Raw genomic sequence first — 71,366 nt, forward strand, 5'->3', positions numbered from 1 at the left:
TTTATCCAGATTTATCTTGCGAAATGTATGCCTTAAGTGCTTCATTCTGACATTGCAGCTGTAACAGTTTCTTGAGTGTGTGTTTATTTGAGTATTCTTCAGAAGAAAAACAACGGGTTTATTCGATAGCTACGGACAGAATGGTGGGGAGAGCAGAACTGGAAAATATGAGCAAACAGTGTACTTCAGAGCAGACTTGCTGTTGTTTTCTTTGTCTTGTGCAACCTACCAGCAATCACCCCAGCTGCTTTGTAGAGGAGCAGGTACTTAAGCTGAAAGTGCACCTGTCATGTCATTTGTCTAAAAGTTCCAAGGCCACTCAACAGGTAGCAGAATGGCAGCTACAGCTGCCAGTCACAACCTCCATCAAAACTCATGCAGGAAGCTCGCCAAACACAGCTGTCAAATGATTCCAATAGTTTCCTCCGGGACTGTGACTTTCACTATATGTAGAAGAACAACGATAGAACAATCTGACATTCACCCACGTGACTCTGACCTCTGGTTACAGTTCCCCAAATGATTCCTGCTCGAATGGTCCAAATGCAAGAATAATCTGGCTTTGAGCAATTACTAAATGCTTTCCTAATCTCCACGATCTCTCCAAACCATTTCCAAACACCTCTATTTCATGCTATTTACCTCTTGATTGTTTCCAAGTGGTTGCTCAGAGGTTGTGCACTGAGTTGGTACACTGAAAAAAAGGAAAAGCAGTTTTACTGAATTTACTAAAAGGATACACTTACAATCTACTTAATACATTTATGTTTAAGATGGAAACATAATTGTATTGTTTTAATTCTAAATGAAATTCAACATAATCATCAAAACATGATATAATCACTTTGCAAGAAAATGTTCAAATTGTTTCAGATGTCAAACAAATGGTGTTCATGTAAAATGATTTTTTTCTGCTGTTTGATTTATTTAATTAAAATAGGCCCATGTCACACAATTACTTTGTATTTTCTTCTCAACTTAATTCCATTGTGTAGGCTATAATTAATTTAATTCAGGTTTGTGAAATACGTCGTTTGCGCGGGAGCAACGCGCGCGAGAGCGTCTGCGCATGCGCTTTGAAATCCAGACCACACCAGGACCGTTGGTTTGGAAAGGACACATGAGGGTACTGCCTGTCTTGTTTTCAGAGCTCGTTAAAAGGTAAGAATTTCAGTATCTATCGTATGATATATTATACAAATGCATTCATTGTCAGATTAAATGCAACAATAATGTTTTAAGATAACCCCACACGCTTTTAAATCGATGGTATATTTCTCGAGTGTCGTCGCAGATTTTTTTTTTTTTTTTTGGGTGGGTAACGTTCAGGTTAATAAACCATGAATATTACTGGTAACATTAGTTTATCAAACTTCTACAATCCGATTAAACAATTTACAGATGGAAATCAAGTTCTCATCAGGTGAATAATAATAACATGGACTTTAGGATTTGTGTGGGGGAAAGGTTCGTAGCCGTTGTCATATCACTGCAATGGGCAAAAGCGCTCGCTCGATGCTCTGTCAGTGCATGTCTTTGATTTACCGAAAGTGGTGGACAGTAACGGAGTAGCTTTACATTTACTTAAGTACATTTTTCAAGTATCTGTACTTTACTGGAGTCGTTTTATTTTGAGTAACTTTAAAAATAAACTTTTAAATCGGATCGCGAATCGCACCAAACGATTCGTTTAGGAATTAGAATGATCCGATTGCAGCAGCTGTTCTGGAGTCGACCACTCACTGATTCAAATGAACCGTTTAGTGTGAGTCTACAGAAGAACCGGGAGATCTTGTGAGCGCGCGTGCATCTTGATGTTGCTAAAAGTAAGTTGTTAATGTCGAAATTTAGGATAAATTGTTGTAACTGAAAATCATATTTAGGTCAAAATTGTCAGTTGTTTAGGAACTAAACCCGCTGCAAAGAGTGATCTGTTTAAGCCCACTGAAATGCTCGAGTGCAGACGATGCAGACACATCAATCAGCGTCTCTGTGCTTTAGGTAAAAAAAAAATAATAATAAACATTAACGCAAATTAATAAAATAACTCATTTATTCAAATTCCACGCTGCCGTAATATTAACAGTTTTATTAAAATGCTACCATGTCCTATGTGACGTCTGTTTTTATATTGTTTATCAACAGTAACGTTATATTGTTTGGATTAACTAGACGAGTAGACTGACATGAATGTTTATTCATAACCGTACCGAAAATAAGTAAATATTGTTAGGTGATGCTAACTGTCTAACTAACAAGCTTGCTGGTGCTAACTTGAGGTATTTTTTATAAATAATGTCCAAATATTTTTATTCAACCACATATATATAGATTACATCTGGGGAGAAAAGAAAGGATGTGATGTTCAGAACATGGTAACTAACATTACAGTAATTATCAAAGAGGAAAAGAGAAGCACCCCGTTTGGCCAGGGTTGTTTTTACACCACAGACAAGATTTGAGAAGGAAAAAATAATTATGAAAATATAATTATATTTTCCTTAAAATGTTCTTCCTAACTTCAGGCCTTATTATCATGTCATATATAACTGTGATGTTCTGTAAAACAACAAAAATACTTTGTTCTTACTGGTGAAGATCAGATGGTCATCTCTGTTTTCTCTCAGGTACATCACAGTGTAAGCTTCACAGTTAACATCACTCTCGTCAACGTAGTCCATATGAACAAAAATATATCTTGACTCCATATAGTGGTTATTTTGGAATAAATCTCAGGTATTTTGAGCAGTAGGATTCTAAAAAAAAAAAAAAAATGTTCTAATATAAAATTAAATTAATCTATATATCTTTCTCTATTAATCCATCTATCTTTCAGTACTTTTTTACTTAAATACATAAAAAATTTAGTACTTTTGTACTTTCACTTGAGTAAAATTGAAAAAGGAGTACTTTTACTGGAGTAATATTTTACTATAGGTATCTGTACTTTTACTCAAGTACTTGATTTGTGTACTTCGTCCACCACTGGTTAAACATACAGTATGTTTTTAGTGCAGGGACCTATTTTATCAAGTAAACGAATACTCGATAGCCCGGCCCTCGTCCATAACTCACAAAAATCTCTCAGGCAGGTTTTTAGATTACAATATTAGGATTTCACATCTAAATTAATAACATTTTTGTTGGCTAACTAACATGGTTGACACTTTGAGATGGATATCATAATTAATATAAATGACTGCTGCAATAAAGGTTATTTTATGGTATGCTATAAATTGTTTTTTAAAGTGAATGTTGGTTAATTTTCTAGTATTTACCATACATTTTGGAAAAAATTTAAAAGTCTTTTTTCCAAAAAGGTACATCTTAAAAGGGGGTAATATTATAAATAGCATTGTCTTTAATTTGGAAGCGTACAGTAAACTGTTACTTAAAATCATTAATTGTTGCTGTTATTTATGCCTAATTTCTGCTCGTTCTCTCTTTACAGTGACATTTGCTGTACATTTGGAATTCCAAAGCCTGTTCAGACAAATTACGAGCTAAGTCAGTCCCCAACAAAGGCAGTTAGCCTTGTAGAAGTCGGTGAATTAACTGATGAATACCCCTTGGCTGACTATTTGATTGGACATGTGCAGATGGTAACGTTAAAGAGATTTTTCTGCTGCAAAGGTAAGGAATAAAAAAGTAAAAATAGCAGGTTAGCACACTATAATTTTTTTTGTTTGTTTGCATGTATTCACACTCTATTTTTTGTAATTCATGTTATTAGCATTACATTTCACATAATAAAATCAAGCTATTATCTTTATTATATTTTTCTAGACCACAACATATTTGCCATACACATACATTTTTAGGAACTTTTAGTGAATGAGACCCATTGTGCTCTTTTGTTTAATTGTGATTTGAGTAATGTCTTAAACTAACCTTTCTTTTTCTGCTTTGGCTTATTTTTAAGGATGACATTGATGCAGCTTGTGAACTTGCCATCAGAGGACTGTGTATCTATCTTAATGAGGACTCTAAAGATCTCATTCAGGAGTATGCGGTGAGTAGTTAGAGCTTAACTGATGGAATCTGTACTATGTTCAACAAGCAAAATATTAATACATCTAAAAAACATGGTTTCATCAAATATGCACACTGCAACATAAATGTAAAAAATTATAATTTTATCCACTAGACATGTAGCATTAATTGTAATACATATTCATCTTTTTTTCTGTCTTTAGGACATGGAAGAAGATCTTTTACAGTGTGCGATTGAGAAGACTACCATGGGCATCTTCGTGATAAAGCACACTGCAGACAATGAAGCCCATGATGTAGGCATTGTGCTAGAGGGTGTAGCAGTGCTTCAGGACATCGACAGTGTGGATTTTGCAACTTCAATGTTTTTGGTCTAATTTATGCTCTTAACCTGCAGTACCCCACAAAGTTGCGTTTTACATATGAAATTTAGCAAAAACTCATCATGGACTTGGATGCGGGTGAATTCTCGATCAAGGCCCAAAATTTCAAATCTGAACTCCACCAGTGAGATGGACTGATTTTTGAATGACTACTGAGACTACAAACAATCAACCTCGGAAAATTTCAGCAGCCTTCATGCAAGACCACTGCAGAGGGTAAACCGTGATCTTGTTGTTTAGACTGTTCCCCTTTGCCTGCTCTCGTTTCTTTATCTTTTTTTTTCTGTCTGAATTTGGCCCTTCGTTGGACTGGCTCAGAAGTTGATTGATTAGAGAGCTGAATCTATGAAACATGGTTGAACTAGCATAAATAAGATACTTTGTTTATAGTTTAGGTAAGGGTCAGATACTGTATTTTCACATTGTTTTGTAATGTCTATATATAATTATCTTTGAAACTAAAGCGTTTTTCTTGAAATAACATTTCCAGGTAGGGCTGCACGATATTGGGAAAAAATGACATTGCGATATTTTATTTTTCTGCGATATATATTGCGATATGAAATCTAATCTATTTTTTTCTTACAAACAAAAATTGGGTGAGCACACTTACATTCTCATTTTAAATGATGTAAACATCGACACCATCGTGTCAATTGATTAATATGTGCGAGGGAGAGAGAGCAAGACAGCGCTCGTGTTGTTTGAAGCTGGTGAGCTTGCGGCCGGGGCTCACTCTCTCTCTCCCTCTCTCTTTCTCTCTTGCATGCTCTCACTCGTGCTCTCTCTCTCTCTCTCTCTCTCTCTCTCTCTCTCTCTCTGCCCTGTTAAACTGACAGGACTTAAAAACACATATAAAAGATAAACTTTCACTCTATGATGGTTAAGCTGTACAATTAATCCGCGAATCACATTCGTCAAGAGCTGGAGAGCAGCTGGCCCGTACAGTTAATGAATAACGAATCAACTACGACAGCCTACATCACACATCCTGCGATGTGACTATCGTGCAGCCCTAGTTCCAGGTACTGGTGTTCTTGGGTACAGTTTTAAGGTTTCTGAGAGAAATGAAATAAATTAGTGTTACAATGTTGTATTAGTTTTTAAACGCACAGTTACATGCAGTATAATGTTACTTATGTTTATGATATTGTTTAAAAAAAAAAAGAAATCTTGTAAAACTTATGAAGGTTTAAAAATATTGTTGATCTACATGTTATGCATACAAAATGAACTGTGTTTGTTTTTATACTAGTCTAATTAAAACTGATATGTATTTTTATTAAATTTAATAATCAGAGAAGTTATTTATGCTATGCTTTTGAAAGCACAATGTTATTTAGACATGCCATTTAAATTACACATTGTTCAAATTGTTAAATAAAGGATTTACAAAAGTTTTGTGTTACGTGAAATGAAACATGCGACAACAAACCATTGAAATGTATTAAAATTTAATTTTAGTGAAGTTATTAAAATTATGTTAAGATAACTTGATTTAATTGCACAGAATTAACATGATTGAAGCAGAAATCTGAAATAAAAAAATAATGTTAAACTAGCATAACTGAATCATGTTAGTATAACTTGAAAAGACTATGTACACATTACTTTTTGAAATTGCATAGGATTAACACAACCGTATTATAATGAAACCACATAAATGCATAGGATACTTTGAACTCAAACTGAATGTGTGGAACCAATGTCCATAATTCGATTGAGTAAATCCAACAAATCTTTTTTTTCAGTGTATGCGCTCATGGCCATGTGTTGGCTCGTGGTGGGGGGCCCAGTAATCAAAGCCAGGCCTCAGGAAGGGCAAGGATAGATCTGAGTTTGCAGCTGCTGATGCCATCTGATTTAAGCACTGGCCCAGTATTCACTAGCCCATGCATAGTCTGTTGACTGGAAAACATTATTGGAAAAATATGCTCATCATCAAAATTTACTGTATATATATATATATATATATATATATATATATATATATATATATATATATATATATATATAATATGCGTGTGTGTGCGCATGTTTGGGTATGAATAAACAGAATATGAAATGTAAAAAAAAACAAAAACAAGGAACTACATTGTTAAAAATTTCTAATGATTTGATAATTAAAGTTTTTTCATGTTTCAGATTCGAATGGGGACAGTGAATTACCTGGAATGGACCGTTTCTTTGTGGACATTCGCCTTGGATTCTCTGAAAAAGAGGAGGATGCAGTTTTTACAGGAACTTGATCTAGTTAATGGTATTGAAATGGAATCTTCTGTCAATGGAGGGAGAGCTGGGGGAAGCCAGAAAACGCAAGACAGAAACTTACCGTTTCATCAGGTAATCGGTTTACCTTTTTTATTCATGTTAACGGACTGAATTATGGGAACAAAACAAATGTTAAGTGCAGATATATAGTTAGGAATTGCAATGTCTTGATAATAAATGTATTTACAATACTGTGCGTATGTGTATACAGTGTATATATATATATATGTTGTATACACACACACACACACACACACACACACATAAAAAAAAGTCATTTCATAATAAAAAAAAAAAAAAAACACCTACCAAACCCAAACTTTTGAACTGCAGTGTATCTTGTATACAAAAAAAAGAAAAGGAAATGAAAAAGGAATTGTTCATTTGGCATGGTCATCAAAATTTCCTACATTTTTGGTAATCTTGACTTGGCAAACCATGACAAATGTTCCTTTAATGTTCTTTTGTGAAAGTTAAGGTGTGTCAAATTCCGAGATGAATGCCTAACTACACCCAGTCTTGATTTCCCATGAGCAGTTTGTAATATGTCATTAAATTCATGGTTCCACACAAACCCCTCTTCCATTTTCAGATGAGCTAATCAAATAAAGTCATAAAAAGGAGGAACAGGGCTTCACATTCCAAAGGCCTTTGATCTTTTTGCAATGAATCCATGAGATTACATGCCTGATTATATCCAGGTGTTGAGTCATAACTTCAGAGGTTCAGAGCATACAAAGTAATATTCCTCTTTAAGGCCTGCTAATTTTTTCAAAGGCAGGTTCTTTAACACTATACAGCCCGTTCAAAGTCATAAGATGTGAATTCCTTCACTGAACTAACTCATAAATCCAGAATTACCTTCCACATATCATTTGCAGAGGTTTTGACTCTCACAATGTTCGCCTGTCTATGTCCACTCTGATGAAATACAGTATTTCTACCCTTCAATAGACTAAATATGGGATGAAGGATATTCGTATTTCCAGTAATGTCTGTAAGGTTTATAAGACTTTAAAAAAATTATTGAACAGGATTATAAAGATACTTTCTGCTGCATGCTTTTTCATGACTGAAAGAAAAGAGCAGTGTTTAAATCTCTTGCATTCTTTCTTTTACCACGTTGCTTTCATCTTTTGTCAGATGGAGAGATACAATGCAAAATGTACCTCGATTCTAATCTCTGCTCAAACTGAGAGAGTTGAGGAGGCTTTTTCATACTCAGGTTTTACTGTGTTAAGCTCAGGCTGGGGATTTTAGTTTAGTTTAGTTTTTTTGGTAGGTTAAATTGTAATTTGAACAATAAATTTATGTGTAAACAGTATTTGAATATTGCACACCAAAGGAACTTACTGTAAAAGGAAGGGATTTACTGGGTAAACTTTGTTAGATTACTGCACCTTGATAGCTAGAAAATAAAGAGTTGAAAACAGATAGCAAGTCCAAGCTGTCACGGTAGAGCCATTAAATGTGTCAATGACACTGCAGATGGAAAACTGTTGACTTCCTCAAGTTTATAGTCCACTATAATTGTACTAATCAACAAATATACAGCTGTGCATGCATACAGGACTATCCTCTAAATCATACAGACACTGACACATCTGCAGAATGACTACAAAATGAATAGATATTAGAGGTGCACTCAGTATGGCTTTGTCTGCATTTAGTGTGGTTTTGGGTTGACTTATCAGTTTGGATGAGGTTTGTTTGCTAACTGTTGCCTCTACACACTAAAGCAGTTTAACCATCTTTTGTTTTGTTCCTTTTCGGCTGTTTATTTTGTGTTTTATACTACATATTCTTGCATTCACTCTTAAGAAATGTTTCATGTTGTTGGTGGCTCTGGTCTGGAGACGTTTTTGCAGTGTGGCAGCTGTGACTGTTGTTAATTTCCACTCGGTGCTTGAAGTCCTGCTGTTTACCCTTGGTCTGTATATATGGAAGCCGGAGGTCGTTGCTTATGTTTCATCACTATAGCAGAGAATGATTGCTTGTTTGGATATTTTTTAGATTTTACAGATGCTGATGCACCATTGTAGACTCATTAAGTACATAAAATCTTAGACTTCAGACAGGGTAAATGCCATATTGGATTTTATGTGGATGAAAAAGAGGGTGCATTGTATAGCCTTGCAGTCTTTATAATGGAAAGCCCTGTATAAAGATCCTAGATCACATGATGTGATTTTCAAAACACAACTTTCAAAAAAAAAAAAAAGCCATACTTAATTAAAGTCTTTTGGAAAAATGTTTAATCAAAAATGTGTATGTTGTGGAATATTACTGATACATGCTTATATAAAGACAACCGCACACCGGCCTGTGAATCTTTTTTTTCCCCCCTGAATATATTTTAGCAATCAGTTTTTTCCATGAGCTGTTCAGAATCTGAACAAGTGATGCCAGATTTGTGAATGAATCACTGTTTCGATCTACGGCCAAACTGATTTGCATAAAGGTATTTGATATTCAGTTTGATTCTTTAGGACGATTCACTCATGCATGGAATAGCTTGCAGCGGTTTCTAACAGTAAAGGGATATTTTATGAGAGAAAACAAAAAACTAAAAGAGCACTGGATGAGATCAACAATTTACTATTATAGGAAACAATGATGAAGAAGCTCTTTATTGCGTGTGCAGCAATATTATACTATAGGTAAAGATTGTGCATGTCCTTTTATATCCCAAACACCATTTAAAGAAGAGTACCAAAATATGGGCACTTTTTTTTCCACTGAAGAAAGGCTAGAAACATACCTATAGCAGAAAATTACCAGTACATCTTCCAACAGTTTGTTTGTTTTATTTCAGTGCAGATTATGTTTGTTTATATATTGTGCAGTATGCATGTTTGGTTTAGGTCATCTAGTGAAAAGTAAACAGTTTTAGTAGTAGTACTGGTGGCATCTGGTGCTCTGTATGACTCGGCAGGTCATGTGATGTCAACATGGCGGCGTCCGTGAGAGGGCGACCTGCTCAGTGAAGAATCAAAGCGCTTTTTCTAGAAGACTGCTGGCTTATCTTCTCGGGCCTATGTCATTGTAATTATGTTCCTCGAGGCGCTGTTCACCTCTGAATTGTTTAATTGGCAAAACGTATTTCTGAGAGCACATTCACGCTGTAGTGGAAGTGAATCGAAGGCGCTCCTCCTCACACACTCCAGGGTTTCCTCGCCTTCATCCTCCCTCCCTTTTTTCTTTCTCCAGGCGGCAGTGTGATTTCTGGCCGTGCGCGGCGCTGCACATCTCCTGCTCCTCTCTCTCTCTCACTCGCACACGGGCACAGGAGTGTGAGAGACAGCCATGGAGAGGTGGAGAAGCGACTGTTTTCTTTGTTATTTTTAAACTCCGAGAGCCGCATCGATGACACGATTCGCATCTCGCCGCATACAACGCTATTCCCGATGCGCTCGGAAACGGAGAGTAGGTTCTCACAGGTACAGTACGGAGCACTTTTTTTCCTCCTCCTAGCTTGGGTGTAATGGGGGTTTGCGGTAGCGGTGTGTGTGTGTGTGTGTGTGTGTGTGTGAGAGAGAGACTGTATGTGAAAGAGAGAGAGAGAGATGAAATGCACCGTCGCTTTTTCGCCGCTCGCGTTCGAATCCTTCGCGAGATCGAGGCGCGCGTATAAAGCTCTCGCGCTCGGTCTATCGGCGTGTGTTGGAGTGCGAAAACCAGTGTTGCAAAGTTGCACACTAGTCCCTGGGCTGCGGAAGGGCCTGGCTGTGTGTGTGTACGGAGTTTGTTTCTTACTTTCCCCTCCCCCATCCGCTCCTGCTGCTGCTGCTGAGGCCGAGACATGAATGCGATGAATGTGGGGCTCACTTCAAAGCAGATCGCGAGAGCTGTTGTAATGCCGTCAGCGAAGGAAAAGCGCAGCGAACGCGACCCGTTTTTAGATGGCCGCGTTTTCCCCCGTGCGTTAGTGGGATGATCGGATATATTGGCGTTTGTAGCGCTTAAAGATGGCTAGCGTGCTGTGACAACGTGTTTTCACACTAGTTGAGTCGGATGAGTAGATCAAGCTCGCTAGAAATGTCGGCCCGTGCGCTCAAGGATGGTCAAAGTGTTTTCACCATCTTTGATCACTTGTTCGGGAAGGTGTCGCGCCGCACGTAACGTTACTTCCTCTCCTCGCGCGTTATGTTATTTGATGCGGTTGATGTTGTTTGTATTTGTGTTTTAAACTCATCATGTTTTGCTTTGTAGCTAGCTTGTAGCCTCCTAAGGTTAGCACTAGGAGCGTTACGCTAGTAAACTACAGCATTAGTGTGTGTGTAAAATGTTTATACATTCGCGTCTTGTGCTGGATTAGCCTGCTAGCTCATCGCCATTGAAGTTCGCGCTGGTGAAGTTATTGACTGGGAAAGCTCAAGGTTTCTTTCCTCCTTCGCTTGCTTATCAAGAACATCAGACGAAATCTATTTGGCAGGCAGTCAAAGGTTTTAAGGTCGGAACTTGAAAGTGTTGGATTTATGGTTGGTGTCGTAAAGCGTGTCACAGGTGAGTGTTTGTGCCACGATGGCTGGCCTTTTTTTCTTTTCTTTTTTGCTATCTTTGCTTTAAGATAGATGCCTGAGGCCACTGTAAACTTAATGGGATTGTAGAGCCCTGCAGTGTTTAATTAAACCTAGATACATAGGTTTTAAATTGGCTAACACGTGTACCGTTGGAGCTATTATTACTATGTAATTGACTCGTATCTCTTTAAAGTTTAAAATGTTATGGTAACACTTATTTTACAGTGTCCTTGTCAGACGTTGCGTGCACTAACAGTTATGCATAGCTGCAAGCAGCTAACTTTATAGCAAATACATGTTGTTTAAATAAACTAACATCCTTTACTTTTGTAATCTTTTAATGCTGTATGCAATGTGCAGAATTTATGTTGGGAATACACTTGATCTGCTTCTTGTGACAATTGGTGATAAAATTATTGTTTTGCTTGATGCATGTGTGAAGGTGTGCCACAACTTATCACTTAAAATCCAGCACACTGAGAAAACACTATGATATGAAAGCAATTCGAGTAGTTAGTGACACTATGTTGTCCTCTATGTAATGTTATTTTCTCATGGATATTCTTTTTGTTGGTATGAAATGTTACACCAGCATTCAGGTAAAAGTCTTTGCATCAGATACTTGGTTCTTGCACTAATCAGCACTGTTTTATACATGGTTTTTACTCTGTTTTTACACTGCATCATCGTTTCAAGCATTTCTGAATGTTTTTCCATGCCCTTTCTCTCTTCTCTTATAGGAGGAATTCTTTTGCAGTGGCATTAATAGAAGCCTGGAAATAAACTTTCTGCCTTGTGGGCTGTACTGGGACAGGGTGCAGGGACAGTGCGAGCATGAGTATAAACGAGACGGGCCGTTATCTGCCCGATGTGGGCAGCAGCTTCACTGAGGATGCCCCCAGACCCCCGGTTCCCGGGGAAGAGGGCGATCTGGTGTCCAGAAATGGACGGCAATATGGCCACAGTTTTTACTCGTCTAAGAGCGAGAGCCTCAAGAACGAGACCTCCATAGCTACGCCCAGAAGACCCGACCTGGATCTGGGCTATGAGCCTGAGGGTAGCGCTTCCCCGACGCCACCCTACCTGAAATGGGCGGAGTCCTTGCACTCGCTTTTAGACGACCAAGATGGCATCCACTTGTTCAGGACTTTCCTCAAGCAGGAGGAGTGTGCCGACTTGCTGGACTTCTGGTTCGCCTGCAGCGGCTTCCGCAAGCAGGAGGCCAACGAAGGCAACGAGAAGATGCTGAAACTCGCGAAAGCCATTTACAAAAAATACATCTTGGATAACAATGGAATCGTGTCCAGGCAGATCAAACCGGCCACCAAGAGCTTCATCAGGGACTGCGTGATGAAGCTTCACATCGATCCTGCCATGTTCGACCAGGCGCAAACCGAAATTCAGACTATGATGGAAGAAAACACCTACCCTTTGTTTTTAAAGTCCGACATATACTTGGAATACACCAGGACGGGCGGAGAGAGTCCCAAACTATTCTGCGACCAGAGCTCGGTGTCAGGCAACGGCAAAGCCCTGCCAGGCTACTTGCCAACTCTGAACGAAGACGAGGAATGGCGGTGCGACCAGGAACAGGAGCAGAACCATGAAAGTGACTCCACTCCCAGCAACAGGCTGACCCAGAAGCTGCTCATGGAAACCGTGCCTCAGCGGGTGGCCAACAGTAAGAGATATCAGGACAACCGTGAATACAGGTAAATCCCTGCAGCTTTTCAAAGCTTCTCTCCCTTCTTCCATCCCCCTTCCCCCTCACGTTGCAAGCGCAGTCAGAAGAAAAAGATAAAAAGGGAATTGGAGTTAAGCACAGCCTTCCACAGGAGATGAGAAGAATGCAGTATAGGCAGAATCCTCTAAGTAGCTGCGACTGAGGTAGCAAGACAGATAGTGGGTCGCAGCGTTGTCTTTGCCTACTGCGAGTTGGTGCAAGTGGGTACTCTTTGTGTTCTCCATGCAGGTGTCTCTTGAATGGCAGGCTTTGCAGCAGAATAAAGGTTTCTTCAGGAAAACCACAACATGGATTCTCTTTAGACTGTGCACAAAGGAAGAAACTGCATTGAATATTTTGTGCGAAAGAAAGAATGCGCACACTCCAAAAGTTTTGGGGTATAGATTGAACAGTTGCGTTCAGGGACGTTTTGTGTATCTGATCTAATGCACTTTGAAGCCCACAGCTGTGTAGAGATACGGTGTGTTTCTGAATGTGTTCAGATCTCTATCTCTCATACCACCCATGGTTTGCGTGCCGAGCGAGCGTATTGGAATGTATGCTTCAGGTATTGTGTTTTGTAATGAATTTTTTGTGCTTAGACATTCCTGAGACATTCCTCGCCACCGGTCGTGATGGCCTATTGTGCTCTTTTAGTGCACATATCTTTCTTATTCATATCGCACATCGCAGCGGCATTGCTTTATCAGGAGAGACGTGGTTTTTAAGCCGTGCTGTGAAATTTACAGCAAATCACTTGATGCATCAGAGCCTTTAGTCCCTCCATATGAGCAAAATGGGATTTAGAGATGCGACTGCTAAATACTTTAATCCTTGTCCTGCTGGAATAGAAAGTGGTGCATGTGGGCCTTTAAACAGCCTCTTCTGAAGATTACAAAGCTTTCCATCCTAGATTTAAAAGCAAATATGGACAGGTGCTTTCATGATGACATATCAAAGCAATAAGCCACTCCAGGTTTGAGGTGTTCATATACTTTTTCCATAGTAAAATCACTTTTTACTTTTACATGTGCTGTTATAAAGCTATAGAAATTTTTTTTTTTTTGCAGTCAAGCTGCGAGCATTATGTCCACATGTATACTATGCAATGCATTATCAAATATGTGAAGAGTTGGATGCATCAAATTTTCCATCTTTGTTAGTCCAACTTGATAGTCCAATCAAAAATAAAATTTATATCATTTTATCAGCCTCCTAGAAGTGCCCATAAACACACACAAAACTCAAGTACATACGGAGGGATGGGTTCTAGCAGACCAATCACAACGCTTGCGGTCCGCGAAAAAAAACTTGCTGTTAGTTTTTTGGAGAGGTGCACATAAGGCTTCGGCGTAGGTTCGATACGGAAGTATACATTGGCTTTTAGTCTGAGTGTTAGTCCTTTAATGTTTGTGTCAGTGATTCTCAATTTTTTTTACTCCAGGACCCCCAATGTTATATTTAAAGGCCCCATGATTTTTCTTGTTGTTTGTAATAAACTTGTTAAGAATTAAGTTACAGAAAAAAAAATTCACCATTTAAGACGTGAGATAGGAAATCTTGATTTTGAGATATTTTGGTTAATTGATTGTTTTTTCTTATTAAATAATTGTAAGTCATCTGCAGGCCCCCTTCGATGTTTACTGAATCCCCTGACTGAGAAACACTGATGTAAATGCATATACTGGGAAAAGTAGGGCTGTGTATTAGCAAGAATCTGGCAATATGATACGCATCACGATACAGGGGTTAATACGATGTTACGATACATAGCGATATTGTAAGCAAGGCAATATATTTGGATATTTCTTTTTTTATTATTTTTATAACTCATCTATTTAAATTATATTAAGCCTTAAAGTTCTGCATAATTAAGGGCGTGGCCGTTTGAGCGACAGGTGGATTTCCACTGCTGACACTGCTGTCGAGCTATTTTAACAGCGTCTTTGAATGCAGGACATCCAAATTAAAGCAGAGTCTGAACAATCGTTTACTTCATGTTAGGGCTGCATGATTAATCGTATTTTAATCTCGATAACAATATCCACCCTTTCTCAATTAATAAAAAATAATCGTTATGATATTGGCCGGCTCGTTATTTATCCTGAAACTTTTTTAATTTGGCATTTGCGTTATCTTGCATTGCTAACAAGTCTTCACTTGCGTTCATGCTTGTGGTTGCCAGATGTGAAGAGCCCCAAAACAGAGCGTTTCTCCTTTTAAAGAGACACTTTCTGTCTGGTGTTTTTATTTGTTAAATCTGCACGCTCACTATAGACAATGTGTGTCATTTCACAAGCCATTTGTGCTGTTTGTTTTACCAAATGTGCCATGATCAAACTTTCACAGAGTTTCAATAATGGATCTCTTGTGTTTAAGGAATAAATGCACTTTGAAAAATTAACACAAATTGGAATTTTGGGCATTTATATTAAGAGTTTCTAAAGTTTTTAACAGTTTTCGTGTTGAAAATGGCATGGCAATGTTAGTTTTCAGTGTGTATTAACGATCTTTGAGCAAATTTGCTTTGCGATCTGAGTGGCTTTTTCCCATTTGTTAACAAATGGTCACTTAGAAAATGTAATGTGAATACAGATGACAAAACACTAACCAAAACCATGAGGTTTTTTTATTATCATAGTTGGTTAAATGAAGTCAGTGTATAGTCAGTGGAGGTTAAAGGACACATGAAATGTTATTGTATTTCCTTGCTGAAAAAAAAGAAACCCTAAAGCCAGCTTAAGCTGGTTGACTGATTTTAGTTGGTCATCCAGTCCAGTCTTTGCTGATCAGAAGGCTTGTTTTAGAGGGGTTTTGACCACTTCCTTAGCAGGTCAGGCTGTGAGACCAGCTAGAGGAACCAGCTAAAACTAGCTAAGTTTTTTGTAGTAGTTTTTTTTTTTTCAGCAGGATAGAATAATCGTTATTAATAATCGTTATTACAATTGTAATCAAAATAATAATGATTATTACTTTAACCATTATCGTGCAGGCCTACTTCATGTGAATTTCTGCATTTGTACAAGTTTTTCCTCTGTTAGTGCTAAAGCTTAAATTCAAAGCAGGCATGGAGGAGCAGGAGGAGGATTTACAGAGCCAGATTTAGCCTCTGTAAAATGCTCAAGCATACATTGTGCTCCGCTGCTCTGATGTGCTCAACTGCACTGTGCTGACTGCTGGCACTCCTCCCGCAAAGAGATTGAAAATTGCGGAAATCTACCCCTAGAAGTTGACCCAGTTTTCTCTCAACTGTCTGAGACAAACCTTGACATCTGTTGATGGTGCAGTAACCTTGTTCTGTCCAAAACCTCAGTGCTTTAGATGTTCAGGTGAGGTATAAAGTTGAGAAACATCCCCAGGAGTGTTCTGAAAGGAAATGTGCCTCTCTTTAAGATTGTTTTGCAGCATCTTCTTCCTTTCCTCCTTTTGACTCGCATCTTCTCCCAACAGTTTATGTTTAGGGCTTTACATAGCATTACAATTTTTGAATGTTGTTAAAGGGTGGTACTTTTAATAAGCTTTAACACGACAAATTGATATTATTAAACTGCAGAAACACCCTCCATTCTCCACCCAGCTCAATGTATGTTCCATTGCCTCTGGACCTGATGTGTTTTTAATTAGTGGGAGCGATGCATTTGTGCGGCTGTGTTCAAATGATTTTTTCATTAGGACTACATGAAGTATTTGGCTGGAATTACAGAAAGACATCACATTTATTTTTTAAATAGCCTTTTAGGTAAATGCTTTAGGGTTTCATGCATGTAAATTTTGCAGGAGTCATATGTCTTTGATTTGCTGGCAAAAAAAGGAAGTAAGGGAATACTCGGTATGGTAATGTACTGCCAGTTAGTTTGGTAATAAGGCCACAGTGATGGCCTGTAATGTGTATCGTGAAGTCTAGAAATAATTTCTAGGCTTCACAAAGAACAGTTAAATATTTACTTGTACATGCAATTTTTTCCCCCTATTTTTTAGTTTTAATTTTTACATTTAAATGTCGTTTGCCATTAAGTTCTTAAGAATGCTGTTAAATCTAAGGCTATGTTAAAACTAGTGCATTTTCATATTAAAACGCAAAACCTTTTCTATGGTTACGCCTGTCGTTTTCACATTTTTCCCCCAGTGTTTTTGACTCTAGAAAACAGACTTTTGAAAATGCTTCAGACCCTGTTTTAGTTTGAAAACTATGAGCATGTGTTTTAGTGTAAACGGACCAAAGCGGAGACTTTTGAAACCATTCGATCTGCGTATCCTTGACGGCAGTCTAAGCAATGACATCATGCACATTGTACCTGCTTGAATGGTCATGTGACCTGCTTTTTAAGTTGTGTAGTGTGGACGTAAATTAAAAACACACTCGTGTAAACGCAATCTAGTTCTCATAAGGAAATCCAGTATTGTGATTGTTGTTCTAAATTCAATGAGCTTTTAAAACTTTTGGTTTTAATATACTAGTGTTGTACTTGTACATTTTAGAAAAAATACCAAATTTATTGCTTAGACTACCATCCAAAAGTCTGTGGTCCATAAAATTTTTTGGACTTATGCTCACCAGAGCATCGGTCTGTGTCCATGACGTCTGACGCTGAGACTAGGTTTTTGTGTTAAGGCTGATTTTATTGTGTTAACATAACTTTTATGTCAAGATAAAATGGCAAAGGGGAATGTCAAGCTCTCTCCACAGTGTGTTTATGTATGGGTTTCTTTGTAGAGGGAGATTGCAACTATTATATGTCGAGTATGATCCTATATGACATGATAACGATAGTTGTTCAGTAGCTGGTTAGTGATTTTTCTTTGATTTGTGTGATACGTGGCTCAATTAGAGGTAAAGTTTAATCTGAATCTCTTTTACCTGTGCTCTTGAGTGCAGAAGTCGCTTTGAGTGTTTAATCTGAAGGAGTCTGGAGCCAGCTGTGATCACATGCAAAACGGGATGACAAAGAGCTCATAATTATTCTGAAATGTGTGGAGGTGCACAAATCTCGGGCACAGCAACGTAACCTGTATCTAGGTAATGGCTCCTTGCCGATCATGTTTTTGTTTCAGTAGAGTTGCTTTGGATGCAAAGATTCTTAAGTGGTAATAGGCTGCAAGGGAGCCAGTTAAGTCCTAATGTGCTTGTGCTTTTTACATTTCTTTTTTTAGTGAGGGCTTGCTTTCTTTATTTAACAGGAGATGTCACAGTAATTGTGTTAGCTCAGTTGGATGTTGGCATGTGTGTGTTATTGGGGAGAAGAGAAACAGATCGATTCGTTTTGAATCGCAGTAATGATTCAGAGATTTCCAGATGCCCCCTGCCTGTTTTGCAGCCTTTGTTTTGTGAAGAATCAAATGGAATTGGGAATGCTGGGCATGTGGAGAGAGCTGCTGAAGGCTCGGGATCGTCTCTGAAGGCTTCTGGGTATTCTCTTATACGGTGAATATTGACATGGCTGCTGCTTGAATCATTAGAAGACCGTGGATGGGTTGAGAGTGAGGGATAATCACTGGAGACTGCAGAGAGCTCGGGTCTCTCTCCCTCCCCCCCCCCTCCTCTCTCGTATTCTCTATTTTTCTCGTTCTATCTGCCGCTGTCTGTTTCTTTCTGTCCCTGGTCATAAAGAGATGCTTCTGTCTCGGTCTGTGAAAGGTTCAAGCAGTGCTTAGCTGTTCCCAAGTGTCACACAATAAATAAGCCTTGAATAAACACAGTGAGAATCCCATATTTTAAACTCATACTTCAAAACACTGCCTGCAACCTTTTGTAGTTGCTCGAAAATTACACGAGTGCAGTAATGAATAATTGTGGAAGCATTTCAATTTGTGTCATACCTGTTCTTCCAGGAAGGAATCTGTATCGCAAGGTTGACTACCTTGTTACGTTGCTCTTATTTTCATCATCTCTGTGTCATGCTCATATTGGCCGTCCTGGATTCTGTTACATGCATCAGTTAGCATGATATATGTTAGCTGGGTAAATTCAGTCTGAGGGAAGAGGAGAACGCAGACATTAATATTAAAATGGGGAAGAGGAAATGGAAATTCGTGTTCTTGAAGACATTTTCAAAACCACAGCAAACAGTACTGTGCTTTTGTACACTTATTGAAAATTTGAAATGTAGATAATAACAAATTAAACTTAACTAAATGGCATATATAATTAAAGTATCTTAAGTAAACCTTGTTAGAGAAAATATTACTAAATCTAGGAATATTATAATATTAATAATTAAGTAAATTAGCTGATATAAAAATGGCCCTATGAAACTGTAATGTTAATTTTTTTGAGAAATACATTAGTAATATATTATGTTAAGATTAATGTTCACGGACACTAGTCCACACATAAATTGATTAGGTTAAAGGGGTAGTTCACCCAAAAATCAAAATTACGTCATTAATAACTCACCGTAGGGCTGGACGATTATGGCCTAAAATCAAAACCTCGATTAATTGAACATTTTACCTCGATTACGATTAATGAACGATTATTTTATCTGTATTGTTTTCGGTTTTGTTTTTTTGCCCTCATAGTTCACTGACAAGGTTTGTACTGTAAACAGGGCCGTAGCTGGGGTTTGCGGGGCCCCGGTGCAGGTTGTACCAGTGGGCCCTATTTGAAAGTGTTTAAATTGTATGTTCGTTCTGTTTATTTGTTTGTGCTATTTACACTGTGTTTTAAGTTTTTTTCAAGTTTGTAAGTGTCCAGGTACAGAAACCGAATAACTAAATGTAAAATAGCACTGTAAAAATTAAACAGTGAAAACTAAATTTATTCAGACACATTCAACTTTTCTTATATTATCAGTTTGTTTGCTATAGTTAAAGTTGGCATGAAATCAAATTTTACAAATTTTCTTTTTATATGTAATACTGTAGAGTTTATTATAAATGATTTATTTGTGCACTTCGTTATTTTTTTTAAATTCATGTGCCCTTATAATCTTTAATCAAATACATTACCCTACCATCCCCCCTCGAAACGACCTCGCTTCTCTCTCGGTCACGTGCCATGGAGAAAGGGTGCGGCCAGAGCCGATGAGGTTGCGACTATAGGTGTCTGTCTCGTTTCTGCACCGCCTCTCAGAGAAACTCTCGAGGGTGAACTTGACCGACAACTTCACTCGACTCATCTTGGTTTGCGGGAGGCTCGTATAAATATGGGCTGATTCCCGCCTGAAAATTTCGCTCCTCGTTCTCGTCGCCGGGCTCCTCAATAAAAAATCCTTCATGGGAGGGTAACGGTGGAGAGCCCGGTGGAGAGAAATCCTCCACAACTGAATGTAAACTAGCATTCAAATCTGCCTCTATTTTGTTTGCAACGCCCAACCTCCAACGATCAAATCAATTCCCCGATGGACGAAACCAAGCCCCGCCCTACATTTTTTTTTCTAATTTCAGAAGCCGTTTAACTCTGATATACGTCACAGCAAGGAAAAAATGACAATCTCAACTTCCGTTTCATGCCGACTTTAAGAAAATGGAAATAAAATATAAGAACTCAAGAGTTAAACTGTCGGAAGAAATTCATTTTGATAATATCAGATAACTCTGATAGAAAGATATGTAATGGATTGCAATCAAACAAAACTTCAGACAACAGTCAATACTTTGTTGGCCAATTACCAAGCAATGATTAATTATGTTAAGTCTGTGGTATAAAAAGATTGCATTAGCAATTCCGCATATGAGAGGTCAGTTCATTGTTGCTGTCTGCTGTTTGTCTCTCCGCATGTGCACCAAGCACAGCACGAGTAACCAGCTGCTCAGTTCAGCTTTTCCGCGTCTTGTGTTTGAATGCTTTAAAGTTTTTTAAATGGTTAAATTGGCAAGTGACAAGGCTTAATAACACGTGAAAATGATACACTTTCATGACGACACGCAACAGCATTCTGTCAACCGTCCTGAGCGTCTTTTTAGACTGGCCTCAGCCAGACGGTTGAGATTGACTAGTAAAGGTGGGATATTTTTTCCTTTTGAAAGAGCGATCTGACATCATAGCTCACTATCAGCAGTTATTTTATCTATTTTCATAACATTTCTTATAGATTATTGCTTGGTGTAAAAGATAAATAAAGATCAGATAAAGATAAATTAGCACCGTACCAGTACGAGTGATTGCGTGTGTGAATTATTCATACTGTCTCCATATTATTGTGAAGCTGTGGGTTGTAAATAGCATAATTACTTCAAAAGTAGAAAAATATGCTATAATAAGTTTTGAGATTCTAAGCTACTTTAAGTAATAAATCACAAAATCACGCGATCTTCACATCTACTCTTTATATGAGTGTTTGTGCCACAATGCAGCTGCTCGAACATGGGAGCTCGAAATAATAATACACATCCGACAGTCTAATCGCTTGAATGTCCAAACCATAAAACAAATACAACTGACAAAGTTTAGTGAAGACGCAAGGCTCACCACTCGCATGCCATCACTTGTTGAACCGGCGTTCAGCTCCGTGTTTTGCTTTTATGCCACTGACTGGACTGGGCAGAGTCATGTGGCTACACACGCGGCAGTTTGCTTTTAAGGGGAAAGTATTAACAGGATAAAAAAAAACGAAATAACCGACATGGGAAAATTAAGTCGGTTAGAGGTTCTGAATTTCGGTTTCGATTACTTTTCGATTAATCAACCAGCCCTAACTCACCCTCATGTCGTTCCAAACCCGTAAGACCTCCATTCATCTTCAGAACACAGTTTAAGATATTCTAGATTTAGTCCGAGAGCTCTCCGTCCCTCCTTTGAAGCTGTGTGTATGGTATACTGTCCATGTCCAGAAAGGTATGAAAAACATAATTAAGTCATTAATGACATAATTTAGATTTTTGGGTGAACTAACCCTTTAAGTGTACTAACCTTCTGTTTATTCACTCATCCAAATTTTGCCAAATTATGTGACATTCCGCGTTCTACTGTATAATTTATTGGGACTGGATTCTGGAGTTCCTTGTTTTCTGCATTGCTGAAATCACATACCCCTATATAAACATTCAAATTGATTGATATAAAAAAATTGAGCTTTTTTTTTTTTTTTTTTCGTGCCCATGTTTGGTCAAATTAAAACATAAAGTTAATTTGGTATCCATTTCTGATCTTGACAAAGGGTGGGTTGGTGGGTTTAATTTTTTTTATTAATATATATATTTATTTTTAATCTTAAATTTTTTTCCACATCACATAAAGCTAATGGAATGGTGTCTTGTAGCTCACACAGCAGAACATGGTGCTAACAGCTCCACAATCCTGGGTTTGATTCCCAGGGAACACATGAATATGATGAGATGTGCACCTTCAGTGTAGTGCAAGTCACTTTGGATAAAAGCATCTGTCGAAGTAAATGTGAAAAGTAAAAGGTTCAGAAGATTAAATAGTGTTATAAAGTGCAGGAGTATGTTGTACTTTTAAAAAGTTCCAAGAGTCGGTTTCAAATTGTTGCATATCTAAGTAACTATATATTAAGGAACTGATTAAGGTCATTTTGAGCATAAACAGAAAAAAAAATCATCATCCAAAAAGAATGTTTTCTAATTAATTTGATAGTAAATTTACATTTACATCTCAATTTTCAGCAGTTAAACCACTAGTCAGGGAATAAGTCATTAAGGCAGCATATGGCACATTCCAAGAGAATGATAGCTTGGTGAAAATGCATTAACGCAATCATATTTTAAGACCATTTAAGCAGTGTTACACTTATTCTTGTAACAGTTTTAGCATAAGATGGTGTCCTCGACTGTGTGGTATGTTTTTGTTCTTTGTCGGGATTGACTAATTGAAAGCTAATTTGTTTTTATGAAAATATTATTGTCTGTGTATTGCCTCCACCCAGCCGAAAGCTCATTTTGAGGGTTATTATATGACGAAACCCTTGATTAGTTGTGTGCTATCATTAATAGAAGACAGGTCCTTTTTTAAAAAAGGTTTTATCTACAATAATAAGACTGCGCAGGTAGGGCACAGTGTTATCTTTATGACCTGGTAGTTTTGTAATTTTGTAATTACAGTTGTATGATGTTGCTCCAATCAGGTTTGTCTTGTCATCTCAATAGTCAAATCCTCATTTTTATTCTCTCTCTCTCTCTCTCTCTCTCTCTCTCTCTAAGACCCAATTATTTGTAAGCTCTCTGTTCACAGTCACTTTTAACATAGGCTAATTATCAATTAACGAACAATATGACAATCTAGACCACAGCTATGGTATATTTTATAAAAAATAAGCATGAATTTTAATAGGCCTAAAAAGAGCAAGTAGGTATACAAAGAATATCCATAATAGCATGCATAGTCCTATGAGCAAAAAATTAAATTATTAATTTAAACTCATTGGTGTAATGAAACTTGACGTGAGAGCTTTCATTATTGTTCATGATTGATAGTTGTGTATTCGTTGTTATTATTCAATCTTTCATTCCTTTTATTTATATATTTAGCAATATTGTCATTTAATTTCTAAATAATGTTTAATTATTTATAATTATATTCCCTGCCTTTTCATTTTGTTGATGTTGGTAAGATTAGTTTCTATGTTAATTGTTTCCCCTACAGTTTTAAAGTGATGTTGAAGTCTTAAAGCAGACTGGTCTCTGTTGCAGTATTGAAATGTGATCCGGTCAAGTTGACAGACCAACAGTTGAGTCATTGAAAGGAATTATCAACTGATTACAATCAGCTGAGTGTCCCTCGAATACCGTTATTACTTAGTAATGAGTGAATATAATGTGTTGTTCCACTGAAATGACCTGTATTGTCTTCCTAATCACGTGTCTAACAGGAATCTCCACTGTCTCATTTCTCATCAACAGACATGCTTCATGGAGGGAGCCCATCAACCCGTACTACGTGAACACTGGCTACGCGCTGGCTCCCGCCACCAGTGCCAACGACAGCGAGCAGCAGAGCATGTCCAGTGATGCAGACACACTCTCCCTGACCGACAGCAGTGTGTATGTACACATCTGTAGACATACAAACATACACAGCATCCTCACCGCCGCAAGCTGGTGGAACGTTTCATCCAAGGGCTTAAAGCGATTCAATTTCACCATGTTGTCCTGAGTCTGTTTGGCAGAAACTTGCAGCCAGTTCTGCAGAAACCCAGATATTTCAGCAGTTGAGAGGAAGAAGCGCAGACAAAGCTCAATATTACTTGTCATTGGCATGTCTTAAGCCGAGGCTGGCAGCAGTTAGCAGAGACTGGTCTCAGAGCAGTGTCTCGTGCATGCAGAATTTGTGCCATTTTCCCCTAGCTCCTATGCTCTGGGAACAGAAACAAATCTGCTCTCCTCTGAGGAGGACCATCTGCTCATTATCCACACCAATGAAAGCTTCTAAATGTCATTACTTATGCTAATTATAGAGCTTCAAATTGGGAGGTATGAGGCGCTGCAGGCTGTAATTTGAAGGCATTGACTTGTTTCCCTTCAAATTAACTTTCTCTGAAAACAAAGGAAATGGCCTTCACGTTGTACTGTACACAAGTAGGTTACGGAAAGGAGCAGGAAATGAAATGTAGAAAAAGATGGAATAAATGGTGTCTTGGCATTAGGTGTAATCACATTTGTTCACTCGTTTCATGGCTTCCAAAATGATTCCGCCTCGTGCAAATATTTTAAATGGTCGACACAAGGACATCGTCAACTGGAGGACGTATTGTGATATGAAATGATTTGTGGAAGTGGTTCTAAATTTAAAGCTTTTTAAAATGTGTATTTTTAAACCTGCTAATGCAGCCAATGCTCAGTAAAGCCGCGTTTCCACCGCAGGAACTTTACCCAGGAACTAGGGACTTTGGCCTGGTACTTGGTGTGTTTCCACCGCAGGAACCAGTAACTAAATAAAGTTCCAGGTAAAAAAAAATGCCCCTCAGAAAGTCCCTGCTGGCGAGTTGGTACTTTTTCAAAGTTCAGGAACTTTCGGGGGCGGGACTTTGGCGCTAAACATCCTGATTGGTTGAGTTCATGTAGCATTGGTTGAGTTCAACCACCATTTATTCGGATCAACATTTTCAAAATATTACTGTTATTGTGTCGTGAAATGTATTTTTAAAAGTATTTCAGGCGAGAATGTAGCTGTTTAAAACTCAAATCTATGGTTTATTTATAAAGACAGCGCCTATTTAAAAATGTGTTTCGCCGATCTCGGAGACTGTGAGCTCCACACGATCAGCGGGAGCTCAGTGATCATCTATCCGACGAGAAGCAGCCTCACTTCGGCTAGACCTTCTGATATGTGCCGCTGGCTCTGATGTGTCTTTAGTGGTTAAACATAAAATATAATTCAGCTGCGGGGTAAATCTAACAGGTTTTCTTTGGTCTGTATTCAATTTATCTATATGTTAAAATGAAAATAAAAAAGGCAAGTCTATATAATATTTCGTTTTATTGTAATGGCTGCATATACACATATACACAAGTACATTTCTGCAGCTGTTATTATGCTTAAATGAAAACGAAAGGAGGCAGTGGTATTTGATATCCTATTTCGTTCTATTGAAAATATAAAGAGAGGAAAATTGCAGTAGCCAAGACGAGTTGACTAAAGTTATCAAGTACACTGCTGTTTACAGATTTACCGGACTTGTGTCGTCGCGGACTTGTGTCGTCGCGGACTTGCGTCGTCGCGGACATCACAATCCCAAGACGAATGCACAAAGTCTGAACTAACTACCGATGATGCACGTCCAAAATCAGCGTACTTTTTTTTTTTTTTTTTTTTAAATAAGTGGTACTTTGTATAGAGAAATGCGCGCAGACATACGTCACCAGTCTATTTGCCTAATCTTCCCTGTACTTTACACTGTGGTGGAAACGCAGAAAGCAACCAGTCTGGGGGGGAAAATGTTCCTGGTACAAATGTTCCGGGTAATTTCGGTGGAAACGCGGCATAACATTAGTGACATTTCTTGGTCAAAAAAGGTCTTGTCAGTAGTGTAGTGATGTAAAAAGCACAGCTCCCAATTTGTAGCTGTTGCAAAATCTGCATGGAGAAATCTTTCACCCTCACAAAATTTCAAATTGTGTATATTCTTATTGAAATGGATGGAATTCACCCATGAAAAATTCATGCAATGACTGTAAACATAGCCACACCTTGACTGTAATTTAGATGAAATGTACATTTTCATCATGTTTCACAGGAAATTTGTTATTTTTCAGTGATTTTTGGGAGGATTTCGACTCGAGATGGTTTTCACTAGAGAAGCAGCAACAGGGAGTGTGCAGAGATGGCATGAGAGTGATCCATGTTGCACAAAAAAACACATTAAAGGCACATCAGGGCAAAACATGTGTCTGAAGTGGGCTAGATTAGAGGCCATTATCAGCTGTTTGCCAGGCATAGATGCAGGGGGGTCCTCAGCAGGACCCAGGGGGATTACAGACTCCCCTGCATGTGTCAGTGAAGGACCCCAAACATGCTTCGCTCTGAAGCTGCCTCAGGGATTCAGTCAGATGTGGGAAGGATTTTTTTATATATATATATATATATATATATATATATATATATATATATATATATATATAATTTCCGTCCCACAACAAAAACATATCACTTTAGCTCTGCAGTCTGAGGTCTGTTCTCACACAAGGACTGTTTTGTTTGCACATATTCATTGTTACGAAGCATTAGCACCATTCTGTTCCCTATAGAACTGACATTTCAAGTCAAGGGAGGTGACATTTTGCATTTAGCAAGCTCTGTTAAAACCCCTGATGTTTAGTACATGGTTTTCAACAGGAGTTTACTTACTAGCAAAAATTCAACTGGTTATGTAGGAGCCAGCTTCTGCATTTCATGTAGATTAGACAAACGATACTATGCATGGCTAGCGATAGTTTGTTCAAAAATGAAAGTTTAGTCATCGTTTAGTCACCCTCATATCGGTCCAAACCTGTATGAATTGGTGTGTAAAGAGAGGTAAAATCTTGTTATGCTCCTCCCTACAGAGATGGAGTCCCACCTTACAGATATCGTAAGCCGCATCGACATGAGATACACGAAAGTGCCAAAGTTAATGGGCGAGTGCCACTACCTCATATTCCTGTAAGTATGCTTTGGGTGTGTAGAACACCTTGTTGACTTTACAACACTACTTTAGTGTGTGTATGTGTGTGTATCTCTTCCTTTCTTTCCATCACCCCCCCCCTCCTTCTTTTTATTTTATTTTCTGTGCCTGGTCTCTGTCCATCATCTTCTGGTCTTTCCCTGTCATTCTTCCTCTCTCTTTTCTTCCCCCTGCCTTGTCTCTCCCACCGCCCCTAAAATGAATGTGCATTCTTAGGATGCACAGCGGTGGCTGGGGAGCTTTGATCATGTGCCGGCGAATAGCTGATGGAGAGTGAGAGAGCGTGAGTGTGCTGTCTAAAGCGTTCCTGATGCTCTCGTCAGCTCTGCCTGCTCTGCCCCAGCAGATGTGAAGCCTCCCCCTCTGATGGCTCGGATTTCCCACTGCACCGGCTCCAGCATAATTGGAGCCTCTGAGATAGAGCCCAATTTAACAGAGCAAACATACACTTCCCCTCAGCAGGGCCTTTCACTCATCCTATAGAGACTGAAGGATGTGGAGGCAGCGAAGACACTTCAGCTCGAATGCACGTGTGACGCACTGGAGAATCTTTAACTGTTTTTTTTTTGTTTTTTTTGCATGCACACCAATACCTGATTATACAATGACAAGTTGCAGATGTACAAACTTTCTTAAAGGGATAGTTCACCTGAAAATGTAAGTTCTGCCATAGTTTACTTCATGTCGTTCCAAACTGGTTTTCTTTATTTGATGGAACACAAAATGATGTAGCAGTTTGTTTTGCTGTGTCCAGGGACTGTCAGGCGCTAAAATGACAAAAAGAACCACTTTTAGTCTTCTGAACTATGATAGTTTTGTGTGAAACTAAAAATGTATTCTTCACTGATTCCAATTATACCACATCAAAACATGGCACATCAGTGATGCCAGATGACATTTGTTGATTTCCGATCTCTCTAAACCTCAGAACCTTTAGTTTTGCATGTGCGATCTAAAATGCAGTAAAACAATAATGTTTCAAAATGTTACAATTCAAAACAACAGTTTTCTATTTTTTTGATATATTTTAAATTGTAATTTGACATCCCCTGATATCCCTTCAGATTCACTGTATGGAAAAAAAAAAACAGATCTCGCCTAATGCCTGCATTTCTGTTTAACTGAAGAAAGAACGTTATATGAGTTTGGAACAACATGAACTAAGTAAGCGACGAATCTTCATTTTCTGATGAACCGTTGACTTTTAATTGTTATCAGAAAGTGTAATCCACTTTGCTCAGGTTTTCTCTCCTGGTACATTCCGTTCATATTATTTTTATAGTTCTAAACTTTTAACACTCTCTCGCTTGGATGTTTTTTTTTTCCCATTTGGTTGCATTCATGCGTTCTGTCTCTGTTAGGTTTAAAAGGCTCTCTTATATTCTGTAAGCGTGGTCTGCGGCAGTGAGGCAGTGTTAGGAACCAAAACACCTTGTCAAGACTGGACAGATTCTGCAGTTCCACTGGGCATGTAGCTGTGTGGGCTGCGGAGGAGACTGATGAATCTAAAGCAAACAGAAGGCCAGAACAAAGAGAGCTGAAACAGACTTCAGATCACATTTGGCCCTGTAATCAAAATTTTAACGGCTCCTATAAGGCTTATTGGAGCTTGTCCATGCACTGCCTGCAACTATATTTCTTCACGTGTCTGTCCTCCTCCCCCGTCTCTTTTCTCCTTCCAGACTTCTGGAATAATACATTTCCTGAAGTTGTTTCGAGTCCTGGTGGTTTGATTTGCAAAAACTATTATAATAAAGATGTGTATACACATTTCCCCTGTGCCACCTAATCAGCTCCGATAAAGAGTGATTATCTGATATTCAGCTCTTGCTGGTAAATTTTGGGCTCATGTTGCAAGGTCAGTGTGTGAAGGTGGATTGTGTTTTTCTTTTTTCTCTCAATTGGATGGCGTTTTCTAAAGGTTCTGTTAGGAGCGTGAATCATTGTGCTGTCACTGATGGTACACTAGAGGGAGACCGTGTGTAGGAGTTTAGTTTATCCAGGAATAAATTACATTTGAACTCATTAAAATAGAAGATCATTATTTTAGATTGTAATTATTCACAATACTACTGTTTTTACTGTGTTTTTAATCAAATACGTGAACCTTGGTCAGCGTAAGACTTTCAGAAATGATAAAAAAGCAACATTTGAAAAAGTGTATTTAAAAAAAAAAATGTTTTTTGTCCTTTACATCCAGTCCCTCATTCGGAGTCAACAGTAACAGCGCAACATGAAACATTAGTGCAAAAGCAGTTTTCACTATTGTGTCTTAAACTGTCATGTATTACCTTGAGTACTGACTCACATGGTCTTCCCATCAGCGCACAAACCGGATGCCAAAGGATATTCACGTTGAGCCGGAGAAGTTTGCGGCGGAGCTCATCTGCAGGCTGGAGGCGGTGCTGAGGGAACGTGAGGCGCAAGAGAAACTGGAGGAGCGGCTCAAGAGGGTTCGGCTGGTGAGTGCATCCCAATCGTCACCTCACTGCCCTATTTTCAGCTAGAGTAGTTTTTTTGGGTTTCGTTTCCCCTTTTATCAAACACTGATGTCTCTGTCACTTCTGTTCATGAGCGAGACGGTCGGATGTGTTCTGAAGACTTCCTGTCTTATCAAGGGGACTCTGCTCATTTCTTTCGTCCTTCTGTTCGGTGTCAGGTGAATCTCCTGCTGAGATTGAGCTACTTGCTAGTCTGCCTCAGTGTAATGACTTTGTTTGAAGTCAGCCGGGGCGTGAAGAAATGCTTGCGCACACCGCAAATGGGAATCTCTTTCCCGACTCAAAGCCAGGTGTTAAGTCTCAAGGAAAATTATTTATGTAGTTTGGCCTCCTGTAAGAGGAACTTCCGGCACAGAACAGTGACTTTGAGTTATTAAGAGCCGAAGGAGGAATGGCATTTGTCTCCTAATTGATATTCTCACCGGAGCCGCGGCTTTCAGCAAACTTGTTTTAAGTTTTCTGATCAGTCTTCTATATACAGCACTTGCTATCTCTACTCCACTGAGCAGAATGGAGTCTGACAGTTAAACATGTTTTCGCCAGCAACTGAACCCTGACAAGTCTGAATAAACTCTGATATCTCCGTTCTGGGTGTTATTCAGTCATTTTCAGACAGAATTCAGTTTTTTAGAGGTTGAGTGGATGCCATGAATATTGGCTGCTTGGCGCATTGCAGTTAGATTTGTGTTGTCTCCCACCTCATCTCTTTTTTTATTTTTTTTAATTTTATTTGGCATGGTCTATCAGAGATCATCCAGAGCGCTGACCCACACAGCTGTTCAGTAAAAATAAAATTATGCATACGCCAAATCCTCCAAATTCCCTATCTCCTTGGACTTGGACACACAAATGACCAGGTGTGGTTTCAGCTTTATTGACTTTCTCTGTTATTATAACGAGAAGGAACATTTGATGCAAAAGGAATTTGGATGTAAATTAATAAAAAAAATGTGGCTGCACTGTTAACAGAGAATAAAATAATATAGAATGTCTTTCTCACCATTTATTTGATAAATATTCTGAAATATTAGTTTATAATAATCGTTTTCTATTTGGAAACATTATCATACTTGCAAATAAAATCGTATTAATATAGAAAACAGTTTTTAAATGCTAATATTTTATGAAATTTGGATGCCTTGATACTTTTAAATAGAAAGCTTAAACTACTTTTTTTTTTTTTAATCTTTGTAAAAATATAAATCAATCTTGTCAGTTTTGATTAATGCTTCATTGCTGAAATGGCTATTCAGGGGTTAAGTGGAAAAGTGTGACATGTCGACTGATCACGAGATCCGTTGATGTAAAATAATTGCAGTAACTAGCAGCAAAGAGAATACACAAAGGCAGTTTATGAAACACTGTGTATAGTTTAGCCCACATCAACATAAAACAAGCAGCAATGTCACTGAATTACAACGAACTGAATATAATAAGATAATAAACTATTCCTTAAAAATGTTATTGATTGAAACATCCACATAAAATGATTCATTTTGTGGGGGAAATGATCAGAATTATACTTGACCTATCAGTAAGCGTGAATTTCTGCAAATGCCCCAACCTTGAGTGACACAACCTGAATGTGTAATAGGCTGAGTTTTATTCAGAATAAAGATATGGTGGGAACGCAGTTACAGTTTAATTAGATTTAGGTCATGACTGCTTTCATAAAAAACTATGTTTTTTCATTGTCTCCAAGTAACAATATAGAATGTGTCTGAATGGCAGTTGAGTCACCATACTGAAACGAAATTATCAAAGAACTGTGTTCTTTGCCTGTCAAATCAAAATCAGAGAATGGCTCAACAAATAAGCGAGTAAAATCTTGTCAAGAGAACCGGCATGTCAGATCATTTACAATCTGCTTGTCGAGAAGGGGTTTCATTATTAAAATGAATATTAACGTGATGTTTTGATCTCCAAGGGTTTTTTCTCATAGCTTTTTCAGGTCATTGTGTTTTTGGTGTGACCATAACAAAGGCATATCAATAGAGTTTTAGGAAAACTGTAACACTATGACCTCTGCTGGTTTAAACATGTTACTGCAGTGGTTCTACATCCCTTTGTTTTTCTACGGTAAGGGTAAACTTGCTCCACCTGTCAAATTTGGCTCATTCACTCACTCACTAGAAGATGTGTTTTTTTGCTTTAATTGAATAAGAGAGTTTCAGATGCAGTTAAATATTGAAGTATCTTGTCATTATTCAATTATCTCTTATGTCCTGTAGGAAGAGGAAGGTGATGATGCAGACATCTCAACCGCTCCCTCTCTAGCCAATCACAGGATCCCTCCTGCGGTCCATGTGCAGCATTTTGGCGGTCGCTACTCTGAAATGAGCTACAACGGATTGCAGCTACGGGACGCACATGAGGAAAACCCAGAGAGCATCCTGGACGAGCATGTGCAGCGTGTGATGAAAACCCCTGGTTGTCAGTCTCCGGGCACGGGCCGCCACTCTCCGAAGTCCCGTTCCCCTGACGGGCTTCCCGCTGGCAAGATTCCCGGGATGATGATGGTGCCGCTGTCTGGTGTCCAAGGCAAGCACCAGGCTCGGCTGGGCCCAAAGGGTGAGGCAGCGAACACGTACCATCACAAACACATTCTCCAAACACACCATGCCACTGGAGGGAAACCCAAAGAACAGGCGGAGGTGGACACCACGAGGATGCACGGGGGATTCGCCTGGAACATGGAGCAACACCACTGTGGATCCAAGACACGCAACTTTGCAGATGGGATGAGTGTCGGCCCCAATGCCATGGACCCCATGGTTTATGGGTATGGGCTTCGACATGTTTTGTTAGATATGTACACTACTGTTCAAAGGTGCGGAGTCAGTAAGATTTTAAAAACATTTTTGAAAAAGCCTTTTATGCTCATCAAGGCTGCATTTATATGATCTAAAATACAGTAAAAACACTAATTTTATATATATATATATATATATATATATATATATATATATATATATATATATATATATATATATATATATATATATATATATATATTAGGGGTGTAACGATACGCGTATTCGTATTGAACCGTTCGGTACGACGCTTTCGGTTCGGTACGCGGTACGCATTATGTATACCGAACGGTTCGTTGGAGTAATTAATTATATTTGAAAAAAAAAAAAAAAAGAGAGAGAGAGAAATATAATGATATGCGTTCAACAAGGTAGCCCAATAACCCAAACAACGTAACAGGCAACGCCCCTGACACTCCCGAAGAAGAAAAAAACACCATCTTATATGTTTATGTTAGGCTACTCAGCAGGCGCTCGCTCACTCAGTACGCGCTGAAGGCTCGTTGCAAAATAGCCAATGCGTTTAACAGACTAGAAATGAGAAGATCCTCCAATAACCAACAGGTCTGGTGTTTGGGTGCACTTTGGATTCCCTTTAAGCTATAATGGTGATGGCAAGAGAGTGGTGGATAAAAAAACAACGGTATGTCGCATCTGCAACATGACAGGGTACACCAGCGGGAATAAAAAAAAAAAAAAAAAAAAAAACACCAGCGGGAATATCTGGGATATATGCGTCAGTACTATCTGGGAAAAACGAAAAAAAGGAGAAACATGCACGCAGCAAACTATCCCTGCAGCATTTAGAAACTATAGCTTACAGGGAATCCAACCCAAACACCAGACCTGTTGGTTATTTTAGGATCTTATATTTCTGGTCTGTTAAAGGCATTCGACATTTTGCAACGAGCCTTCAGCGCGTGCTGAGTGAGCGAGCGCCTTAGGGGCCGTTCACATATCGTGCCTAAAAACGCATGGAAAACGCTAAGCGCGTCTTTCTCCTCCTTTCCAAAGCGCTTGGGCAGAAGCGCTCATGAGGCGTCTGTCTTTGCTAAGCAACAATGACGTGCTCTCTCCATGAGACGCGGAAATTTCAACGAAGGATAAATGGATTTGCAGCTCTAAAAATCGCTTGCAGTAGCTCTGCTACTAAATTTATTTCAAAATTGCAATCCATATACAACTATGATCAGCTGATCCTTCATCTTGGCTGAGCTCTCAACGTTGTTACGGGAAAGGATGAAGCTGATTGGTTAGTTCTTGTCACATGACCCGCGGTGCGCTTGCGGCATTCTGAAAAGTTGAGATGTTTTTACATTTTGCTGTATCTAAAACGTATCGAACCGAACCGAACCGAACCGTGACATCAGTGTATCGTATCGAACCGAACCGTGAATTTTGTGAACCGTTACACCCCTAATATATATATATATATATATATATATATATATATATATATATATATATATATATATAATTTTTTTTTTTTTTTTTGAGTCCTTGATGAAAAGAACAGCAATTATTTGAAAATAGAAATCTTTTGTAATATGTCTTTGGGGAATAAAAGTTAATTTATTTTAAAAAAGAAAAAAAAAAATGGTACTGATACCAGACTGGCAGTGTAACTTGGAGACATTTAGCGAAGGCATTTATCTGAACCGCTTCAGTGATTTTGATGTTCTCATGTCTCATTGTAGCAGTAAAGGAAGCACACTGTCAAAGCGTCCAGTCAGGAAAGGAGATGATGGTCGAAACTTTGAGATGCGAGAGCCCTTGCCCCTTGATGATATAGAGAGGAACCAGAAGATACTGCAGTGGATGATGGAGGGCGAGAAGGAAGCTGGACGCTATAAGAAGAGCCCTTATGGGTAGGAACCCTTACTTAGTGCAGTAATAGGAATAAAGGTGTCTAACAATTCAAGCAGTTCAAAGAGTTTTGTTGTATGTTATGCTAGATAGAAAGACAGACAGATGGGTAGATGGGTGGATTAATAATGTAAAAGCTAATTTTGGTCTCTGTTATTTCATAGGAGCATCTCTGGCTCCAAGAAGGCTCAGGGTCACGAGGTGTCGAGGCCCAGCTCGGTGGAGCGACCGGGGGCTGTGCACCCTTGGGTTACCGCTCAGCTCCGCAACAATGTGCAGCCTTCCCATCCCTTCATCCAAGATCCAACCATGCCCCCCAACCCAGCCCCCAACCCCCTCACCCAGCTGGAAGAGGCACGCAGGCGGCTTGAGGAAGAGAGGAGGAAGTCTGGAACATTGCAAGCTAAGCAGAGGTGAGAAGACGTGTCACCCATAAGATGATATTTCATAAGTCATACATGGTGGCTTGATTTGTTACTGCATGACAGTAATCTCATGCAATTAGCATTTTGGTTACTGATGCTTATTCTTTGGACCAGATCTGTTGGAAAATGCACTAAAAAGCAATTAATACACACAGTTACCTGAATTTCTGAATTGAAAATAATTTTGATATTTTTGGGGGAGAATGTCGAAAATGTCAGGATGAAACTACTTGAGAAGTACTTGAGAAGAGCCTTAAAAAGTGGTTTGGGGTAATCTTTATTATAATAATAATAATAATTATTATTATTTGAATTTGTTCCATTTCAGACTACAATCGTTTTAGATTTGTTGAAATATTATAAATATTTTAAGACCGATTTCTGCCAAATCAGAAGTGCAGTTAAACCACTGCTGAAACAAGCAGTGAATTTTTTTTTTTTTTTTTTTGGCATGTATTTGAGGTGTAAGGAAAATGTTATTATGTTTTATTTCCTGAATCCATATGCAACCAGCATTAGTAAAGATTTAATTTTTAAGCACTTTGCTTTTGCAAACTACTTAATTTTAGAAGTTATCTTTGTCAGTGATCCCTCTATGACCCATAATGCACAATGCAAGCCTGTGTCCTCCTCGCCCTGTTTTTCTAGTAGTCATATTCCCGCACACATTGTAGCTGGCTCAGGTGCATGCGTATAATAGGCGATGTGAGCCTTGGAACGCAGCCGGTGTCTAACTCGGGGTTGTTCCTCAGGTATGTGATGGAGGTGATCCAGAGAGGTCGCACCACTGTCAGGCCCGCTCTGTTCCCCACGCTCAGTGTGGTGCCCGCTGTCTCTGACATGGAGCTCTCCGAGGCAGAGTATGTCCTCCATGCTTCTCCATAGAGTGTAGCCCTTCCCTTCAGCATCCCATGCCACTGATACATGCAGCGCACGTGTTTGTCAGGGCTGTGCTTTCACGTAGTTCACTAACACTTCTGTGTAGTGCTGTCCAGGCTTGTTTAGCCTATTCCACTGTTAAAGTAATAGTTCAACCAAAAATGTTGATTTATTCACTAGATTTGGATAAATGTATCATTGCTTCACTTGCTCACCAGTGGATCCTCTGCAGTGAATGGGTGCCACCAGAATGAAATTCCAATCAGCTGATGAAAACATCACAATAATCCATATGACTCCAATCCATCAGTTAACATCTGTGTGTTTGTACGGGTCTCCATAATATTGCTTTCTCCAGTGAAAATGTCCTCTTCTCTGAATCAGGAGAGAAATAATCACAGATCAAGCACCACATGAAGTATTACGGATTATAGAATCCTGTTTTGGTAAGAAGGAATGGTTTGAAGTTAAAATGCCTTTTATGATGGATTTGTTTCTTATAAACATGCAGTTTTTCACTTAATTACTTAATTACTTTGTGCACTGGAGTCTTGTGGATTATTGTGATGTTTCTATCAGCTCTTCGGTCTCCCATTGTAACGGCACCCATTCACTGCAGAGGATCCACTGGTGAACGTGATGTAATACATTTCTCCAAGTTTGTTCTGATTAACAATAATCTTGGCTGGCTTAGGGGTGAGTCAGTTTACAGCATTTTTACATTTTTAGGTTATCTATTCCTTTAAGAATATAATAGTTTTACCAGTTTTAGTATGTAGTTATTCTCATGAATTTGGTTGCAGTGAAGTGTTGTTCCGGCGTATTAACATCTGCTCAGCTGCAGGAGAATGAGAGGCCGTGGATGAGAGCCTGCTCCTAATGCAGAGAAGCAGTTTAGTGACATCAAAGCTTTGGTGTGGATGAGATGAAAGTGGCACATCGATGCCAGTGTTTTTTTGTTTTGGTTTTCTGAAAAAACATTTGTCAGGCACCTGGAATCCATTTAACTTGGTAACAGTAAACCAATCCTCTGACACCCACCAGCACTCGTACCCACTTCAAGCCGAACGGAGCACATACAAGAGCCTTTGAAATACGGCTCTGGTCCAGACATCCTTTCAGGACATTGTACTTCTCAGTTTGTTGCTAGAAAAGCAAAATCCATGATTTTGTTGTTTATTGGAGAACAAATGTTTGCCTCTGGGTTCATTTGCAGGCATAAGAACGTGAAGAAGCAGCCATGTGAGAACATCACTGTGGCCTATTACTTCTGTGGAGAGCCCATCCCATACAGGACATCCGTCAAAGGAAGAATCGTCACACTGGGACAGTTCAAGGAGCTGCTTACTAAGAAAGGGAGCTACAGGTAATCCTTTCCCCACCGGTCATGTTCATAGCATCAGTAAGGTTTCTGTAGTGTTTAGTTTATACAATAGATTATTTTAGATGGCTCACAAAAAAAAAAAAAAAAATCATCATTTACTCATCCTCATGTTGTTAAATGTATTCAAACTACACAAAAAAAAGAGCATGAGGCAAGCAATGACAGATTTTTCATTTTTGAATGAGCCATTTCTTTAAACTCCTTTCTAGTATCAAATGGATATATGTGTGTGTGTGTGTGTGTGTGCACATATATATATATATATATATAATGCTAATAATTTTACAGCAACGTCAGCTGAACGGAATTACTTGACTGATAAACATGGTCTGTTAAACCATCCCTATGCCTTTTCCTCCACATCTTAGGTATTATTTCAAGAAAGTGAGCGACGAGTTTGACTGTGGGGTGGTGTTCGAGGAGGTACGCGAAGACGATGCCATCCTGCCCATCTTTGAAGAGAAGATCATTGGAAAAGTCGAGAAGATCGACTGAGGCTGCGAGGGAGGCAGGATATGGAGAATGGGAGGAAGCGGCGAGCAGGTGCTGAGATTGGTACAGCGAACGTGGAGGTGCAGCACAGGGACTAATACACTATTTTCTCAGAGGCTTCTACCTCCGCACAACAGCTTTTAATGTCACACCGCTGCTCGGTGCTCAAGATCACCGCATTGTGCACGGAAAGCCCTTGGACTCCGAGACGAAAGCGCGAGGCGGCATTCTCTCACCTTTGCTATGTTTCTAACTCAATGTAATGTAGCAATGTAAAGTTAGCTTAGAAAAAAGGACTATGAAATATGTTTACTAAAGCTGCATATTTTTGATATGACGTATCAGAAGGAACATATCCTTTCTAATTTAACAACTCTTGTAATTTTATATGTGCTGGTACCAGATGTGTACAGACTGTCTGTTTAAAAGGAAAAAGAGAAAGTTTTATATCTATTTAAATATTTAAAAAAGGAAAAGAAAATAACAAAAAAAAAAAAAAAACAGAAGCGAAATCGGTTCACCCATATCAAAGCTGCGGCGTCAACCTGACCCAAGACGGTGGTAGATTTCACAAGGCTGTGGTTACGAAGAAATCCTAACCCACGCTTTACCAAGTGCTTTTAACTCACAGTCTGTTAACCCATTGGAGAGGGAGGAGTCAGTCGACACCGCACTGTTCACCGCGGTATGCATTGATGTCAAAGGAGAAGCGCTTCGAGCGGATGTCCTGTACGACGATGCCTTCCCATCGCTGTCTTTCGTTGATGTCATGACATGCATAATTCCTCCCCTCTCATCATGATGTAAGGGCAAAGGCTGAGTGCGCACAAATATCTCATTTAGATCTATAGTTATATCCAGAATCTGTAAGGTCGCTTTCCGGCGCAGTGCTGAAGCCCGTTCAGGAGCAGGGGAATGTGAGACTTGTGGAAGAGGACGCAACGTTCTGGTGGTCCTGGGGTCCATTGTCTATCTAGTGCCATTGGACAATATACTGATCATGTTTACACTTACCTTAATGTATTTTACAGAACAAGAAACAAATAGAGAATTGTAGCCTTTTAGCTTAACACGGCTTAATGTGGTGCCTGGCGAGAATGAAACGTTTTAAAAAATGTAGTTTTAACCTAATGTGGTCTGCCTTGTTGAGATCATGAAACACCAAAGAGAACAATCTACCACAGGAGTCGAATAAAATCTGTTCGCGTCGTTTCAGCGACAAAAATGAAGCTCCTTCATAGAGTTTTCAGGCTGCGTATTGTAATTAAACGCTGAGAAGTGTACTAACCGCTAGGAAAGGCCTGGAGAGATTGAGCTAGACATGGTGCTGTAAGGTTAGAATGCTTTCTGTTGATCTGGCGTCCCATCTTCCCAACTGCCGAGTTTTAACATTTTAAGTTCCCCATGTAGTTTGATTTAAGTTGCTGTTGTCCGTTCAGTGATTTGTCATGTCTTCCCCCTCATCCACGTTCTGTTAGAATTGTTTTAAGCTGTCGTCAACTTGAACAATATGGGTACTTGATGGAACATTTCTCATTTTTGTTTCGACTCATTTTAATTCTGGTGTAATTGCCACCTGGGATGTAAAGAGTTAACTACTGTGAATAGCCTGGACTTGAGTTGCTCTCACTGAATGATGGATGACCTGTACATAGACATCACACAGTGCCTTTCTGACCATCCTCATCTCTGATCCACTGTCTGCTCTCCTCACTCCATGTGTCCAGTACCAGGGACTTGCATTATGTTTTTAAGTTTCTTAAGAACTTTTTTCTTCTCCTATGCGAAGAGCATCAACACACTTTAAGTCTTTGTGTAAATATGTAAAAAAAATAAAATTAAGTGTCTTCAACTACAACCAGCAACCCAATTTGGATATTTAGTGCCCTGGTTCTGCTTAAGTGTGCCGAGTTGTACAGTTATCATTTTATGGTACTTTGGACAATAAAGACATGTTATTAAATGAATATGGAGTTAATTTTTTTTTTTTGTATGACTTAATTTATTTGTATGCATGTTGTAGTTAATCCATCGATAAAATGAAGCCTTTCTAATTTATTTTAAAGGACTAAACAGATGATGGCGCTCTTGTATTCTAAGCGTTTCATGAGCTCTGCCAAGATCTCAAAGGCTCCACATCCCTTGATAGATACCTTGTTTCCTGTCAGATGTCAAATAGACGTTTGGAAGATGCCTTTAAGATGTTTATGATTTAGAATGTATGGAAAGCTGACATCTGGAAGATGTTTGTCAGATGTATGTACAGAGCAGATGCTTTCCAGATGAAGCAGTCTTGAATAGACATCTTGCAGAGTGCGTGCACTATTTGGGTAAATGCTGAATTAGATATCAAATGCAGATATATATATAAAAAAATGTCTTCACTGCAGTACAGAAGATTTCTTGAGGGAAAAATCAGTTGCTTAGTATGTGTTCAAAATATCCTTGCACAACTTGTATCAATAATCAATATGCTTTACAGAGATTGCAACAAATCAGAGACTTGAAAGATTTAAACCCGACCCAAAGATGGACTTTTTCTAGTCCAGGGGTTCTAAAAAACGTTTTGGTCCGGGGACCTCTTTTCCCCCAAATTTCCAAGGACCCCACATAATTATAACCGTGAATAAGCAAATGCCACTGGAGCTTCTGGATTCAATTTTCTGGATTCCATTTATTTGTTCCTGTTTAGATTTTTCTGGACCGTTTTAAAGGTTAAATTAAGTTCTCATAATAAAAAAAGCACATCTAATTAATTGGAATAATAAAATGTACCACACATTCATCAGTATTTTTAAAAGAACATTTTGTACATTAATAGGACCATATGAAATACTAGAAAAATCTGTTTTTCTTCCACATCTTAGAAATCATATAGATCTAAAATTATATTGCGGACCCCCTGGCTATGAGTCCTGGGGTGGTCACACGCTAAAAAACAATGCTCCTCCACAAGTAACATGCCATATCTTGTCTTTTTCAACTTTTAATAAAACATCCACCTTTTGTCTGGGGAAATGTGAATGTGCTTCTTTGAGAGGCTGATGGTGCTGATGCGTTTCCTGTTTTCTTCACTCTCACCTTGAGGATGCTTGCTGATTAAGGTCACCTTCTCATATTGAGCTTCCAATTAGTTCTGGAACACTGCGCTGGGCTCAGGTTAGGAAAACTGAGCTGCTTAATTGAAAAGGAAAGATCATTAGGGTGTTCTGCCGCAGCATCTAACCAGACCCTAGAAGGACCAAATAAAAACGAAAAGACTTTCATTAGCAGATGGTACATCTCCAGGATATACATATGCAGTGTTTTTCCTCAGTTCCGGCCTCGGTGGCTCCTGTGCCCTCTGTTATCAAAGCTGCCGGGTAAATGTTTGATTTCTGGCCCTCACTCATCAAATACTGATCTGACGCGGTGGTTCACACCTCTGATTAAAGCTGGATGGGATCAGACCAGTTTCAGCGGCCCTGTCTCGGCTTCATCAGTAATGATGACTCCAGCCCACTGTGGCAGGTATAATGTGTTTTTGGGCCAGCCGCTCTGATGGGAAGCTTTCTCACTCCCTGCGGTTGTGTCAGAAACTGATTTCGTCGTTCTGTACGAGTTCTGCTCTGTGGGCTCATTTTGTGATTACCTCGACTACAAAAAAAAAAAAAAAAAACAGTTTTCACACTTGAGCAAACAATGCATTGGAAGTAGGAAGTGGGACTGGGTGATATGTCTTTATGTAATTAGCCTTCTGGCAATTTTCTGTGGTGCAAATTTGGGACAGGTTTGACAGTTTCCAGACTTGTTCTTTAATACTTATTTTAATTACTGATCATATTTAACAAACCGTGTACAAGATGAGAGCATAAAAGTCTAAAAGTAGCAAACCAAAATGAGTATCCATGTTCCTATAATAAAATAGGATCGGTGTAATCCTGAGGAATAAAGCTGGCTCTCAAAGTACATTGCTGAGGCTGGATTGGGCTAACATCAGTTTCCATGGTTACCACAGCTCTGAAACGCACCTAGGTTTCTAATAGCTCCAATGATGAAAGTGCAAAATTGAATATTTAGGGAAAACCCTAGAAAAACATTCTTATGGACACAGTGATTCTCATTTTTAGCTGGAACATTTTAAATATACACTTGCAAAGGTGGCGTAGAAGTGCTTCTGAAGTGGATTTACACGTCTTCTTCACACTGTTTACTGCTGCACATTGGTGGCATGAAAGCATTAACACAATTATAACTGCATACTGACACTAACGGCTGAGGTGGGTCAGAGCAGGCATAATTTAGTCTGGCTTGCAACTTTACACAACACTTAGTTAAGGCTGCTCAAACTTCGAAGGAACATTTTTTAATTTTATTTGTTAAAATTACCTTATTACCCACACATAGAGCCAAATGTCAAAATTAATAATGTTTAAGAAAAAAAGAAGAAGCATTTTTGCAATCTGAGAAGAAAAACAGAAAGTGTTTTATGTTAAATCGGGTGAAGGTAGTGGCTATAGAAATCCAATGTCTTTATGTTGCAGCACTTAAAACTAACCTTGAATGAGATTTTTAAAGGCAGAGTCAGTCTTTTGCTCTGCACAAACATTGGAAGTGGTATTTGCTTCATAAGCAAATAAGTCTTCATATGAAACTTTTAATTAAGATTAATGTTCTTTCATTGCAAGGTGGAGACCGTTTTTATGCACTGCTTATGTGAAGAGTTTTTTTATGTTTATTTTATGAAATGTAGGCATAATTATTCCCACAGTTGACTTGCTGAATGAGTGAAAGTGAACAACTAAATAAAGTGTGTTCAGTTTCATAATGAGCTGCCTTGTCAAGATCACAAGACTTTGCTTTCTCAAAGGATCCCTAGCCTTAATTCAACTAAATCTCGTCAGTTTTCATAAAATAAGACCGTTCTAGATATTTTTGTAGTGTTTATATTGCAACCACTATATACAGTATATGCTTTCAAAAATAACAGCTGTCCTAAATTTAAAATTGTTATAGTGAGTTTGTGTTCAATAGTCTGCTATTATCATCACATTAAACTTATCTTTGTTCAGTATGCTTACATTTGGGATCACTAAAAGCTGAAAGACCAAAAGCTTTCATTAGTGCTCAATTCTGAATCTATCAGAAACGATTCCACTTTAACTTTGTTAACCTTTCTCAGAAAGAGTTCAGACTACAGCTGAAGGATGGCTGTTTTCTTGTTTGTTCCACATTACTCTGTACAATATCTGCACTCAGCACAGACACCACTTGATGATCTGTTTTCTGCAGCTGTGGTAAAGTTACTGATTGCTTTAGAAGGCGCATTAAGATAATTCAGCGCAAGTATGAAAGTACAAAACCGTTGCTGCTGCTCTTTTGCTTTGAGCATGATGCCTTAAATGCTGTACAAAAAGATGTGAATAAATTTGGCTTGTAGATAGTGCTTGTCATTCAAACAAAGTATTGAATACAGGGACTTCTGAAAAGATTCACTCTAAATATATGAGATGTGGACAAAAGAATGAGCAGGGCCATCGTGAATCTTTAAAGGAAAATCACTTGGGTTTTAGAGTAGTTTCTCTGCTGCAGGAATCAAAGATGTGTGCAAGCAATTCATTTCTTCTGCAGTTCTTAAAAAAAAAATATCCAACATGTTCTCATTTGTTCTGTCCTATGTGAATTTGTTCAAATGTTTTAATTTACAATTTTATTAAAATTAATTCTTACATTATTAGATATTGGAACTCCACTGTTGATTTATTCAACCTCGTGCCATTTCAAATTGACTTTTAAAAAATTCTATTCTACATGATTTATAAGCTTGTCTTCTCATGGTAACCAAGCAAACACACATTCCCACAAGGTCCAAATTTACTGGTATATTACTAGTTGGTCCCCACAGTGAAATGCTAGGTACACACACAAAAAATTATTCAAAATCTTCTTTTGGATTTTGGAAAAAGAACCATATAGGTTTGGAACCAAGTGGTGTTTTCTGGATGTTTATAATGAATCTATTGAGTGAATAATTCAGTGACCCACTCAGATTTAACCACTTGTTAAATCCCCGAATGAATCTGTGTTTTGAATGAGTCTGTTGAGTGAATGGTTCAGTGACTCACTCATTAAGACAGTTACTTGTCACCACCTGGTGTATCAATGTAACCTGCTGAAAATGCCCACCACTAACTGTCTTTAGCAAAAACAAACATAATACTAAAAATGAAAAGCCACAGTGTTGCTGGACTCTACTTGTTATGTGGGCCTCTCAGATGCCTTCAACAAGAAGGTTTCTCCAGGCAGCTAACACGAAAGATCTAACTTACAAGTAAAATGTCCTGTATAGTTATTATACACACTTGATATGCAATGAATCACTTGCACACATCCACAAACAAACCGATTTTTGTACACATAAGCTGAGAAACTGAAACAAGCTGTCTTATTTACAATCTTATTTAATCCAAAACAGGGATACAAACAGAGACGAAGGAAAAATTTCTCAGCCCCCACACGCTCATCATGATTGATTAATTCAAATATCTCAAATCTACTTCAGCATGCTATAAAGGATGTTTGTTAGGAGTTTTTCTCTAAAGAGGAGTCATGGAAGCCACACAACCATGTAGAGTTATAAGTAAAGTATTGTTTTGAAATGTTGCGTTGCTTTATCACTCTGATCACTGAGCTCTAATTTGACCCATTATATGCTCATTTAAAAATCAAGGCGATTTATTTGTTAGCAATGGAAAAATAATCAACAGATGAGATGTGACTTATCTGAGCTGGACAAATAAACTCATGTCTACTTGTGAAAGAACGGTTTTCTAATCCACTCAGAGATGCTCACAAGTCTCTGAGCTAGAGTCCAAGTCAAGTCTCAAGTCTCTGAGCTAGAGTCCAAGTCAAGTCTCAAGTCTCTGAGCTAGAGTCCAAGTCAAGTCTCAAGTCTCTGAGCTAGAGTCCAAGTCAAGTCTCAAGTCTCTTTATTATATTAAGTCTCTGGTTATAATAAATGTTGCATCACGTACAGCGACCCATCCAAGCTGCTTAGAACACTGCATAGCTATATATAAGGAATTCAAAGCATGTAATATGTTATTATGACAACTCTATCTATTAGCATACAATATCAACTTTGATTTTGGTAAATAATCAGTGTAAACAGGCTATTGCAACATGACAAAAACACCAAGAATGCTTTACTTTTAAGCTAATATCTGTATTTTGCATCTGTCTGTCCTGGCTGTATAGCTGCACACCTCTTGTCTGGCTTAAGAATGAACAAAGCTACGCTGACTTATGTTATTCATACAATACCTACTCACAAATAAACATCAAAAACAAAGCCGGCTGCAATGAATTTCTGTGCAAAACAGCTTTTACTACAAACACTTCCACACAAGAACATTGTTATCACACAAGAACATTTTGATAGAGAACCAAAAATATTTAAAGTAGATAAAATTAGAATAAATAAAATGGAAATGTCTACATACTATTACTACTGTAAACTTTGCAAATAGGACATCAGCCCCTTCAAGTCAATGAACAATAACAAAGTGGGCTGCAATGAATATCTGTGCAAAACGTCATGGCTCCGCTCCTACCCAATGACAGAGGCACGCAGGTTTTTTTCCACTGGAGTACTCACGTGAAGGATGCGTGCACAACTAAAAACTAATATCATCACGCTATAAAGGGTTGGCCTGCGCTGGGTGCGCCCCTCCCCCTATAACTGTTCTGTCTCGCGGAGGAGCTCATTTGTGTGCATCTGTGTGAAACACGCATAGGAAAAAAGAGCGACAGAAAGAACGGCTCCCCTCCAGCCGTGACTCGGCTCCCATCGTTCATGTTTATGAGCCGTTCAAAAGAATCGGTTCGTTCGCGAACGTCACAACTCCTACAGCGAGCTCATCTGACGTTTACTAAAAATTAACATTGTTCACGAGTCCCGGAGCTCGAGTCCGAGTCGAGTCTGAAGTCTTTCGAGGACGAGTCTCAAGTCGAGTCTGAAGTCACTGTTTGTGCGACTTAAGTCGCACTCGAGTCCGAGTCTCAAACTCGAGTCCCCATCTCTGAATCCACTCACAACCATACCATACATCACTGGCTGTAGCTGGGGAGCCAATCATAGAAATCAATCCCAGTTTGGATTTTCAACCTTTCTAAAATCACACGGTTTTTAATTAGATGCTTGCGACATATTTGTTCATGGTGTCAAACTGAAAATGTCGCGAGAATCGGTCACAAGGTGGTGCTATAATAATCAAATTTACGTTTTTGCTAATATATGTGCATCTATAGGCCTACCTACAAGTGCATTCAACATTCTTTTTTAATCGATGCATCAAGCTCTACTAATGTTTATATGTAGGCCTGTGTGTGTGTGTGTGTGTGTGCCTCTCAGTTTTTATCATGTCAATTTGCATATACTCCAGAATGTTAGGAAGAGTAATCAGATTAATTGCAATTAATTACAACGTCTCTCTTTGCCATGAAAAATGATAACTGTGGCTCGTGGAACAAAGCATCAAAATGTTGGTTCCATGGCAGGAAACTCCCCAGACCTTAATCCCACTGAGAACTTGTGGTCAATCCTCAAGAGGAGGGTGAACAAACAAATAATTATAAACATAATTCTGCCAAACTCCAAGCATTAATTATGCAAGAATGTGCTGTAATCAGTCAGGATGCCCAGAATTTGATTGACAGCACACCAGGGTGAATTGCAGAGGTCTTGAAAAAGAAGGGTCAACACTGCAAATATTGGGGTCTTTGCATAAACAATGTAAATATCAATAAAAACCTTTGACACTCATGAAAGGCTTGTAATTATTAGGGCTGGTTTTTGACACAAATATCTTGATTTGATTTGATTCTCATTCACAAGCATGTGATTTGATTATTTTGGATATATATAACAGGCTATTCAATTGTTAATAATTAATACTCTATAATTGGACTATAATTATAGTAATATAATATAATATAAATGGACTCCAATTTTCTTTTTCTATGAGCTCATAAACAAATAAACACCTAAATATTTCAAAGCTCCACTAGTCCCGTTTAAATCATGCACCTTGCAATTTAGGTTTTTCTAACCTCCAGTCTCCCAGTAATAAATCTAAACTCTTTTTCCAATTGATTTTAGCAGATAAAATTATACCAAATTCATGTACTATTGAAGATATTTTATTAATATAATTTAGATTTTTTCTTATAATAACAACATCATAATCTGCAAAAGCTGAAGTACACACAGGTGAAAAATGATCATACATTTTTAAACCTGACAATTCATTATGAAATCTGTTCAAAAAATCAACAGGATCTGCTCAACAGCAACACTCCCATTAAAAACTCCTAACATATCTGACCCCATTATGCTCCAAAAAGTTTCATAAAAAAATTAAAAAGAAAGGAGAATTCCCAGAGCTTTACCATTGCCATACTCATCACACCTGAGTATACTTCAGATGGCAATGGTTGTTTAAGTACAGCATTTATTTCAGCTGACATGTGGAAAACCTTCAAAGAATTATGTGACATTATTTTTTCTTTATAATCTGTGGCATATAATGCTGAATAAAAATCAACAGTTATCATCCGTATTTCAGAAGGCTCTGTCCAATCATTTTCTGCTTTGTCTGTTTTTTTTTCTCAAGATCCCAAAAAAAAAACAAATTGGTTGGTGCACCAGTCTCATTCAAATTCTGAAAATGTGATCTCACTAGTGAGCCGTGTCCCTTAATTCCAATCATCTCTGTTTTTTAAATAGACTGAATAAGGCTTTGGTCTTGAGTTGAATCACATAAAATCTGAAGTTCTATTACATCAGATTCAACATCTTCAATTAATTTATAAATAGAATAAATTAGATTAGAAGGAAACAATATATTAGAAGCATTAAGAGTGGACTGTTTACAGAATTGTTGAATATAAACTTTCCCCACATCCCACCACTGTTAAATGAATTCAACATTCTTTACATTCATTTTCCATTGTTCCCAAAAAATATATATATAAAATTATAATTTAACAAGGAAACATTAAAATGCTAGTATGCACTTCATACTTTAAGAGAATTAATACAAACCCCTCCACATGCCAATCCATAATCTGGAAACTAAATGGAGTAATAGCACAAATTATGTTACTAATTCTATAGTTTTCTCTATCTTTTCTCTAATCAAACATTCCAACATTTCTTAAAAGTTTATTTCTTGAAGCCAAACAGGTGCATCTCAATAAATTATAATGTTGTAGAAAAGTTCATTTCAGTAATTCAACTAAAATTGTAAAATTTGTGTATTAAATAAATTCAGTGCACACAGACTGAAGTCTTTGATTCTTTTAATTGTGATGATTTTGGCTCACATTTAACAAAAACTCACCAATTCACTATCTCAACAAATTAGAGTATGGTGACATGCCAATCATTTAATCAACTCAAAACACCTGCAAAGGTTTCCTGAGGCTTCAAAATGGGTCTCAGTTTGGTTTACTAGGCTACACAATCATGGTGAAGACTGCTGATCTGACAGTTGTCCAGAGGACAATCATTGACACCCTTCACAAGGAGGGTAAGCCACAAACATTCATTGCCAAACAAGCTGGCTGTTCACAGAGTGCTGTATCCAAACATGTTAACAGAAGGTTGAGTGGAAAAAAAAACTGCGGAAGAAAAAGCTGCACAACCAACCGAGAGAACCGCAGCCTTATGAGGATTGTCAAGCAAAATCGATTCAAGAATTTGAATGAACTTCACAAGGAATGGACTGAGGCTGGGGTCAAGGCATCAAGAGGGCTAAGGAGAAGAAAAACTGGACTGTTGCCCAGTGGTCCAAAGTCCATTTTTTTATTTTTCAGATGAGATCAAGTTTTATATTTCATTTGGAAACCAAAGTCCTAGAGTCTAGTGGAAAGGTGGAGAAGCTCATATTTCAAGTTACCAGTCTGTGATGTTTTGGTGTGCAATGTCATCTGCTGATGTTGGTCCATTGTGTTTTTAGAAAACCAAAGTCACTACACCCATTTACCAAGAAATGTTGGAGCACTTCATGCTTCCTTCTGCTGACCAGCTTTTGGAAGCTGCTTTAAGAAAGGTTGGTTAAATGACCATGGTGTTGGTGTGCTTGACTGGCCAGCAAACTCACCAGACCTGAACCCCACAGAGAATCTATAGGGTATGGTCAAGAGGAAAATGAGAAACAAGAGACCAAAAAATGCAGATGAGCTGAAGGCCACTGTCAAAGAAACCTGGGCTTCCATTGCACCTCATCAGTGCCACAAACTGATCACATCCATGCCATGCTGTACTGAGGCAGTAATTATGTAAAAGGAGCCCCTACCAAGTATTGAGTAAATGTACAGTAAATTAACATACTTTCCAGAAAGCCAACAATCCCCCCCCCCCAAAAAAAAAATATTATTGGTCTTATGAAGTATTCTATAGTGAATCAGTGGGTTTTTGTTAAATGTGAACCAAAATCTTCACAATTAAAAGAACCAAAGAATTAAACTGCTTCAGTCTGTGTGCATTGAATTTATTTAATACACAAGTTTCACAATTTGAATTGAATTACTGAAATAAATGAACTTTTCCACAACATTCTAATTTATTGAGATGCACCTGTATGTGGTTCAACATGATTTGTTCTAAATTATTGATTGTATAATTCAAATCTCAAATCTCTAAAAAAAAAAAAATCTAATCACATCCTAACAATGTACTAGCCAATTTTTCTAGAAACAGGATTCTTTCTTTTGCAAAAACATGAAGAATTTACATTGATCAGAAATATTGTTTTTCTGTCATATTTTGCAATATTTTTAATTAATCTTCCTGCAACAACTCTATCTACCTCATAAGATAAAGTTACAAATGACACTGAAAAAAAGAATGGCTACTACTACTTTTTATGACAGTCCCATCCCATTTTCTTTGCCAATCAGTTTTATTTTCTGTACATGAGTGGGTTTCTTGTACAAAAGATATATCAATATTTATGAATTTTACTAATATAGGCTACTGTATATTAATATTTTCCTGACGTAAAAATTCTACTCAAATTGTGAAAAAATATAATTAGGCTATACAACAAAACAGTACAATTACAAATTCACTTATATTAAACTTTGAACATTTGTTAACAATATCATATGAATAAGGAAAATATGTTTTACCCGCATTGTAACACAAACAGGCTATAAATAGACCTTTAGATTTCCACTTTCTTTAAGTGTAAAACGATCGTAGATTGTGTTTCATTGTTAGCGTGTTTATAAGCCACATCAGCCACAAAATATATCCTATCGCTACTTGGGTGAAAAGTAAGTCAAGTGTGTGTATACCACTTTCGTCACGTGACCTCAATCCCCTCCCCCGCTCAAAATACGTTGCCGTGGTAATGAGACCAACGTGAACTGGTCAACGCTGGTTATATTTATGTTTAAGTTGCTAAAATCACAACTTCATTGTTTGTAGAGAGAGACGCACAGACACAGGTACGTCTCACACACACACACACACACACACACACACACACAACTGTCATCTTTCTCTCTCGCGATCAGATGATCGAAAATGAATTCAAATATGATCTTACTGTATTATTTCATCTCTGTTTTTGCTTTGAAGCGGGCATATTGAGCTGCAAACAACAATATAGTTTTAATTTGTCTATAACTTGGCAAAAGACCATGGAATAAGCGAGATTATCAACGGTTTGCCATGAATTAAAATGCACTTTGCAGGGGGTTCTTTGCCTCCACATCGTGCGTTTAAAACACTAATGATTTTTTTCTGCAAATTTCCACCATTTTCCCACTTGTTCTAGGCCACTTCTGATTTGGCACACAATTAAGTTTGCAAAAGTGAGCTCAATAATTCAGATTTTTGTTTAATGTTTGTTTTAATGTTTGTGGAGATTTAGACTGATATGTTTGAGTGTGACACAGTGACTAATCTTGTGAATATAATGTCAAAACATTTACGTAACGTACACAAGGACAACACAATACTCTGAGGAAACATGGCCAAATGAGCGCGTTACAGAAAGTTTCTAATCTTAACTTTTAATTTAGGATTTTAATTTTATATATATATATATATATATATATATATATATATGCATTACTGTAAGTGTAGGTTTAGCGTTGGGGTTGGTATAGACTTTAATAAAACAATCTCATAGGTATAATTATTATTTTTATTTTTTTGGTGGTAAGTGTACACATTAATAAACATAACTTTACAGGTAGCATTTTTCGTTGTCGAATTGTACAACCAACTGTTTTAATGGGAGGTGTTTTAAATCTGACAGGGCAGGACAAATCGACAGAACACTGGTAATGCTCCGTGAGCTTTGTTGTTGTCTGTAATGCTGGGTGCATTATTGTGCTAACTGTATTATCATGTTAGGAGGTTTCTTCTTATTGATATTTAAGATAAGATAATATACACTTAGGAAAAATACTGTTCTGTAATAGATTTTGTCCTAAATGTGGTCCAGACTGAAATTAACATGGTTACCAAACCATCTGAGGATCTTTCTGTAATACACCCCAGGAGTCTAAAGTACAGCAGCTTAATACACTGTGAAACTCTACAAGTGAACAGCACAATATAAATAATGTCTACTTTTATTATACATCTTCTTACTAAACTCTTTATACATTTTCTTTAAACAAATATACATTTTCGTACAAAGTTCCTTGTATTAAATAAATGAATACTAATAAAAAAAAACTATTATTTACAGATCCCCAAACAACAATGCTATTTATATATAGTATTGTTGATTCAAGTCAAGGCACCAGACGCCTCCAGGACTTGCAGGGCTGCAAGACGCCAAAGCCTGAATGAACTGATGGAAAGGCCAATCTTGTCAGCCTCCGAGACGCAAAGCTGACTGAAGACAGAAAACAACAGGGTGGCCGTGACAAGAGTTGTTTCTGAGGTTCTTTGTGTCTTACTCCGTGACCTGAAACAAAAAGATAAATCAGCATTATTTGTCTAAATTCATTACATTTAGAGAAAAATGTACTAAAAGTTCACGATGACCGAAGATCAAACTAAACCAAGAAAAAGCTTAGCTAATCTTAGACTCTGTACCTTAAACCAGTCATGGAGATGCATCTTGTCCAGACTGAGTCTCTTCCCTGGCTTGGGCTGCAGACAATCGCAAATCATCTGGCAGCATTCTGTGCAAAAAGACGAGAAAGACATTTGATCATACGTTTATACATTACACCTGATCTCTTTGAAGCTATTGGACTTTTTTGTATGATTTAGAGTTCTTTGTTGTCTGATGAAGATCTCACCTTTTGACAAGCCGGGTCTGGTCCAGAGCTTCACAGTGATCATGCTTCGGTCGTAGGATGTAGGAGTTTCTCCACACAGCATTTCATACAGGATGAACCCTAGAGTCCACACTGTCGTTGGTTTTGCGTGGTACCTGCCCTTCATGTAGAACTCGGGAGGACAGTACACTCTTGTGCCTGCAGGAAAGATGCCTGATGTTTAATACATTATCACAGCATGTTGAGTAAATATATGTTTCTGTGAGATACTAACCAAGCAGTTCATAACACATACCATGGAAGACTTTGAAGGCAGATTTCTTCATGAGCGCACCGCACCCGAAGTCAATTAATTTGACTTCCATGGTGTCCTCATTCACCAGAAGGTTCTCCAGTTTGAAATCACGATGGAAGATGCCACGCTTACAGCAAGTTTTAGCGGCATCAGTGACCTGCCGCATAATATTTCGTGCCGTCCCCTCATCAAGGCTTCCTCCATGGTTCTCCACAAAACTAAACAAGTCCATGCAAGGAATGGGGCGCTCCATGACCATCACGTAGTGGTCTGCGTCATCCTCCCAGTCAAGCAACTGAATGATCTGAGGAACGCTGGGGCCCTTATTGGCCATGAGCAACAGGCCAATCTCAATGGGAAGGCGTTTGGGATGACCAGGCTAAAAGAAGGAAGATACGATGATTAGATGGAGGCCGTTTCCCAAATAATAATTTAGTTCACAAATCAAAACAAGTTGCCTACAGAAAGCTCATTTGTAGTCTGTGATGAACATTAATATAAGATGTGATAAACTGAAAACAGTGTCTAAGAGGCAATAACATAGAGAGCGCAGCCTACTCACCACTTTGATAGATGGCATGTTTGGCGTCTTGCTAGAACATTTCACTGCCACCTAATCAACAAAACAAAGAATGAACAATTAGCATGTGCAGATAGTTGATACCACTCCAATCATCATTCCTGAAAAGATGTGCAAAGTTTTGAAGTGAAGAAAATATAAACCTGAAGTCCATCCTTGCAGCGAGTCCCTTCATAAACACTACCACATCCTCCTTCACCCAACTTGCAGCCGACTGTATACTTGCAAATGTGGCCTAATAACAGACAAACAATTGTGGTTAGTATGAAATGCAACTTTATATTATATTGTATATATAATAATGTTTTTTTTATTACATTTTCTAATTTTCATAGATTTCTTATTCGTACCCTTGTCCAGGATGTCCTGCACAAGCCGTTCCTCAGCAGTGAGGAGGACTTCCTCCGTTCTCTCTCCATCAGTCTCAGCAGCTCCAGCAGGCTCCTCATCAGGTGGATTAGGATGATGGCTGCCTGACCTTGAGAGTAGGTCTTCAGCTGGAGCTATAATATGAATGAAATCAAATAAATCATTAAAATATTTCATACTCCAATTAATACTATTCTTTATTTAGGGCACTTTTGAATTGATATCCTAAGAAATGTTACTTAAAATATTTATATTGTCACTCTAAAATCTTTGGTGTGATAAAGTTAGCAGTGTTTTTTTTTCTGAATGAAAAGGAAGAATAACAGAAGTTCCTGTAACTGAAGAATTAGTCGTCTATCAATATTTGCATCATCATGACATGTTGATGTGATTGTACCATCGCTATGTCCCTGATATTTTTCCGCCTCTATCCCGCATTTCTTCTCAATTTTGACCAGGTCATATGTTCCAGCACTGCAGCAAGGAAAGTGAAGAGTGGGCCACTTCCAGAAGCTCTTCTTCTTCTTCTCCGTTCTCTCTCCATCAGTCTCAGCAGCTCCAGCAGGAGCCTCATCAGGTGGATTAGGTTGACGGTTCTCTGCCATGATGGGGGAAAGTACAGAGGGTTCGTGTACACTCTGGCCTATTAACAGAAAAACAACTGTCCTTATGAAATACATTTTTAAATATGTATTTGATTGATTTTATAATTTATAATAACCTTTTCTAATTCTTATGGATTTCTTATTCTTACCCTTGTCCAGGACATCCTGTTTCTGCTGTTCCTCAACAGCGGGGAGGACTTCAAGAGCTGGAGCTATAATATGAATTCAATAAAAAATAATATAAGTAAAATATTAACTGGTAAATACTGAAATTCTTGTAGTTCTTCGTTTTGGGGCACTTTTGAATTTCTATCCTAAACTTATCTAAAAAATGTTGACCAATTTATTTCTGGTAGTGACATCTAATAAAGTTCAGGAGAAAAATCTTTAATTCAGTTTCTGATATTTAAACTGTTATTTTGAAATGTTTGGTGTGATAATGTTAGTACTGTTTTGGACGATAGGGATGGGAAAGTGTTTTTTTTTTTCTTAAAGGAAGAACAACAGAAGTTACTGTAATTGATGTAGTTTATCGATATTTGCATCATGATATTGATGTGCTTGTACCATTGCTATATCTCCGATTTATTTCCGCCTCTATCCCGCATTTCTTCTCAGTTTTGACCAGGTCATATGTTCCAGCTCTGCAGCAAGGAACGTGAAGAGCGGGCCACTTCCAGAAGTTCTTGGTCTTCTTCTCATTTCTCCCTCCATCAGTGTCAACAGCATCAGGGTGATCAGGGTGACGGTTCTCTGAGCTGTTGAGGGAGTCTTTGGTTTGTACACTGGGATCGCGTACACACTCCAAACCAGCCGCTTTTTTTAGTCTTGAAAGCAGTCCCATGATAAAATAAATTACGAATGACCACTCGCTAATTGTCGCTATCAGATACTCTGACACTTCAACCCATAAAATGAGCAAGTGATTTTTTCGCGCCTTTATATACTGTAATAAGCCTGTGACGTCATAAACGCTAGCGCAGAATGAAAGGGGGGGTGGGGGGTGGAATGCGTGACGTCGTCTCCTTTCGAACGATAGCATTAAAATCTAATGATATTTGATATTAACTTGATATAATTTGTTGTATCGTGTACATCGCGGGTTGTAAATATAGCCGTTTTATACATGAAACTTTAAAGCACAAAAATATGAGAAAATAACTCCCCACTTCGTAAATGCAGTGGATAGTTGGAAATTAAAGTGACAGCCTAAAATACCTGCTGCTGTCTGTCTGTATTAATATGTAATTGAAGGCTATATTGTTATGTAACTTTTTTTTACATAGCACATAAGCCACTGGTGTCCATATTTTCCATCTGAGCCATTGGTGCTTCAACTATGATGATTGCTGCTTGCAGCCATATTTTTATACATATATAAAAAACATTAATGCGCACTATCATGAACCTTTGATTACCATCATTAACTATCATTTATCTACAAGTTAAAGAGCCTGTGTCCTAAGGCTAATTAATGCCTCAGTATGGAGGGCCTGTGCCACTCTCCACCAGCTATCATCAATTCAGATATTTATATTATAATACTTTATATATTCACCTGATGAAATGTAGAAGATATGTTGAAATTCCCTTCTTAATTTAATTTTTCCATTCTCTTTGGAGTGTTACAAGCTCTTGTTGCTCAATGAATACATGTAAAGCTGCAAAGACTAAAGTCTCAAATTCAAAGATATATTCTTTGTAAAATTTAAGACTGCCACGCCCTCTTAAAAACGCCTTGTTTAAACACGCCCCCACATGTCTACATCACTATGTGGAAATATTTGCGTAGTGCCGCCCAAATGTTCACGCAAAGAAAGAAGGTGTGGTTTCAGTAACCACAGTTAGTGATGAAGAATGCAGCCATGTCAGGGAGATGCTGTGTGTATCTATGCAAAAGCACTTTATTTGGCCTTTCTAAAGGTAGATGCATTTAGGAATCTTTAAGATTACTTACAACAGTAGCCTACAGCAACGCATTTTATGGACAACCATTTTATGATCCTAGCAGAGGAGGTTATTCTGACTTTGCTACAACAATCTGGCACTTCTGAATCACCTACTGTAAGAATGTTATTAGTTGAAGGATTTGCTGACTGATCAAATGCGGAGTTTATGTGTGGGCGCGCGTATGTGTTTGTGTGTGTGTGTGTGTGTGTGTGTGTGTGTGTGTGTGTGTGTGAGAGAGAGAGAGAGAGAGAGAGAGAGAGAGAGACGGTCACACAGTGGATCCAGATAGCAAGGAGACATTGATTCAATGTTGAAATCCATCAGAATCATCATTTTGGTTGAGGTTAGTTGGTTGTTAGGTTGGTTGATAATTCAATGCTTTACAGTGTTGAAAAAACAGATATTGAATAAATGTTGATTTTTTGGTCTGTATTTCCCCCATGGTGGAATTTAGACTGTCAATCTCTCATTCAACACTTTAATGCAAATGCAAATAAATTTGGTACATTTTTGTGAAATGTAGTGAGCACATGCTCATCAGAGCATGAATCCTGTTAATTTTGTAAACTCATCACCACTAGAACCAAAAATAAAATAAAAAAATTACATAAATAAAATTCTGCCTGCCTAGTGTGTGGTTTAACAACAACAACAAAAAAACTGACCAGTGAGATGAACCAGCTGGACATAATTAATTTATATTAGTAATAGTGGTAGTAATAGTACACTCTCAGAAATAAAGGTACAGTGAGGGTACAATTAAAGTACTTTAAGGTACAAATTTCACAAATGTGCCAGCAAAGGAACAAACATGTATACAGCTGAGTACCAAAAAGTACCTTTCCAACGAAATAGGGTACACAATGAAATATGCATGGTGAAAGGTACATATATGTACCCTTTGAAAAGGTACATTGTCATATAAAGTAATAGTGAAGGTACAACATTCACAAATGTACCATTAAAGGTCCTATCATCTTCCCATTTGGGTACTTAGAAGTACCTTTTGGGTACACATCCGGTAGGGTACAAAAAAGTACCTTATTCAAGTCAAAGTTTACACTTCCTGTGGGGTACTAAGAAGTACTTTTCAAGTTACAGGGTACAAAATCCTCTGGGGTAGCAGCTACTTATGCGTGCCTTTTCTAAGACGGATAGAGCCTTTGTCATAATTTGTAAATGTGGTCTGCTGAATAATCTTCTGCACAGCAAAATCTCCAGTTTTGAAATCCTAGTGTTGGTACTTTTAGAGTAAAGTGTTAAAGTGGTGTTGAATTAACACTAGCTAGTGTAAACAGCCCCCTCTGGCGGTATAAATACGCAGAGTTACCTTTATTAACACTGTTGAGTGTTGTAAGTCACATCCGGGACTCGTGTGGGCGCGCATGACCCATCTGAAACATTTTTCACAGACACCATTTTCTTTGCTCGCGATGCGGCGCATATGAGGATGGAAAACGGCGAAATAAAGTGTTTAATCTTATTCATAAAATGTGTTTTTATAATATATCGTTTTATAACTATATTTATTTGCTGTGCGCATAAACTTTTCTCAACGACATTTCCTTTCAATCGCGAAAGTAAGTGTTTTTATCTCATTTTAAATATGTAACGTTATATTGATTTATAGCGATATTTATGTGATGTTTTCCAAAGAATTTTCTCAAGAGAGATATTTTATTTCACTCACGATGGGGAGAAGACGGGGACTTTGGTTTTATCAAAGGAAAACACCATAAGTAAGTCTTTTACCTCGTTTACATGTATTTTACTTTATGATGATATTTAAATGCTGTGCGCGCCTAACGAGCCTAACCGTCTCTCACAGATTTGTACTGCGGTGCACTGCACACGCGGAGGCTGCTCAGAGAAGGCAGAGACCAGAAGTAAGTTAAGCGTTTTACCTCATTTAAAATGTCTATTTTATAACATTAGATTGATTTATAGGGACATTAATATGTTATGTGCTCCTACACTTTCCTCAGAGAGATATTTTCTTCACTCGAAGCGGAGGTTTAGGGGAAGTTGGTTTTTAACAAGGAAAACACCGAAAGCAGTGTTTTATCTGTATGTACTGCATTAACTGTATGCATTTCATAAAATAATATAATGTAATAATGATATTGTTATGCTGTGCGTACCTAGACGATTGAAACATTTCTCACAGATTAAATTTGATATCAAATCAAACACAAATCTAAAATAGCAATATCATTACCGTAAGTTACATTAGTTGTTTCTTGCATGTCTGTCTTGTGAACAAATTTTGTGTTACATTAAGCATTAATATAATACGTTTTCATAAAGTTGAGGTGTCGTACGTATATATGTATAAGTATATACTAGTAAAAAAAAAAACAGATTTAGTATTCATCAAAATGTATAAAATAAGTGAAATGCAAACTTAGAATATGATACAAACCTGCAATATCTTTCCTGCTGACCTTTGATGATCCAGTTCAACCATACTAATAAGCAAAAATTAACTAATAAACTAAGAGTATTGAACCTTCTTCTCCTGTGTTCTACTCTACAGACGTGAATTTACTCTTCCTTGTCCCTGAGGTTTAATCATCACGTTTAATCATCACGTTTACTGGTTTAAAACACTAATGATTTTTTCTGCAAATTTCCACCATTTTCCAACTTGTTCTAGCCCACTTCTGATTTGGCACAAAATTCAGTTTGCTAAAGTGAGCTCAATAATTCAGATTTTTGTTTAATGTTTGTGGAGGTTTAGATTGATATATTTGAGTGTGACACACAATGACTAATCTTGTGAATATAATGTCTAAACTTTTACGGAACATATGTACACATGGACAACACAATAATCTGAGGAAAAATGCCAAATGACTTTTGCAGGGGGTGCATTACAGAAAGTTTCTTACCTTAGCTTTTAATTCAGAATTAGGATTTTTTATATCTGCAACTGCATTACTGTAAGGATAGGTTTAGCTATGTGTCTGTAATGCTGGTTGCAGTATTGTGCTAACTGTAATATAATGTTAGGAGGTTTCTTCCTATCTGTAGTTAAAATAAGATAATACACTTAGCAAATGCTGTTCTGTGATGGCTTATATGTGGCCCAAACTGAAATGAACATGGTTACCAAACATATAGAAGATAGGATTTTAAAGTTAGGATCTTTCTGTAATACACCCCCAGGAGCCTAAAGTACAGCAGGTTAATGCACTGTGAAAATCTACAAGTGAACAGCACAATATAAAACAAATATACTTTTATTATACATTTTCTTTAAAAAATATCTTATACATTTTCTTAAGAAAAAAGTTCCTTGTAATAAATAAATTAATACTAATAAAAGAATAACTATTATTTACAGATCCCCAAACAACAATGCTATTTATATATAGTATTGTTGCTTCAAGTCAAGGCACCAGACGCCTCCAGGACTTGCAGGGCTGCAAGACGCTAAAGCCTGAATGAACTGATGGAAAGACAGAAAACAACAGGGTGGCCGTGACAAGAGTTGTTTCTGAGGTTCTTTGTGTCTTACTCCGTGACCTGAAACAAAAAGATAAATCAGCATTATTTGTCTAAATTCATTACATTTAGGAAAAAATGTACTAAAAGTTCACGATGACCGAAGATCAAACTAAACCAAGAAAAAGCTTAGCTAATCTTAGACTCTGTACCTTAAACCAGTCATGGAGATGCATCTTGTCCAGACTGAGTCTCTTCCCTGGCTTGGGCTGCAGACAATCGCAAATCATCTGGCAGCATTCTGTGCAAAAAGACGAGAAAGGCATTTGATCATACGTTTATACATTACACCTGATCTCTTTGAAGCTATTGGTCTTTTTTGTATGATTTAGAGTTCTTTGTTGTCTGATGAAGATCTCACCTTTTGACAAGCCGGGTCTGGTCCAGAGCTTCACAGTGATCATGCTTCGGTCGTAGGATGTAGGAGCTTCTCCACACAGCATTTCATACAGGATGAACCCTAGAGTCCACACTGTCGTTGGTTTTGCGTGGTACCTGCCCTTCATGTAGAACTCGGGAGGACAGTACACTCTTGTGCCTGCAGGAAAGATGCCTGATGTTTAATACATTATCACAGCATGTTGAGTAAATATATGTTTCTGTGAGATACTAACCAAGCAGTTCATAACACATACCATGGAAGACTTTGAAGGCAGATTTCTTCATGAGCGCACCGCACCCGAAGTCAATTAATTTGACTTCCATGGTGTCCTCATTCACCAGAAGGTTCTCCAGTTTGAAATCACGATGGAAGATGCCACGCTTACAGCAAGTTTTAGCGGCATCAGTGACCTGCCGCATAATATTTCGTGCCGTCCCCTCATCAAGGCTTCCTCCATGGTTCTCCACAAAACTAAACAAGTCCACGCAAGGAATGGGGCGCTCCATGACCATCACGTAGTGGTCTGCGTCATCCTCCCAGTCAAGCAGCTGAATGATCTGAGGAACGCTGGGGCCCTTATTGGCCATGAGCAACAGGCCAATCTCAATGGGAAGGCGTTTGGGATGACCAGGCTAAAAGAAGGAAGATACGATGATTAGATGGAGGCTGTTTCCCAAATAATAACTTAGTTCACAAATCAAAACAAGTTGCCTACAGAAAGCTCAATTGTAGTCTGTGATGAATATTAATATAAGATGTGATAAACTGAAAACAGTGTCTAAGAGGCAATAACATAGAGAGCGCAGCCTACTCACCACTTTGATAGATGGCATGTTTGGCGTCTTGCTTGAACATTTCACTGCCACCTAATCAACAAAACAAAGAATGAACAATTAGCATGTGCAGATAGTTGATATCACTCCAATCATCATTCCTGAACAGATGTGCAAAGTTTTGAAGTGAAGAAAATATAAACCTGAAGTCCATCCTTGCAGCGAGTCCCTTCATAAACACTACCACATCCTCCTTCACCCAACTTGCAGCCGACTGTATACTTGCAAAAGTGGCCTAATAACAGACAAACAATTGTGGTTAGTATGAAATGCAACTTTATATTATATTGTATATATAATAATGTTTTTTTATTACATTTTCTAATTTTCATAGATTTCTTATTCGTACCCTTGTCCAGGATGTCCTGCACAAGCCGTTCCTCAGCAGTGAGGAGGACTTCCTCCGTTCTCTCTCCATCAGTCTCAGCAGCTCCAGCAGGCTCCTCATCAGGTGAATTAGGATGATGGCTGTCTGACCTTGAGAGTAGGTCTTCAGCTGGAGCTATAATATGAATGAAATCAAATAAATCATTAAAATATTTCATACTCCAATTAATACGGTTCTTCATTTAGGGCACTTTTGAATTGATATCCTAAAAAATGTTACTTAAAATATTTATATTGTCACTCTAAAATCTTTAGTGTGATAAAGTTAGCAGTGTTTTTTTTTTTTTTTCTGAATGAAAAGGAAGAATAACAGAAGTTCCTGTAACTGAAGAATTAGTCGTCTATCAATATTTGCATCATCATGACATGTTGATGTGATTGTACCATCGCTATGTCCCTGATATTTTTCCGCCTCTATCCCGCATTTCTTCTCAATTTTGACCAGGTCATATGTTCCAGCACTGCAGCAAGGAAAGTGAAGAGTGGGCCACTTCCAGAAGCTCTTCTTCTTCTTCTCCGTTCTCTCTCCATCAGTCTCAGCAGCTCCAGCAGGAGCCTCATCAGGTGGATTAGGTTGACGGTTCTCTGCCATGATGGGGGAAAGTACAGAGGGTTCGTGTACACTCTGGCCTATTAACAGAAAAACAACTGTCCTTATGAAATACATTTGTAAATATGTATTTGATTGATTTTATAATTTATAATAACCTTTTCTAATTCTTATGGATTTCTTATTCTTACCCTTGTCCAGGACATCCTGTTTCTGCTGTTCCTCAACAGCGGGGAGGACTTCAAGAGCTGGAGCTATAATATGAATTCAATAAAAAATAATATAAGTAAAATATTAACTGGTAAATACTGAAATTCTTGTAGTTCTTCGTTTTGGGGCACTTTTGAATTGCTATCCTAAACTTATCTAAACAATGTTGACCAATTTATTTCTGGTAGTGACATCTAATAAAGTTCAGGAGAAAAATCTTTAATTCAGTTTCTGATGTTTAAACTGTTATTTTAAAATGTTTGGTGTGATAATGGCAGTACTGTTTTGGACGATAGGGATGGGAAAGTGTGTTTTTTTTCTTAAAGGAAGAACAACAGAAGTTCCTGTAATTGATGTAGTTTATCGATATTTGCATCATGATATTGATGTGCTTGTACCATTGCTATATCTCCGATTTATTTCCGCCTCTATCCCGCATTTCTTCTCAGTTTTGACCAGGTCATATGTTCCAGCTCTGCAGCAAGGAACGTGAAGAGCGGGCCACTTCCAGAAGTTCTTGGTCTTCTTCTCATTTCTCCCTCCATCAGTGTCAACAGCATCAGGGTGATCAGGGTGACGGTTCTCTGAGCTGTTGCGGGAGTCTTTAGTTTGTACACCGGGATCGCGTACACACTCCAAACCAGCCGCTTTTTTTAGTCTTGAAAGCAGTCCCATGATAAAATCAATTACGAATTACCACTCGCTAATAGTCGCTATCAGATACTCCTCTGACACTTCAACCCATAAAATGAGCAAGTGATTTTTTTCGTGCGTTTATATACTGTAATAGCTTGTGACGTCATAAACGCTCGCGCGGAATGGGGGGGTTGGTAATGGAATGCGTGACGTCGTCTTCTTTTGAACGATAGCATTCAAATCTAATGATATTTGATATTAACTTGATATAATTTGTTGTATCATGTACATAGCAGGTTGTAAATATAGCCGGTTAGTTCACCCAAAAATGAAAATTATGGCATTAATAGCTCACCATTATGCTGTTCCAAACATGTAAGACCTTCTTTTATCTTCGGAACACAGTTTAAGATATTTTAGATTTAGTCCGAGAGCTCTCAGTCCCTCCATTGAAACTGTGTGTACATGTTTCGCAAACGAATCATTCAGTTCACCAAATCGAACGGAATCGTTTTAAACGGTTCGCATCTCTAATACGCATTAATCCACAAATGACTTAAAGGGGGGGTGAAATGCTATTTCATGCATACTGAGTTTTTTACACTGTTAAAGAGTTGGATTCCCATGCTAAACATGGACAAAGTTTCAAAAATTAAGTTTTACGTTTGAAGGAGTATTTCTGTTCCAAAAATACTCCTTCCGGTTTGTCACAAGTCTTGGAAAGTTTTGTGTGACGTTAGATGGAGCGGAATTTCCTTATATGGGTCCTGAGGGAACGTCTGCCAGTAGAGCACAGCACTGAGAGCACAACAGATGTTCACTGATCAAAGCGAGAGCGTTGCGAAATGTCACAAAAGGAGTGTGTTTTTGGTTGCCAGGGCAAGACAACCCTGCACATATTACCAAAAGAGAAACAGCATTAAGGATCCAGTGGATGGAGTTTATTTTTACAGAGCATCAACGGAGTTGTGCAAGTGTTTGTGTTTGTTCCCCTGCATTTCGAAGATGCTTGTTTTACAAACAAGGCCCAGTTTGACGCCGGATTTGCACATCGTTTATTTCTTAAGGATAATGCAGTCAAAACTGCTTCAAATATCTCTGTGTTCTTAACTTAGCTATCAGCGGGTAAGCACATCAAGTAAACAACATGCGATGTTGTCATCAAACTGCACTTTCCACATGTACAGCTTAAAAAAAAAAAGACGACAAAGTGGAACTTTAGTCATTTTCCAAAACTGCTAAGCAAATATGTACAGTTTCAGTACATACCACATAGAGACGTTGCTGATGCTGCTCTTGTTAAATTTCAGCCTCTGGATCTGATTCTGGATCATAAATATACGCTGAATCTGACTGTTAGCCATGGTTTGTTTTGGTTGGTTTTGTCCACACAGTATTGTCACAGCTTCGCTCTCAAGGCAAAAGCCTACTCACGCTCATGATTCTTTAGCTCTGCCCACACTTCATGCCTCCAGCCAGTAGAGTTTTTCCGGGAAAAATCGGTACAGACTATCTTTCTCTTATGAATATAATAAAACTAAAGACTTTTTGGAGTTATGAAGGATGCAGTACTACTCTGTAGGTACTCAAGATTAACAGGATATTGAGTGAAAACGAGCATTTCACCCCCCCTTTAAGCTGTTCACTTTTTTTAATGTGGCTGACACTCCCTCCGAGTTCAAACAAACCAATATCCCGGAGTAATGCATGCGCTCAAACAGTACACTGACTGAACTGCTGTGAAGAGAGAACTGAAGATGAACACTGAGCTGAGCCAGATAACGAACAATAGACTGACTCATTTTTGGATGAACTAACCCTTTAAAGCACAAAGAAATATGAGAAAATAAATCCCCACTTCGTAAACCCAGTGGGTAGTTGGAAATTAAAGTGACAGCAGCCTAAAATACCTGCTGCTGTCTGTCTGTATTGATGACCAAATCACTCAATTGGTCTTGTCTGAATAACTTTAGAAGCTTTAAAGTGTAACTAAACCCCTGGTCAGAGCCTGACTCCACCCACTGACAATATTTGAAAAATGCTGAAAAGTGGGCAGATCACAGCGGCGATAGAGGGGACGAACCGAGGGCGGGGCTGAGCGAGTGCGGCGGATTGATTGACAGCTGCTGTCAGAGACGCTAAAATGGAGAGTGACTGTAATGACGCAAGTAGCTTTGCAACAGAGCGATCATTTGAAGTAGAGGACTCTTCTCACCTACCTTCACCTGAAGTGGAGGATGTCGAGGTGTCTGTTCATATCAATTCGATCAACTGGCTCAAACTGCGGTCTTAACTCCCGCAAGGGGCGTGGTGAGCTGGAAACTGCCTACGTCACCTGCCACCGCTTACGTCACTTGCCACCGCAACATCCAATAGGAAAAATCAACTGCAATAGCCACCATTCAACCTGAACAGGGCAGCACCCAGACGTTTTTGCACCATATATTGTAGAATTAAAACACTTTATGCTCAAATGTCAAAAAAGTTACTGAATCAATTAACAGCACTAATAAAGCCCCATTCTTACAGATCATTAACTAAAAAAAGTTGATTTAGGGTTTAGTTACTCTTTAAGAATCCATGTAGGCTATATGTAATTCACACAATGAAGTATATTTTATTTTTATAAAACTATTTATTTTTATTAATTGAATGCTGCTGTTAAATAGACTCATTGTACCTAAAGAATTGAAAACAAACTTGGAACTGTTTATTGAATTTGTAACTTACTGCAAATTTGTGGCACTATAAGTGAACTGACAATTTTGGGAGTAGCCTAGATTTGCATTAGTGTTTGTTTGCATTAATTGATTTCCTACAAATCCTGGTGTCAAGAATTTCAAAATGTAGGTTTTGTTTTTATTTATTTTATTATTTATTTATTTTTTTGTATACAAAATGTATCTGCCTCAATTTGAAGGACAGATGATGGTCTGTAATATCAATGTTGTCCACATAATATATAAGGTTTTCCACACTACAATGTATAAGTTTTCTAATGATTATCTTTTATTTTGAATGGCTGATATATATATATATATATATATATATATATATATATGTGTGTGTGTGTGTGTGTGTGTGTGTGTGTGTATATATATATATATATATATATATATATATACATTGAAACTACCATGAACTTTTGCTATTTTATCAAACTTAAAACCACATTATTTGGAAAGATACACATATGCCACTGGTGTCCATATTTTCCACGTCAGAGCCATTGCTGCTTCAGTCATGATGATTGCTGCTTGCAGCCATTTTCTATATTCAAAATTGTATTGTGCACTATCATGATCCTTTGCTTACCATCATTAACTGTATAATTTCTCTACAAGTTAAAGAGCGCGTGTCCTTCACCCGAAGGCTAATTAATGCCTCAGATTGGAGGGCCTGTGCCACTCTCCACCAGCTATCATCAATTCAGATATTTATATTATAAATTCACGTGTTGAAATGTTAAAGCCACGTTGAAAGTGCCTTCTTTATTGTTTGTTGCCTTATAATTGTTTTTATTGGCTCTAATTTAAAAACATTCACAAAAGTGCTTTTTAGTACAATATACAATAGTGTACATCAAGCCTTGTTTGAGCTTCAATGTACTCAATTTGCTCCTCTCTTTCTTTCTGCGAATAACAGAAATTTCATTTCTGTCTGAATTATTAAATAATCCCTGCTCATTAATTCATTTGGGAAATTATGTGTTAATTATGCACCACACCAAGCACTGGGCCTTATTATATTCATAACCATGTACTAATGACTGAACGGCTGATTGATAAACAAGGCAAAACTATTGAATTATAATTATAAAATTAATAATAATTTTGTTTCTGGATCATCTCTTTGTTGTCCCATATAACAAGCATAAAATCAATCGCATCTTCCTTGTTGTGCCACAAAGAATCAACAATGGTCTCACAGATTGATTAGTCGGCTGAGCATTAAGAACAATATCTCCATTTTAGTGCTTTTTGGGCATTGATGTTGCTCTTGTCTCATTGCAGGGGAGTCAGGGAAGGTTTCTGATTCATACAAGGCCATTTCATCCAGTCTAGAAGGAATCAATGATATGAGAATAAGGCCACAGAGGACTCATGATTTTAGCTGCTAGACCACAGGATTCGGAGAAAGGCAAGCATGACATTAACTCAAATAATGTTTTAAATACTGATACATCAGATCACACTTTTGGAACTAATTGTGGCGTGATGTCATGTTTGCACTTGGAGAGCTAAAGGGAATTAATTATGGAAAATGCATGTGCTTGGATCAATGATTTATGTAGTCTATCCCATGGGGGTTATTAGAGCTACTCAATCTTTTGCAAAGCCAAATTATGCAAAAATTAATGTATTGTAGATAGAACAATGTATTCTTTTATGGCCATTGGGGGAAATAAACAAACCGGAGTGATGATGCTTTTTCAGAGCAATATAAGTGATATATGTATTCAAAAATCTAAAGCATATAGATATTTACATATATCATGTTACACAACATATGGTGGCTGAACAAAGCAAATTTCAACCATGTGTGCTGAGGGCTGGTCAATACATTACTTGAATACAGGTACAACGTCTCACAGGCATTTTGTGACATTGGGAGTGCAGAAAGTTGAACAAAATGAGCTAACAGAAAAAAAAATCTGTTCCTGTGAATCCACTGTTCAGCTTCCAAACTACTCAAAATGCCCAGTTTTGCCATTCTCATATGAGTGTGTTAAAAAAAATAGACATTCTGTAGGGGTGCTATACAGAAGAGCAATTTTGTACACAAATGGAACCCATTTATTTTTTTCCACAATGGAAGCCATTTATTTTGTTCTGTTCAATGGGAAAGAGAGCCAATGTTTCTACTGTGTTGCTATTGATTCAGTTTTTCTGATTTCACTGCTATTTCTTCTGGCCTTCACCCAAAGCTTGACCATATGGTGGCAGTCAGGGTAACTCCTCCTCCAGGGATTGACCACTTGGTTTTCGAAGGTTATCAATTATGCTGCTCTGGTAGAGCTTCTGTATGATCTGCTGAGGGAAGTGGATTGGTGTTTACTTGTGTAAAAAGGAAAATGTCTGATGCTGGGTGTCCTGCCTTGCTTGCAAATGACAATGTCAGTGTTGCAGTACAGCTGCAGGACGAGAACTCCTGCCTTTATGTAAAATATCCTCTCAGACTGTGAAAGAACCTGTAAAAGAGCAATAAGAACACAATCAGAAAAGTTAGATGTGCAGCTTAACTTATATAACCTGTGTGTTCGTTAACATCATTGCTGCTGTCTGCCATCGTGTATGAAGACACTGGGTGTGATATTTAAATGTGATTTAGTAAAACATATAATATAACATTAAAATGAATTAAAATATGCAATATAATATTTTAGGTGAGCCTCATTACAGCAGGATACATTACATCATCCTGAATGCATTTAAAGCTGCAGTAGGTAACTTTTGTAAAAATGTATTTTTTTTTTTTTTTACATATTTGTGAAACCTGTCATTGGGCCCTATTTTAACGATCTGAAACGCAAGTGTCAAAGCGCGAAGCGCAAGTAAGTTTGTGGGCGGGTCTCGGCGCTGTTGCTATTTTCCCAGCGGGATAAATGGCTCTTGCGCCCGGCGCAAATCTAAAATGGGTTGGTCTGAAGCAGCTTCATTATTCATAGGTGTGGTTTGGGCGTAACGTGAAATAAACCAATCAGAGCGTCATCCAACATTCCCTTTAAAAGCAGGTGCGCAAGTTCCATTATGGATTGCTATTATTATGGCGTATTTACCAGGCGCACGCCAGGAGCGGTTCACAGCCGAGGAGACTGATGTTCTTGTAAGAGCAGTGAAAGACAGAGAAGGTGTGTTGTATGGGGATGGGAGAATAATTAGCCTGAATAATTTGTAAGCTAGATTTATGCTTATTTTTTTCACATCTTCGTGGCACACCACAATGATTTCCGTCATCTCATGTGTTAATATTTTTTTAGTGTAACAATTTATGATTTGCAAAAATAACTGTTGCATCTGTGTAGATTACATGAGCAAAGTGTATGCGCGTTGTGCACGCTATACATTATGGTCAAGCATGCGCCCTTAAAATAGCATAATGAACAACGCGCAACGCGCCACTGACTTTAGACTAGGTTTTTTCTGGTCAGTGGCGCAATTGTTTAATGGAACAGCAAAATAGCACCAGGGATTGTTTGCGCCGGAACACGCCTCCTTTTTTGCGCTGAACCGCCCAGGGAGCGCAAGTTCATTCACTAGTTTAGCGACGTGCTTCTGTGGAGGGAAAAGCGCGCTTTGCGCGGGTGCAAAATAGGAATGACACATGCGTCAGTGTACAAAATCAATTGCGCTGGGTGCAAGATAGGGCCCATTATGTCCTCACAGTAGAATATGAGACAGATAATCTGTGAAAAAATCAAGCTCCTCTGGCTCCTCCCAGTGGTCCTATTGCCATTTGCAGAAATTCGCCGCTCCCGGTAAGAAACAACCAATCAGAGATGCGGTTCGTAACTTTTTTTGTGTTAAAAATTTACAAAACTGTGTTTTTAGCTTGTCCTGAATCACTAGGGTGCACCTATAATAATATTTATATTCTGACTATTTTAGATTGCTTCGGGGGTACCGCGGCGGAGTAACCCAGTATCTTTGTGATTCTTCATAGACATAAACAGAGAGAAGTAGTTCCGGCTACGATGTTCTTCCGCAAGATGCAAGCAGTTCTGTTTATTAACCGCTAGAGCATCAAAAGTTCCCTACCGCAGCTTTAATATAAATAGAAAATAAAACTGGTGCTAAAATAGAACCCTGTGGAACACCTTTTGTAGTTTTTTGTTCATTTGAAATAAAATTTACAACTGAGACGCATGGAGTTCTTTCCAATAAATAATCATTGAACCAATTTAGAGCCATTTCACTAAAACCTATACAACTTAGCCCCTGTAATAAAACTTTATGATGTACAGGGTCAAATGCTTTAGAGAGATCTACAAAAAATGCTGCACAATGTTGTTTACTATACAAACATTTAACAATATCATTTGAATTCAGCATAGCTAGTACTATGACCCGATCTAAATCCTGATTGAAATTAATTAAAAAAATAATTTTCAGTTAAGAACTGCTTCACTTATTTTCAGTTAAGAACTGATCATTAACAAAAGATTCAAACACTTTTGCCAACACAGACAACCTACAGTACTAACTGGCCGACAGTTATCCAAAACTGATGGGTCTCCACGTTTTTAATTTCCATGGATTAACATTTGTTAATCTTAAATTAAATTTAAGTAAAACATACAACTGATGGGCTCTGTTATAAGTTTAAGTTATAACAGAGCCCATCAGTTGTATGTTTTACTTAAATTTAAGGTTCTATTTTATCAGACACTGATGATTTTTTAATATCCAAATTTGATAGCTAAAATGGGAGTAAAACTAAACAGTGGTACAACATGAAGTAACTGTCACAGTGTCTGGGTTGTGTTCCCTGGGTTTCCACTAGATGTCCTCCTTTCCCACGGTGTCTGTCACCTTATTGACTGTCTGTTCCCTTATTTGGTCACCTTCCTCCTTGTTTGGGTTAATTGATTATTCCCCACCTGTCTCCAGTTCCCTCATCACCTTCTGTGTATTTATACCCGGTCTGTCTGAGTATGTGTTACGGAGTCCTTGTCTTATGCTAATCCGTAGTCTTGATCCTGCCTTGTGTTTTGTCTGTTCATGTTTATTGGATATTCTGGTTTTGACCCTGCCTGGACTGTTTACACCTTTTGGATTACCCCTGAATAAATATCATACCCGCACTTGGATCTCTCCGTGTTTCTTGTATCACCAAACGTGACAGTAACTTCCACGTTTTCTTGTTCCCTTAAATTACTGTAACTATATTCTCTCTATCTTTAATTATGCTCTCATTTATTTTCAAATGATCAGGTAGATTGGTAGAGGTTTTTTGACCTGATTTGATCATTTTCCAGAAATTAAATGGATCACTAATATTCTAATTTATCATATTTAAATAATAATCACATTTAGAGCTTTTTTACAAATTGTGTCCAATTATTTCTTATTGTTCTGTAATTAATCCAGTCCATATGATTATTAGTTTCTCCTCGCTCCACCGGCTGTCGAACTGTCACATAAGGAGACAACTTTTCCACAGGCAATGCAAACCTCAGGGTTCAACTCTGAATGAAAAGCACATGAAAGACGATGCACATCTCATACATCTTAATCCTCATAATAGTACCTCCACCAACTGGCTCCAGAAAAGTCACAGCCCTTGGGAAAATCCAGAAATACGGCACAGATTCAACTCTTCCCTTGTCAGCGATAGAAGGTCTTTCATCCATGGGGATCCACAGCAGTGGAGGATATGAACACATTTTAAGAGTAGATTTGAGATGGAATTATAATGGAAATGTAGGACCAACACAAACTTTAAAACAGCCTTAAAAGACAATATTTGATCTCCTTTACAGTAAAAAACTTAAAATGAGCGCGAAAACACAGGCTTTTCACACACGCCTCACACATGCCGCCATCTTGGAACTTGTACATAGAATTGTACATAAAAAATATACTGTACTTTACAAAAAGAAAAGAAACCACCTATCTCTTAAATGGACCATTGAAACACTATCTACAAACTCAATGAACTCGGTAATGAAGTCTGCAATCTTTCTTGATGCAAGAAGAAGAATACATGTCATGTGCCAGCTGAAGAAGACATTAAAAATTGAGTGAAAAACAAATTTCAACTCTTAAGGAAGGGGCCCCAGATTTTATATTTTTTTAGAAGCATTGATCTAAGAAAAACAAATCTATTTGAGCCTGAGGGAAGAAACCATTTCAGCCAACCATTAATTGAAACTAGGTGGTAAAGTGGACTTTATCCATCGAATTCACCCTTTTAGATACCACCAAGCCAAACATAAAGAGACTGAGAATAGCTGAGAATGTGTTACTGCTGACATAGGTTCAGAACATCCAAGCAAAGCTAAATTAATATCTGGACTTACATCTTCTCCAAAAAGAGTACCACTGAAAGATATTCTTTATTGAGTTTAGTTTTGGAATAGTGTGCAAAACTTTAAACTGTGGTAAAGTGGTAATGTAGCATTAATAGAGCAAGTATGAATTCAGTTCAGTCCCACATCCCAAATCTCGTTTCGTTTGAGCATGAGCATAACTATAATTTCTTTGTATTTCAGAAATTCCCCTTCAAACTACCACAACCTTGTGTTTTAACTTTCATATATGAAGGTGCAGATTTTGAGCAGACTGACGTGAATACAGCAGATCCACAAAATGACATTTGGGTGACTATTTTAAAAGGCACTTCATGAAGTGTGTAAATCTGTAATATAGTTGTTCTGTTATGTTGAAGAGCTGATGCATTAAAGATGACATCTAGAGAGCAGGTTACAGTCCTGTCCTCCGACAGTGGAATGCAGTGA

At 38.1% G+C, this 71,366-nt stretch overlaps 3 protein-coding genes and 3 long non-coding RNA genes across 20 annotated transcripts; 4 read left to right on the forward strand and 2 right to left on the reverse strand.

Moving 5' to 3' along the window:
• The first annotated feature begins 697 nt into the window (after nt 1-697).
• Nucleotides 698-4,913, forward strand: LOC113049924 (uncharacterized). 3 transcript variants are annotated; one of them, XR_003276673.1, is made up of 4 exons: nt 698-1,161; nt 3,452-3,633; nt 3,923-4,012; nt 4,197-4,913. It is a non-coding gene; the product is annotated as an uncharacterized LOC113049924 (long non-coding RNA). The 3 variants fall into 3 exon arrangements; XR_003276674.1 differs by lacking the exon at nt 698-1,161 and adding an exon at nt 1,768-1,826; XR_003276672.1 differs by lacking the exon at nt 698-1,161 and having other exon boundaries at nt 2,914-3,633.
• A 1,635-nt stretch (nt 4,914-6,548) lies between these two features.
• Nucleotides 6,549-39,277, forward strand: LOC113049900 (axin-1). 5 transcript variants are annotated; one of them, XM_026212652.1, is made up of 11 exons: nt 6,549-6,719; nt 11,911-12,882; nt 23,691-23,831; nt 26,832-26,928; nt 29,275-29,412; nt 31,683-32,233; nt 33,962-34,132; nt 34,295-34,543; nt 35,308-35,415; nt 36,651-36,800; nt 37,187-39,277. In XM_026212652.1, exons 2-11 carry the CDS (start codon nt 12,005-12,007, stop codon nt 37,311-37,313), a joined length of 2,610 nt encoding a protein of 869 aa, XP_026068437.1. In that variant the 5' UTR covers nt 6,549-6,719; nt 11,911-12,004; the 3' UTR covers nt 37,314-39,277. The 5 variants fall into 5 exon arrangements, with proteins under 5 accessions (XP_026068437.1, XP_026068441.1, XP_026068421.1 ...); XM_026212656.1 differs by lacking the exon at nt 6,549-6,719 and adding an exon at nt 9,446-10,087 and having other exon boundaries at nt 33,965-34,132; XM_026212636.1 differs by lacking the exon at nt 6,549-6,719 and adding an exon at nt 9,456-10,087.
• A 10,441-nt stretch (nt 39,278-49,718) lies between these two features.
• On the forward strand, nt 49,719-53,707 carry LOC113049950 (uncharacterized). 3 transcript variants are annotated; one of them, XR_003276678.1, is made up of 6 exons: nt 49,719-49,805; nt 51,062-51,259; nt 52,587-52,735; nt 52,813-52,929; nt 53,305-53,471; nt 53,611-53,707. It is a non-coding gene; the product is annotated as an uncharacterized LOC113049950 (long non-coding RNA). The 3 variants fall into 3 exon arrangements; XR_003276677.1 differs by having other exon boundaries at nt 52,838-52,962; XR_003276676.1 differs by having other exon boundaries at nt 52,838-52,929.
• LOC113049938 (serine/threonine-protein kinase pim-2-like) lies at nt 51,198-55,244 on the reverse strand. Of its 2 annotated transcripts, none has more exons than XR_003276675.1 (9): nt 54,019-55,244; nt 53,601-53,663; nt 53,244-53,489; nt 52,828-52,980; nt 52,621-52,712; nt 52,460-52,510; nt 51,898-52,276; nt 51,415-51,800; nt 51,198-51,283 (listed from the first exon to the last, which is right to left on the reverse strand). XR_003276675.1 is itself a non-coding variant. In XM_026212683.1 (9 exons), the coding sequence occupies exons 1-9, from the start codon at nt 54,491-54,493 to the stop codon at nt 51,370-51,372; spliced, it is 1,770 nt and encodes a 589-aa protein (XP_026068468.1). In that variant the 5' UTR covers nt 54,494-55,244; the 3' UTR covers nt 51,253-51,369. The 2 variants fall into 2 exon arrangements, 1 of the variants encoding a protein (XP_026068468.1); XM_026212683.1 differs by having other exon boundaries at nt 51,253-51,503; nt 51,624-51,800.
• Nucleotides 55,245-56,197: 953 nt separating this feature from the next.
• On the forward strand, nt 56,198-61,358 carry LOC113049974 (uncharacterized). Of its 6 annotated transcripts, none has more exons than XR_003276683.1 (8): nt 56,198-56,981; nt 57,058-57,140; nt 57,230-57,287; nt 58,748-58,905; nt 60,233-60,381; nt 60,458-60,574; nt 60,956-61,122; nt 61,262-61,358. It is a non-coding gene; the product is annotated as an uncharacterized LOC113049974 (long non-coding RNA). The 6 variants fall into 6 exon arrangements; XR_003276681.1 differs by having other exon boundaries at nt 60,483-60,607; XR_003276679.1 differs by having other exon boundaries at nt 56,201-56,981; nt 60,483-60,574.
• On the reverse strand, nt 58,899-62,030 carry LOC113049964 (serine/threonine-protein kinase pim-2-like). The gene is made up of 9 exons (XM_026212699.1): nt 61,669-62,030; nt 61,252-61,314; nt 60,895-61,140; nt 60,473-60,625; nt 60,267-60,358; nt 60,106-60,156; nt 59,544-59,922; nt 59,270-59,446; nt 58,899-59,149 (listed from the first exon to the last, which is right to left on the reverse strand). Exons 1-9 carry the CDS (start codon nt 61,943-61,945, stop codon nt 59,016-59,018), a joined length of 1,572 nt encoding a protein of 523 aa, XP_026068484.1. The 5' UTR covers nt 61,946-62,030; the 3' UTR covers nt 58,899-59,015.
• Between the last annotated feature and the right edge of the window lie 9,336 nt (nt 62,031-71,366).

This window comes from Carassius auratus, chromosome 3, assembly GCF_003368295.1.
Source record: "Carassius auratus strain Wakin chromosome 3, ASM336829v1, whole genome shotgun sequence".
Taxonomy (NCBI): Eukaryota; Metazoa; Chordata; class Actinopteri; order Cypriniformes; family Cyprinidae; genus Carassius; species Carassius auratus.

Bases quoted from the DNA above. Each gene is read 5' to 3' on its own strand.
- LOC113049964 (XM_026212699.1), bottom strand. From the start codon at position 61,945: ATGGGACTGCTTTCAAGACTAAAAAAAGCGGCTGGTTTGGAGTGTGTA. The intron at 61,315-61,668 runs GTACAAGCACAT...TTCATATTATAG, and splicing joins AAATCGGAGATATAGCAATG to CTCCAGCTCTTGAAGTCCTC. The intron at 60,626-60,894 runs GTACAATCACAT...TTCATATTATAG, and splicing joins ATATCAGGGACATAGCGATG to CTCCAGCTGAAGACCTACTC.
- LOC113049900 (XM_026212652.1), top strand. From the start codon at position 12,005: ATGAGTATAAACGAGACGGGCCGTTATCTGCCCGATGTGGGCAGCAGC. The intron at 32,234-33,961 runs GTATGGGCTTCG...GTCTCATTGTAG, and splicing joins ATGGACCCCATGGTTTATGG to CAGTAAAGGAAGCACACTGT. The intron at 34,133-34,294 runs GTAGGAACCCTT...GTTATTTCATAG, and splicing joins TATAAGAAGAGCCCTTATGG to GAGCATCTCTGGCTCCAAGA.
- LOC113049938 (XM_026212683.1), bottom strand. From the start codon at position 54,493: ATGCTATCGTTCGAAAGGAGACGACGTCACGCATTCCACCCCCCACCC. The intron at 52,713-52,827 runs GTACGAATAAGA...GTCTGTTATTAG, and splicing joins GCAGGACATCCTGGACAAGG to GCCACATTTGCAAGTATACA. The intron at 51,504-51,623 runs GTGAGATCTTCA...CTTTTTGCACAG, and splicing joins CAGACCCGGCTTGTCAAAAG to AATGCTGCCAGATGATTTGC.